Source organism: Pseudorca crassidens, chromosome 14 (genome assembly GCF_039906515.1).
Source record: "Pseudorca crassidens isolate mPseCra1 chromosome 14, mPseCra1.hap1, whole genome shotgun sequence".
Taxonomy (NCBI): Eukaryota; Metazoa; Chordata; class Mammalia; order Artiodactyla; family Delphinidae; genus Pseudorca; species Pseudorca crassidens.
The window spans coordinates 26,738,055-26,810,143 of NC_090309.1; the positions used below are offsets into that span (position 1 = coordinate 26,738,055).

General features: G+C 39.8%; 1 protein-coding gene, 1 long non-coding RNA gene and 1 pseudogene across 2 annotated transcripts in view; all 3 read right to left on the reverse strand.

The window, feature by feature from the left end:
• Positions 1 to 2,698, reverse strand: part of LOC137205616 (putative ALMS1-like protein) — a 22,234-nt gene extending 19,536 nt beyond the window's left edge. The window contains exon 1 of the mRNA XM_067703895.1: positions 2,569 to 2,698. Within this exon, the coding sequence (XP_067559996.1) occupies positions 2,569 to 2,593 (25 nt within the window). The 5' untranslated portion in view covers positions 2,594 to 2,698. The remainder of the gene's footprint in view (positions 1 to 2,568) is intronic.
• A 14,086-nt stretch (positions 2,699 to 16,784) lies between these two features.
• On the reverse strand, positions 16,785 to 18,521 carry LOC137205801 (uncharacterized protein C2orf78-like; annotated as a pseudogene).
• A 1,680-nt stretch (positions 18,522 to 20,201) lies between these two features.
• On the reverse strand, positions 20,202 to 52,201 carry LOC137206085 (uncharacterized). Its single transcript, XR_010934424.1, has 3 exons — positions 52,077 to 52,201; positions 51,280 to 51,384; positions 20,202 to 25,289 (listed from the first exon to the last, which is right to left on the reverse strand). It is a non-coding gene; the product is annotated as an uncharacterized lncRNA (long non-coding RNA).
• Positions 52,202 to 72,089: the final 19,888 nt, after the last annotated feature.

Sequence of the window (72,089 nt, forward strand, 5' to 3'; positions counted from 1 at the left end):
CGGAATCATATTATTGTACTTACTACATCAAGCCTCTTCAACGTTTTATTGTAATTTCGGTATGTGAGATTTTATATTTCCTTATTTTTTAGAACAAGTTTGAGTTGTATTTTCTCTTATTGTCATCCTAAAGTATCCTAACTATGATAAGTAATATACATGATTTTCTTATTATGATACCCGAGTAAGGAAGGGTAGTTTCACTATTACCATTAGAGTTGGATTTTTTATTCCACTTCAGTAAAGGAAAAAAATTTAAGCCTTCAAAATCGCAGGCTACTGCTTCTTCTTGGGTGGGGTGAAGGGGTATGAGGGAGAGAGAAGAAGAGAGGGAAGACGAGGGTAGAGATAGAGAGATGGAGGGTGTGTGTGTACGTGACAGAGAGAGAGAGGGAGAGAGGATTTTCATTTGTCAGTTTAGATATTAGAGGGAAAGAACTACTAATATGGATTCAATGGGAAAAGGATTTCAGTTCTGGTCCCAAGTGAGAGGGACAGTAAGTGCTTATAGTCCTACTGGCAGTCACCCAGGTAAGGAAGAGGTGAACAGATGTAAAGACATGACTCGAAGGGAAAAATAATCAAGGGGCAAGTTGATTTCTGTATTATAAAGTCAAAAGATATAGGAAGTCATAAAGTGAAAAGCCTCCTTCCCACTCTTGTTCTCCATTCACTAAGTTTATAACCCTGTGATTCCAGAGAATTTTTTGCACATATTTAAGCAATTCTCTTCCTTCCTTTGTTTTTTAAATACATGTAGTAGCATGCTATACACTATTTTGTATGTTGCTTTTTCTTTTTAACTATATATCTCGGAGATCTTGGCATATTAGTAGCAAGAGCTTCCTCATCCCATGTAGGACTTCATTATATGGACATACAATAACTTATTTAACAATTTGGCTACTGATGGACATCTAAGTTGATTTTACTTATCTGCTTAAAATAAACAATACTCCAGTGGTAAATTCTGTACACTTGCCATTTTACACATATGCACTGTATATTTATAGGCTAAACTCCTAAAGTAAAAGTGCTGGGTCAAAGTAATTTTTGTTTTTCGGTACACGGGGCTCTCACTGTTGTGGCCTCTCCCATTGCAGAGCACAGGCTCCGGACGCGCAGGCTCAGCGGCCATGGCTCACGGGTCCAGCCGCTCCGCGGCATGTGGGATCCTCCCGGACCGGGGCACGAACCTGTGTCCCCTACATCGACAGGCGGACTCTCAACTACTGCACCACCAGGGAAGCCCAGGTCAAAGTAATTTGGATAGAAACTGCCAAATAGAGGTTGTACTCCCAACTTATATTCCTACTAGAATGTACCTATTTCCTTACAGGCTTTCCCACAAACATACTATCAAACTTAGATTTTTGTCAATATGATAGCTGACAAATGGCATTGGAGCATAGTTTTCTTTTTTTTTTTTAAACATCTTTATTGGAGTATAATTGCTTTACAATGGTGTGTTAGTTTCTGCTTTATAACAAAGTGAATCAATTATACATATACATAAGTTCCCATATCTCTTCCCTCTTGCGTCTCCCTCCCTCCCACCCTCCCTATTCCCACCCTTCTAGGTGGTCACAAAGCACCGAGCTGATCTCCCTGTGCCATGCGGCTGCTTCCTACTAGCAACCTATTTTATGTGTGGTAGTGTATACATGTACATGCCACTCTCTCACATTGTCACAGCTTACCCTTCTCCCTCCCCATATCCTCAAGTCCATTCTCTAGTAGGTCTGTGTCTTTATTCCCGTCTTACCCCTAGGTTCTTCATGACATTTTTTTTCTTAGATTCCATATATATGTGTTAGCATACGGTATTTGTTTTTCTCTTTCTGACTTACTTCATCTGTATGACAGACTCTACCTCCATCCACCTCACTACAAATAACTCAATTTCATTTCTTTTTATGGCTGAGTAATATTCCATTGTATATATGTGCCACATATTCTTTATCCATTCATCCGATGATGGACACTTAGGTTGCTTCCATCTCCTGGCTATTGTAAATAGAGCTGCAATGAACATTTTGGTACATGACTCTTTTTGGTTTTGGTTTTTTATGGTTTTCTCAGGGTATATGCCCAGTAGTGGGATTGCTGGGTCGTATGGTCATTCTATTTGTAGTTTTTTAAGGAACCTCCATACTGTTCTCCATAGTGGCTGTATCAATTTACATTCCCACCAGCAATGCAAGAGTGTTCCCTTTTCTCCACACCCTCTCCAGCATTTATTGTTTCTAGATTGTTTGATTATGGCCATTCTGACCAGTGTGAGATGATATCTCATTGTAGTTTTGATTTGCATTTCTCTAACGATTACTGATATTGAGCATTCTTTCACGTGTTTGTTGGCAGTCTGTATATCTTCTTTGGAGAAATGTCTATTTAGGTCTTCTGCCCATTTTTGGATTGGGTTGTTTGGTTTTTTTGTTATTGAGCTGCACAAGCTGCTTGTAAATAGTTTTAATCTTCATTTCTTTTATTGTGAGTGAGGTTGAGTATCTTACCATAGTTTTAAGAGCTACCTGTATTTCCATGGAAATGTTTAAATTAATTTACCTGCTTGTATGCCCTTATTTAACATATGTACATTTTGCTTGTTGCAAAGGGTAGAGCTCAAGCTCCAGAAGCTGCTGGTAGAAGATGAAACAGAGTCAGAAGAAATATGGTCTGTCACCTGGAAGAACAAGAGATCCTGTCATCATTACCTGTAGTCAATGGCACAGTTACCCAAGGGATAAGAAAATACTATCACCAAGAGCCCTTTCTAATTCAGTTCAAACTGTTGAGATGAGGTTGCCAGGAAGCTTGTGACGATGTGAACATGCTACTACACACTTCTGGATGGGGAGGGGGATGCTGCTGCAGTTGGATACGAGACTGAGCTGTTTTAAGAAGGCAGGAGAGACTGGCTATGCTCCCAGGACTTGAAAAAACTCTGAAGAGGATGCAAGAGAAAGATTAGCCTGGTGTGCCTTCAGAGTGAAATTCTGAGTTGACACCAGCATAAAATTTTGATGAGAGATAAAGCAGGCAGGGGATAACTAAAGAGAGTGAGTGATGAACTGCAGAGAGTGCTTTCCAATAAGATCTGACTTAGAAACTTAAAGGGTAAATGCCAAAGACCTGAGAGGTGCCATGAGAAGTCCTGAATGAGTGGAATATTGCAAAAAGCACTTAAAGATTTGAGCCCAAAAGGTTGTTTTTAGCAAGTAGAGCAATAAAGGGAGTTGATGGTGGAGTGTTAGTGGCTGATAAAAAGATTATCAAAATATAGTCGAACAAATATGATATAAAATAGTATTTCTTAAACTTGTTCATCAGAACAGTCTCCTGAGGGAGGGTCCTAACCCAGAACAATGAATTGGAGTTTCTAGGTGAGGGCTCTGGGCATCTATATTTTGAATAAATGTCAGATGCTTGTCTACTTAAACACATTTGGTAGAGTAAATTCAAGCCCAAGTCAGGAAAGGAAACAGAATATCTGCTTCCCTGAACTAGATAAACTATATTTCAGGGTCTTCAGGGAATTTGCAACAGATCCTGGAGGAGACAGAGCTGGCTGTTAGATGTCTGGGGACAGGAACTACTTTAATTTTCAAAAATATAAGCATTGCAAACTGCGGGGTTTAATAATGATGACCTGTAAAATTCTAGCATGGATCACACATTTGATAATTTGCAAGCATTTAGAAGTTAAAGAAAAGATGAGAAATTTTAGCCAAGGTTCATTAAGCCTGGCAGAATAAGCCCTGCCAGGTTAGCCTTGTTTTTCCTAGTTGACATGGTCACAACTAGATTTGAATAAAACAACAAAATTTCTCATTACGTACTTGAGGGCAAGACGGAGTTACAGTGGTTGAAGGACAAGTTGGTGGAACCAGCTTTCCCATATAATGCACATCTGGGAGGGCCAAAAGTGCTGTCAGGATCCCAAATAATAACAGGCATGATAGGCCAAATCAAACAAGGGATAATTGTCAGGCCCTACACATCAGGCAGGAGGAATAGCAGCAACTCCGAGGCAGTAGAAAAAGCTCTGAGTCAGGTGTCCAAAGACCTAAACCAGTCTCAGATCTTCCCTTTACTAGCTGTCTCTATTTGAGCAAGCCATAATCTCTGTGCCAGTTTCCCCATCTAGAAAAGGGAATACCTAAATTTCTGAAATTATAGAAGTGTTACAAAGAACAAGTGATTTAGATTAAAAAATGTAAAAAGCTACTAATATAAAACTATAAGACTATGATGATGTTAAATCAATATGTATGAAAAGGTGGTGAGGAAGATCTGACTGGCAATCCACTATAATTTTTCTGCAGCTGTTTTTTTTAAAAAAGAGAGAGAACACTTTATGCACTAAAATGGACTTTCAATATGTACTGTCAAGTACTAAAAACAAAGTTTGCTGCCATTTTTGTGAAAAGAGAAGAAAACATATGCAGTTACTTGCTTTTTATGTATAAGATATCTGTGAAAGAACAGAACCCAGATTGGAAAGGAAGAAGTAAAACTTTTTATTTGCAGATGACATGATGCTATCAGTAGAAAATACTAAGGAATTCACAAAGTATTAGAACTAATAAATAAGTTTAACCAGACTGCAGAATACAAGATCAACAAGATAAAAAAATCAATTGTATTTCTATATTCTAGCAACGTGCAATCTGAAAATAAAATTAAGGAAAGAAAATCAGGGAATAAATTTAACAACATAAGTGCAAGGCTTGCACACTGAAAACTATATAACATTGGTGGGAGAAATTAAAGGTTTAAATAAATTGTGAGACATTCCACATATGTAATTTAAAAATGGACAAAAGATTTGAATACACATTTCACCAAAGAAGATATAACAGTGGCCAATAAACATATGAAAAGATGTTCAACATTATCAGTCATTAGGGAAATACAAATTAAAATCACAATGAGATACTACTTCACACCAACTAGGATGGCTATAATAAGAAAGATGGACAGTACTAAGTGTTGACAAGGAAGTGGAGAAACTGGAACCTTCGAAAGAAAGAAAGAAAGAAAGAAAGAAAGAAAGAAAGAAAGAAAGAAAGAAAGAAAGAAAGAAAGAAAGAAAGAAAGAAAGAAAGAGGAAAGAAAGAGGAAAGAAAGAAAGAGGGTAAAGTAAAATAAAGTTATTAAAAATAATTATTAAGAAAAAATTTTTTTAAAAAACGGACAGATAGAACCCTAGGACAAATGGTGGAAGCAAAGCTATACAGACAAAATCTCACACAGAAGCATACACATACACCCTCACAAAGAGAGGTAAAGGGGAAAAAATCATAGATCTTGCTCTCAAGGTCCTCCTCCTCAATTTGGGATGATTCGTTGTCTATTCATGTATTCCACAGATGCAGGGTACATCAAGTTGATTGTGGAGCTTTAATCCACTGCTTCTGAGGCTGTTGGGAGAGATTTCTCTTTCTCTTCTTTGTTCTCACAGCTCCCAGGGGCTCAGCTTTGGATTTGGCCATGCCTCTGCGTGTAGGTCGCTGGAGGGCGTCTGTTCTTTGCTCAGACAGGATGGGGTTAAAGGAGCCGCTGATTTGGGGGCTCTGGCTCACTCAGGCCGGGGAGAGGGAGGGGCGCGGAGTGCGGGACGAGCCTGTGGCGGCAGAGGCCGGCGTGACGTTACACCAGCCTGGGGCCCACCTTGCATTCTCCTGGGGGAGTTGTCCCTGGATCCCGGGAACCTGGCAGGAGCGGGCTGCACAGGCTCCCAAGAAGAGGGGTGTGGATACTGACCTGTGCTCGCACACAGGCCCGTTGGTGGCGGCAGAAGCAGCCTTAGAGTCTCCCACCCGTCTCTGGGGTCCGCGCTTTTAGCCGCGGCTCGCGCCCGTCTCTGGGGTCCACGCTTTTAGCTGCGGCTCGCAACCGTCTCTGGGGTCCACGCTTTTAGCCACGGCTTGTGCCCGTCTCTGGGGTCCACGCTTTTAGCCGCATCTCGCGCCCGTCTCTGGGGTCCACGCTTTTAGCCGCATCTCGCGCCCGTCTCTGGGGCTCCTTTAAGCAGTGCTCTTAAACCCCTCTCCTCGCGCACCAGGAAACAAAGAGGGAAGAAAAAGTCTCTTGCCTCTTCGGCAGCTCCAGACCTTTTCCCGGACTCCCTCCCGGCTAGCCGTGGTGCACTAACCCCTTCAGGCTGTGTTCACGCCGCCAACCCCAGTCCTCTCCCTGCGCTCCAACCAAAGCCCGAGCCTCAGCTTGCAGCCCCGCCCGCCCCAGCGGGTGAGCAGACAAGCCTCTCGGGCTGGTGAGTGCTGGTCGGCACCGATCCTCTGTGCAGGAATCTCCCCGCTTTGCCCTCCGCATCCCCTGTTGCTGCACTCTCCTCCGTGGCTTCGAAGCACCCCCCTCCACCTCCCGCAGTCTCCGCCCGCGAAGGGGCTTCCTAGTGTGTGGAAATCTTTCCTCCTTCACAGCTCCCTCCCACTGGTGCAGGTGCCGTCCCTATTCTTTTATCTCTGTTTTTTCTTTTTTTCTTTTGCCCTACCGAGGTACGTGGGGGGGGGGGGGGGGTTCTTGCCTTTTGGGAGGTCTGAGGTCTTCTGCCAGCATTCAGTAGGTGTTCCGTAGGAGTTGCTCCACATGTAGATGTATTTCTGGTGTATCTGTGGGGAAGAAAGTGATCTCCGCGTCTTACTCTTCCGCCATCTTCCCCTCCATCCAGCCATATTATCTTGAAGCAGCTCTGAGACAACCTGTAATTACACCTATACATTTTTTAAAAATTAATTAATTAATTATTATTACGTTTTGCCTGTGTTGGGTCTTCATTTCTGTGCGAGGGCTTCCTCTAGTTGCGGCAAGCGGGGGCCGCTCTTCATCACGGTGCACGGGCCTCTCACTATCGCGGCCTCTCTGTTGTGGAGCACAGACTCCGGACGCTCAGACTCAGTAGCTGTGGCTCACGGGCCTAGCTGCTGCGCGGCATGCGGGATCTTCCCATACCAGGGCTCGAACCCGTGTCCCCTGCATTGGCAGGCAGATTCTTAACCACTGCACCACCAGGGAAGCCCCACCCATATATTTTTGGTATGTATTTTTAAAATATAGGACTTTTATTTCTTAATATCATTTTTTAATATTAAATACCCAGTGAGTGCTCAAATTTGCAGTTGTCTCCTAAATGTCATAAAAAATTATTTTTAAGAATTTTGAATTAGATGCAAATAAGGTCCACACTTTGCCGTTGATTGTCAGGTCTCTGAAGTCTTATTTAATCTCTAGGTTCTCCCTCCATGTCTCTCTCACTTCTTTTTTCCTCCTTGAATTTTATTTTTAAAGAAACCAGGTAATTTGTCCCATCTAGAGTTTGATGATTACATTCCATGTGTTGTTAACATATTCTTCAATCCTTTTATTTCCTGTAAATTGGTAGTTGATCAGAATGAAGCTTGCCTGTTTTGTTTTGGCAAGACAGTTCCATAGGTGATGATGTGTTCTTCTATGTAGACATATAATTGTCTCTTTCTGTGATATTAGTAATCACTGATGATTCATACCTACGTCCATTAATTCAGTTGAGGCTTCAAAAAATGGTTAATTCTGTTGTTCTTTTTTTCACTTAATAGCTGGGTATATTTCTATCAGAAAATCCCCTCATCAACTGTTTGGTTGCCCAGTTGTAGAGGCATGATTCTCTTCTTTTATTTAACAGTTTTCAATATAATGAGTTGATTCACAAATATCCTCCAGTGGTGACCAGTTTTGTAAAATTTATTTATTCATATCACCGTGGACTCCGTTACAGGTATTATTCTAACTGAGGCCCTATCTTTGGCCAGTTGGAGCTTCTCAGTGACTCTTGAGTCCTTTTGAAATGACATCAGTTGTTTCTGGACTTTTTCAGTGGTCAGAGCTAGGAAGTATGTATGTTTGTTTTTAATATTTTTAAAATAGGTCATAGGTTCATACTGCTACTTCCCATTTAAATTCAGAACTAGAGAATTTTCACTTATCCTTTTCTGTCTTCTATTGATAGTCTACTTTCTCCCACCCCAAGGATACCAGTTCTCAACAATGCCTGAAATTGCCTCTATTTCCTAATTCGAATCCAAGTTCTTCTGACTCTATTCTACTCTTCTCCTTAAATCACAGCCGCTTTATGGCCCTTGAAATGTAAGATAGAACATAAATGTAGGTAGAACTGTTGATATCATTTTGAGTTACATGTGCATTCATTCACATAGATTTGCTTTTCCTTTTGCATGCCTAGTAACTGTCCATTCTGCAGTTTCAATGAAAATCAAGTGATAATTATTGGTTAAAGCAGCTTTGGAAAAAAATGGCTCTTATCAGAATGACTGACATACTAAGTTTAATGTAATCTCCTGGTTTATATTCTGCCTTCTCTAATTAATTTTTTATTCTTTCCCTACAAAGGAAGTAATACATATTTTCATGGTTTTGCCTTACAGGACTTACCAGAAACTGTTCCTTATTTAAAAATTTGTACAATTGGGCATCAGGTGCCAGATGACGACATTAGTTTTAAATACCAGTGTGCTGTTAAAGGGTTTCTGAAAGAACATAAAGATAACGGTGAGTTGTTTTTGTTTTTTTTTTCCTTTACCTGAACTTTGGTATGCATTTTGAGTTGGGTTGGGGATTTTTAACATTTTTGATAGTTCTGACAATAGGCCTGTTGTGTTTGGTAACATTAAGGTGGAAATGTCAGATGGTGCTAATAGAGTACGGTGTTTTTCCTGTTTATGGTCACAGACAATTTAGTTAATTTGGAAAGTGATTTTTGTGAGAAATATCAACTGAAATAGCTTACTTATCTCTTTTTTAAAAATTTGAATGGAAAAATACATAAAAAATGAAAATGTTCTTTTGTCCTATTTATTGGTTGAGAGGTGGAAGAAGAGGTTAAGACTCTCAGGGTCTTAGCGTATATAAAAGAGAAAACCAAAAGCAAAGGTTCGGAGTGAGACAGATTCCTAGAAGCAAAACAAAACAGAGTGGACCGGAAGAGCGGCTTCCTCATCATATATGTGTTGAAGATATTTTTGCCGCTTTTACACTTCGGGTGCAAGTGAGGAAGAACACTACCACCTCTTATTCTTATCTTCAGACAGGAAGAACTTAAAAGGCTGGTGTTTTCTTGTTTCTGCTTTAAGATCTACTCTGTTGATAGTAGGTCTTAATAGCGTGTGAATTTTAAGGATCCACTTGCCTTTTTCTAGCATCTAACTATCAGAAGGAACGTGGTATTTGCCATGTTTTAAGACTGAGGAATCTTTTGTCTTTGGAACGCCACTGACCCTCATGAGAAAGTGTTCATTTTGTCCTCTTTCTAAATTTAGCCTGAGGAGTGTGCACTTTATTAAATAAATCTAACAGATGGTAAATATTCCGTGTATATATAAAATGATGCACATATATACATAAAACAGGGAGTAGGGGAGAAGGAATAGAGATGGAGGTGGGAAGATAGGGGATAGGAGGTGAGAGAGAGAGGGAGAGACTGGAATTTCAAGATAAATTTTCATTCTATAACCTGGTTGCTTAATGCAGGTACTAGCTCTTAAGTATCTTCAGCCCTATTCACAGATCTTCCCTGTACTCTAGCTTTAAAACTTGAGAGACTTGGCCTTGCCTGTGATAACCAGTGTGTCTAGAAAGGAGGCAAATTATCTGATTTGTGTAAACTGTAGTCACAGAAATGTTACCTCTTAAGATGTTAGGGCGCAGCTGCTGGCCTACTCCCTTCCTCCAGCCTCCTTTGTGTGTGTTCTGTCTGTTCCGCGTGGGCTAGAAGATCCTTACAAGTGCATGAGAACACGTTTGTAAACCTTGATTGTTCACATGTTATACCAAGTGTAGTCCATTGCATATGCTGACTCCTCTGAGGGTCTTCTGCATGCAGTGGGCCAACTTCGCCATGCTGTCTGCCATTGCAGTCTCAGGACCTTAGTTATGATCCATTGGTGACTTTCCTCTGCTGTAAGGCCCTCCCACAGGTGCCAGGCTCACTGATAATGAGGAGGAGACTATACTATGCACTCCCTAGAATTGGTAGAGACTCAGAAAATAAATTGTTTCAGTAAACACCGAGAGCCTTATAGATTTGTTGTTAGGGCACGGGGATACAGAGGTGAGTAGAAGTCTTTGTTCAGTAGCAACTTACAGTTATCTAGGAAGATAAAAATGTAGTGACTCTAAGTGGGTTAATTATGATAATAGAATCAAGTGCAGCAGGATGTTGAGTGATGATTAGTGATACTGAACAGTTTTTCATGTGCCCTGTGTCCATCTGTATGTCTTCTTTGGAGAAATGTCTATTTAGGTCTTCTGCTCATTTTTTGATTGGGTTGTTTGTTTTTTTAATAATGAGCTGCATGACTTATTTATATATTTTGGAGATTTATATATTTTATTATCCTTTGTCTGTTGATTCGTTTGCAAATATTTTCTCCCATTCTGAGGGTTTTCTTTCATTTGCTGTGCAAAAGCTTTTAAGTTTCATTAGGTCCCATTTGTTTATTTTTTTAAGGTTGCATTGTTCCTTTGCTCACTGATGAACATATAAAAGTCCGAAGTTTTTGATATTATAAAACGTCAAAGTAATGAACCTTGCTGTGTGAACACCTTTGAATATATATGCTTTGTCTCAGTTAACTTCACTCAGAATGGGACTTCTGCATCAAAGAGTTGATGCACTTATGCTTTTTATGGATGTTGCTACACTGTACCAATTTATGGTTGTTCATGCAGGAAATACTTATTGAGCATGTGTTATGTTTAAGCACTGTGCTGGGTGCTAGCAAAAAGACGTGACATTTTGTGAGTAAAGAGACTTGACCTGCCCTTTGTGAATTCTAACAGTCCAGAGAGGGAATAGATATTCAAGAATCATACACTGCATGTAGAATTACATCTCTGACAAGTGCCAAGGAGAGGAACATGGTTCCATGAGAGCATATTTTAGGGAGGATTGGAGATTAGAGAAGGTTTATTTAGGGATGTTTCAGCGGATATCTGAAGGATGAGTAGGTATTAAGCAGATAGGGATACTGTAGAGAGATTTCTGAGCATAAGGAATAGCAAAAGACCCTATAGTAGGAAAGCATATGCTGTGCTGGTGAACTGGCCAGGAAGGTGGGGCTGTTGGGGGAGCATGTGATTATAATGGAGCTACAAGTGTGGGCAGGAGCTCGATCGTGCAGGCTTATGTTTAAGGTTTCAGACTTTAATAGAAAACCATTGAACTTTTTCTGTTGAAGGTGAGTGTGTGCAACATACCCAATTGCATTTTCAACCTATCGCTTTTGCTACCGAGTGGAAAATACACTGCAGGGAGAAAGAGTGGAAGTGAGGAAACAAGTTAGGAGACTTTTGTAGAAACTGGGCATAATGGTGGCTTGGACCAGGGTATGGTGGTCATTTTGGTGGAAAGATGTGGACAGATTCTAGAGGTATGTAGGCAGTATCCTTGTTAGCACTGGTGGTGGGTTGAGGATGAGGGTGAGGGAGAAATAGCTGTCAGTGATGGTGATTCCTAAGTCTCTGGCTCCTATGGTTGGTTAGATAGGGTTTTTTAGATATGATGTTAATATTTGTCCTGATTTGTCTTTTGTTATTTGTTGGTTCTTGATGAATACTCTGTCATATTAAGTCTCCTGTTTTTAGCGTACAGAGCATTTTCACCCAGACTGACTGTTGCATGTTATCAGATAACTTTTTAACATCTGCCAGTTTGGTCCTGTATTTTATTCTCTTTCTTTTATTAATTAAGTTGTTGTATTAATGTAAATAATTATATTAATAGATTTTCTAAAGTTTTGTTACCCTTGCATCCTTGAAATAACGCCTTTTTGTGGTCCTGGTGTATATCATTCTTTAATAATTATTGATTAGATGTGCTGATACTTTCTTAGGATTTTTATATCTATATTTGTAAAGCAAAATTGGACCTTTTTTGCAACACCTTGATTTTCTTTTCTTTTTATTTACAAATGATTCGCGTTTTGTTGTTTTGTAGATATTTGATTGCTGTAGAAGGCATGTGGCCAGATGATGCAATTGGATGTAAGTATAAGGGTTGTCACTACTTTTCCGTTTTTATAAAATTTGAAGGTAGAAGTGTAGGGGAATTTCTCAAATTTTGGACAAAGAGAAAAGTTTGTAATTCATTTGCTCTGACATAAGATAACATTTTACCAAAAGTTTTGAAAGGGTTGTATCTGGAAATAGCGAGATATAACAGCCTGAATAATTAGAGAGTGGATTTCAGAGATTTTTTTCTTTTAAATTTATTTAATTAATTACTTTATTTTTGATATTATATCCACTGCACCACCAAGGAAGTCCCTTTTTCTTCCTTCCTTCCTTCCTTCCTTTCTTTAAAGCTCCAAGTCATTTAAAATATATGACTTCTTACAAAAATCTCCAGTTCATATAACCAAGGGGTTTATAACTTCTCCTCTAAAAGTTATATTCCTAGGACTTCCCTTGTGGTCCAGTGGTTAAGACTCTGCATTTCCAATGCAGCAGGCGTGGGTTCAATCCCTAGTTGGGGAGCTGAGATCCCACATGCTGCGCAGCCAAAGAAATTTTTTTTAAAAGTTATGTTCCTGTATTATTGAATTTAGTGGTTTAGATTTTCTTCTAATGTTTAGAAGATTTCAATTTATTTACCAGGAACAAACAAAACAAAATGTAAAAATAGTTTTCCGGAAACTATTTCCATCATTCTCTTCTTCCCTTTCTCCTGCAGACTGGTGTTTTATCCTTACAAGTTCTCCGTCGTTTCATAAGATAGCTGCTCTTCTTCTGGTTTCATAAGAGATGGTGAACCGTGTTAAAATATCCAGTTTACCTAAATTTCTAGAGTACACTTCAGGGAGCGAATGATGGGGTGGGATGTTGGGGCAGAGTGAGAGATACAGATTCTGGTGAGACTGAGAGTCATTCACAAAAATTACTGGGCTGTGGTGAGGGGAGAACAAAAATAAATCAGGTTCCTGCTGGTGGACAGGAAGCCAAAATGAAGAAGAATGGTGCGTAGCTGGGCAGTGTAATTAGGCCCATAAGTGCTGTGTCTTCTGATAGTAATTATGAACAGAAACCAACTAATAATTACGAATAACACGTAGGTGACCAATCCTTGAGAGCTGAGGCAGAGAGAAGGAAAGATGGCATTATACCTTGTCTCTGGTTCATTGAGTTTCCCAGGCTGGTTGGTGACCAATCTTGGGTGAAATCATAACTAAATCATTTTTGCTAAGGTGATCAGCTTTTGTGAGGTCGTTTCCCTGCACTCTGTCCAATGATAAAGCCCACTGGTTTATGCCTCCTGGAAAAGAGTTATTTCAAAACAGTATAAGTGAAGCATTGATGAAACAGCCATGAGGAACACGTTTCCACATGGCCTTACACCTCCTTTTCAAAGTGCTTTAAAACTTTTTTCATCCAAAAATCAATAAAGGGATTAGGATCAAATCCCTTACAGAGGTAGTGTAAGAAAAAAGAGAATGAGGAGCAGAATAGCATCTCTTCAGACAATAAAATCAAGTTGGAAAAGACAGGTCCAAAAAACAGATCAAAACTGTAACCTATTATTTCAAAGTGGGCTAAAAGATGTTAGGAAAAACAATGGAAAAGATGAAAGAACATGGATCGAGGAGGGAATGGGAAGTTACTGTTTAATGGCTCTAGAGTTTCTGTTTGGGATGGTGAAACAGTCCTGCAAATGGTAAATGCTGATAACTACCACCTATGGGTGTTTGGTTTTAGTTGATCTTCCATGAAAGGGTTTGGAGAGATTCAGAAACTATGCTGCTGCCTCCATCTTTCTGAGGTCCTGCTCAATCTTTAGACATAATTATTTTTAATTTGGATAGTGGTGATGTTCACACAGCATTGTGAATGTATATAATGTCACTGAATTATATACTTGAAAATGGTTGAAATACTAAATTTTGTTTTATGTATATTTTACCATAATAAAAAAAAGATGAACTAACAGCATAAACCAGAATTAGGTAAGATGATAGAACTCAGGACAGAATTCAAAATAAAAGAAAAAAAATTCAGAAATGAGGACTAAATTTAAAATAATACAAGAGTGAGGACTTCCCTGGTTGTCCAGTGGTTAAGAATATGCCTTCCAAGGCTTCCCTGGTGGCACAGTGGTTGAGAGTCCGCCTGCCGATGCAGGGGACACGGGTTCGTGCCCCGGTCTGGGAAGATCCCACATGCCGCGGAGCGGCTGTGCCCGTGAGCCATGGCTGCTGAACCTGTGCGTCCGGAGCCTGTTGCTCCGCAATGGGAGAGGCCACAACAGTGAGAGGCCCGCGTAACGCAAAAAAAAAAAAAAATCTGCCTTCCAATGCTGGGTATGCATGTTCGATCCCTGGTTGAGGAACTGAGATCCCCCATGCCTCAGGCCAACTAAGCCCGCCCGCCGAAACTACTGAGCCCACGTGCTGTGGAGCCCACGCGCCACAACTAGAGAGCCCACGAGCCACGAGGAAGAGCCCACGCACTGCAACGAAGAGCCCACGTGATGCAACTAATACCCGACACCGCCAAAAGTAAATAATTTAAATAAAATTATACAAGTGAATGAACATAATGCCTTAAGAGAAACAAACAGGAAAAGGAAAAAGTTTTTTCAAGAAAAAAAGGATTTTAGAGAAATGGAAAACATAAAAGATAGGCAAAAAAGAGTCAGGACAGCTCTGAAAAGAGTAATATAAATACGTATAAGAATCTGTTATACCATAAAAGTGACATTTCAAATCAGTGGGACAGATTAGTCAATAAATTGTGATACATACACGTTGAGGTATAAATAGTTCTCTGGAAGGATCCACAGCATGGCAAAAGCTGATGTCTCTGAGGAGGGAAATGTGTGGCTGGGGCACGTGGGGAAAAGGGTGACTTTTCGTTGAATACCCTTGTGGACCTTTTCTAATGTTCTGTCATGTGAATTTATTACCTCTGAAGTTCGCCTGAGTTCAAACCCCAGTTCCCCCAGTTGCTAGCTCTTAATCTTGGGCAAACTCTTCACACTCTCCAAGCCTCTTTATCTGTGAAATAAGGTCAGTAACTTAGCCTGGTGCTGCCTGGCACAGAATAAACTGTCAATAAATGGAGATTATTAGTGTAAAAAACCCAAATGCCCATCAATGGATGAATGGATTTTTAAATGTGGTTATATGTGAAATATTATACAGTCATAAAAAGGAATCAAGTACTGACACATGCTACGACATGGACAAACTTGAAAACATTACGCTAAGTGAAAGAAGCCACACACAGTGGTCCCATTTGTATTATGTCATGAAATATCCAGAAAAGGCAAAACCATAGCGACAGAAAGGAAATTAATGGTTGCAGGGACTGAAGGAGGAGGGGATGAAGAGGGCCTGCTGATGGTTACGGGGGCTTCTTTGTGGCGTGATGAAAACGTGGTGGGTTAAATGATGGTGATGGTTGCATAGGCTTATGAATGTACAAAATGACACTGAATTTGCAGTTTCCGAAGGTGAATGTTATGGCATGTGAATGACATCTCAAAAACTTAATTTTGAAAATGAAAATTGCCAGTTTTCCCGTGGTCACTATCCACTGTCTCCATCCCTCCCTTCTCCCCACTGCATTCCTTTTGACGCCCACCCCTGCCACTCTCTCCCATCCTCACTCCCTCGACCTGCCCCACGAGGCCTCACAGGGAGCCCGTGAACCGCTGGGCTCCTGGGTCCTGTGGCTGTTGGAGCGGCTGCCCAGTGTGCGTGCCCCCACCGCTCTCACCCGTGAGAGTGGACGCTTCCGTCGGATTTTTCTCGTGCGTTTCAGTTGATGGTGATGTTTACAGAAGGCGGCACGCACCCTGGTCAATGGAGGAAGCCCCTCAAGATAATATTTAGGCCTCTCCAGAAGTTTGATCTCATCCACCAGTAACCTCAGGATGCTGTGCTCTGAAAGCCAGGTTGGCCGCCTGCGGGCACTTGCAGATACTGAGGACTTCGGAGGCATTTGGGCCTGCAATTGAGGCCTTGTACCTCCACATGCGATGTGACCTCAGCCCTTTGCTGCACCTCTCTAAGTGAAGTGGCACAGGAATACTGGCCTTGCCTGTCGTTGCCAGGATTAACTGAATAGTGCATTAGCTGCCCTGGTGCTTAGGTGTGGAGTACATGGTGATTTACATACCAGGCCCTGCTCGTGGGCCTCCTGATGCAGCAGTTCCTTGGCTGTGCCCCTGTCGTCAGCTGCCCCTAGGATAACTCTGAGCCCTAGCCACCTCTCTGGTAGATTTCCCTATCCCCCACTATAATCACACCTGGATAAGGCAACTCAAACCTTTCAGAGATGTGTCCTGAACCTCCTGTTTTCTTAAATACCTATCTGGTGGTTGTGAGACTTAAGCCCAACCTCCCCAAGAGAGTTTTTCTATTTCTCCTAGTGAACCTAGACTCACCTTCTGTCATCTTAAACTCTACTCAAATTTTGTTCTTTCACCCCTGACCACTGACCATGCTTTTTACTTCTTCCATTTCATCCCCACTCCTGCTTCCTTTCATAAATCCATAAATGTCTTTTGGCCTTCCTAGCCCTGGACAAACTTCCTTTCTCTTTCCTCAGTTTTTACCTATTTCCTTCATTCTCCCATCCAACTTTCAGTCCTCCCTTTCTCATGCAGAATTTGATTCCAACCCCATCAAAAAACAAAAATCACGCCACAATTGGCAGCATCTCAATATTCAAAAGTTTTATTACCTATTAATTCTATTACATTTATTTATTCAGTTTTATTGTGTTAAAATATATCAAAATAAATAGAGAAATTTATACCTGTCTTATCTGTATATGGAAGAGCAGCTGGTCCCCAAGGTGGCACCCACACTCCTAGCAACTCTGACTTTACATAACCGTAGTAGTCAGCAGTTTCCATTTCTTTTTCCCTCTCAATGAAAAATTGCACTTTCCCCAAAGAGGTGTATTTGGCAGCATTCTCATGTTGTTGTTGAGCCTGTCTCTTCATGGCCTCCCGCTCTGGCCTCTGCTCGTGTTCGATGGGCTTTGACATTACTGGCTCAGGAACATTGGGTTCCTTCCATGGAACTGGTTGCTCGCTGAAGTCTTGGAGTAGAAATGGGGTTTGGAGCTTGGGTGGGGACTGGCGCTTAGTCACAGCAGGGGGAACAGGCTCCCGCTGGAGAGAAGTGCAAGATGAAGTTCCATAGGGTGCAGGCCTAGGAGCAGCAGACTGAGGGACACTAGGCTGCGTATGGTCGGTCCAACCCATTTGGGTTGGTTAGTCATAGTTGGCTGAGATGGTTTGGCAGGAACTGGCAAAGAGGCAGGAGCTGGCTGGGATGAACTCACTGCAGGAGGTTGAGCTGAGTTAGTAGAAGCAGGCTGGGCACAGTCAGCCAGAGCAGGCCAATGAGAGGACAGAGACTGTGGCCTCCGAGGAGCAGGTCGAGATTGAGGCTTGTCCCAGGCAGAAAACGGCAGAGGTATCAACTTGACCTTCCCAGGAGGCGGCAGCTCCTACTGGGATGGAGATGGACACTCTTTCTCAGCACTGCTGTCTGGTTTCTGGGCTTCGACTTGAGTTTTCTCAGGACTCTTACCCTCAGGTGGGGTATGCCTCCATGGCTGGATAGCTGGGGGTGTTTAGGGTTGCTTGAATTTCCCAAGACCCGACAGGAAGAGAGCTCAGTTTTCTTATCATTCTTCTCCCCCAGTGCATGAAGAACCTTCACAGACCCCAGCCTGCACATGCCTAGGGAGGTTCGAGGCTTTTTAAAGCTCTCTTGGATAAGCTCAGTTTGCTGCTTCCTTCGCTTCGTCTGGAGAATTGTTGGCTTCTCTCCTGCCTTGACTTTGTTCCCTGACTGCTTATTCTCTTCAGCCTTCTTCCTTCCTCTGGTCCTTGAGGTCCTTTCCTGCCCGTGGCTCTTCGTTTTGCTGATCTTTCTGGATGCAGCTTTCTGAGGTTTGCCTTTGGAATGCTTGGCCGTGTTCACAGGAGCGCTGTCCCTGACTGCAGCATGGCATAGAAGCACTTCTCCCCCTAACAGGCACTCTGGATTCTTTGGCTGGATTTTGGCCTTGGTAGCACCACTGATAGGCTCAGAGGCTTTATGTTTGTTCTTCCTGGTTGAGCAGAGGGAACCTTTATGACACTTGGCTTTTGCTGCACCTGATTCACCTTAATGGCTCTGTTGTCTTTGGCTTTGATCATGTTGGGACTTTTGGATTGATCAAGATCTTTCAAAGAATTAAAGAGCTGCAGAAGGTGAATTTCCTCCGCCAGTGTAGTAATGTCTGCAAAACCACTGCTAGATTCCATCCCATTTTCAAGTGTCCCTAGGTCTGATATGAGAATTGCTACTACGGCTTTTTTTGATTTCTATTGGCATGGAATATCTTTTTCCATCCCCTCACTTTCAGTCTGTATGTGTCCCAAGGTCTGAAAGGGGTCACTTGTAGTCAGCATATATACAGGCCTTGTTTTTGTATCCATTCATCCAGTCTATGTCTTTGGGTGGAAGCATTTAATCCATTTACATTTGAGGTAATTATTGATAGGTATGTTCCTATTACCATTTTCTTAATTGTTTTGGGTTTGTTATTGTAGGTCTTTTCCTTCTCTTGTGTTTCCTGCCTAGAGAAGTTCCTTTAGCATTTGTTGTAAAGCTGGTTTGGTGGTGCTGAATTCTCTTAGCTTTTGCTTGTCTGTAAACATTTTAATTTTTCCATCGAATCTGAATGAGATCCTTGCTGGGTAGACTAATCTTGATTGTAGGTTTATCCCTTTCATCACTTTAAATATGTCCTGTCATTCCCTTCTGGCTTGCAGAGTTTCTGCTAAACCATCAGCTGTTAACCTTATGGGCATTCCCTTGTATATTATTTGTTGCTTTTCCCTTGCTGCTTTCAATATTTTTCCTTTGTATTTAATTTTTGATAGTTTGATTAATATGTGTCTTGATGTGTTTCCCCTTGGATTTATCCTGTACAGGACTCTCTGTGCTTCCTGGACTTGATTGACCATTTCCTTTCTCATATTAGGTAAGTTTTCAACTATAATCTCTTCAAATATTTTCTCATACCTTTTCTCTTTCTCTTCTTCTTATGAGACCCCTATAAGTTAAATGTTGGTGCATTTAATGTTGTCCCAGAGGTCTCTGAGACTGTCCTCAATTCTTTTCATTCTTTTTTCTTTATTCTGCTCCATGGTACTTATTTCCACTATTTTATCTTGCAGGTCACTTATCTGTTCTTCTGCCTCAGTTATTCCACTATTGATCCCTTCTAGAGAATTTTAAATTTCATATATTGTGTTGTTCATCATTGTTTGTTTCATCTTTAGTTCTTCTAGGTCCTTGTTAAACATTTCTTGTATTTTCTCCATTCTATTTCCAAGATTTTGTAACATCTTTGCTCTCATTACTCTGAATTCTTTTTCAGGTAGACTGCTTATTTCCTCTTCATTTGTTTGGTCTGGTGGTTTTTACCTTGCTCCTTCATCTGCTGTGTGTTTCTCTGTCTTATTTTGCTTAACTTGCTGTGTTTGGGGTCTCCTTTTCACAACCTGCAGGTTCATATTTCCCGTTGTTTTTGGTGTCTGCCTCAGTGGCTAAGGTTGGTTCAGTGGGTTGTGTAGGCTTCCTGGTGGAGGGGACTAGTGCCTGTGTTCTGGTGGATGAGGCTGGATCTTTTATTTCTTGTGGGCAGGACCACCTCCAGTGGTGTGTTTTGGGGTGTCTGTGAACTTATTATGATTTTAGGCAGCCTCTCTGCTAATGGGTGTGGTTGTGTTCCTGTCTTGCTAGTTGTTTGGCATGGGGTGTCCAGCACTGAAGCTTGCTGGTCATTGAGTGGAGCTGGGTCTTAGTGTTGAGATGGAGATATCTGGGGGATCTCTCACCAATTGATATTATGTGGGGCTGGGAGGTCTCTGGTGGTCCAATGTCTTGAATTCAGCTCTCCCACCTCAGAGGCTCAGGCCTGACACCCAGCCAGAGCACCAAGATCCTGTTAGCTACATGGCTGCTAGTGTTGGAGGGTCTCCCGCAGAGGTGGAGGGCAGCTGTGGCTCACCACAGGGGCAAGGACACTCGATAGTCTATTTTTATTTGTGAATTATTCCAAGAGGTTTTTTCATAAAATCCATACATGAAAGTAACCAAAAATTAAATGAAGTTCTCAGCAGTTCATTGTTTAACATTAAGGACACTAATACACTTGATAATTTCAGATAGTTTCAGAATATGATATCATATAATCTATTATTTGGTTTTGTATTATTTAATATTACATACATTTTTGATTCAAAAATAGTATCCTTTCCAAGTTATCCAGCCAAAACACTCTCAATGTTCATATTAAATTCCAATATTTTACTTTTTAACTCTTTTAAAGTTCTTAATCGTTTTTTTCCATAAAATTAACACACTTCAAAATCATCACAATTTACTTGCAGCATTTTAGTTTTCCAATAATGAATATACATTTATATTTCACTGGACTTTTAAAATTTTAACAAGAAGAACACTTAAGGAGATTTTTCACTGCAAGTTATATCTAGCTTGACAATTTACTACTTGAAATAAAAATAATATATTTAGATATTAATATTTATAATATTCAGATATTGATGATAAATTCAAACGTTATTGTTGGTACCCCACCCAAATGCCATAAGCATTCATACTTCAAAAAGGGGCAAGTGGAATTTTTCTAAACAAGAACCCTGTAACTCTCCCCGTGAAGGCCTTCTCTAATCACAGGAGTCCACTCAGCCAGTGCACAAGGCAGAGCAGACCAGAAGTACTGAGGTGTTAAGACACTCTCCTCACCCCCTAAAATCTCTCTATCAAAAATTGATGGGATTTGGTAGATAGATACCTCAGCTACTCATCTCTCTGTTGGGATAACTCTGAGGTAAGATCTACTCTATCCACCAGAGTTCTGCTACAGAATTGAGACCTAATTGTCTAGTAATAACAAGTTCAATAATATGCCTGCATTGGCTTCCTTCTTTTCCTTGTATCACTTCCCACTCACCCACTAGTGCTCCCAAATAAACAACTCATGCCCACATCCTTTCCTCAAGGTCGGCTTCTAGGGAAACCCAGCCTAAGACATATACAATCATGCAATCACACACACATTAGAAATGCCAGAAATGACATTAAAGTAGGATCTTTTATAAGCCATTAGCTTGAGGTTTACAAAGGTGGAAAATTTTAATCTGAAAAAATTTAAACCTGTATCAGTTGTCTAATGTTACAATAAGAAATCATCCCCAACTCAGTGACGTGAAACGATGATTCATTGTTTATCACAATTCTGTTCATTGGCTATGCAGTTTTTCCTCTCCTTTTACCTGGATGACTCATGCAGTTGCCTTCAGGAAGAGTCAGCTGGGCTTGAAGGTCCAAGTTGGCCTCACTCATGTATGCAAATCGAGCAACTGATGCTCGTTGTTGGCTGGAGTGACTTGATTTTCCTGCCTGTGGTCTCTCATTGTCCAGTAGACTACATCCTTACATGGAAGTCCCAAGACAGCATTCCAAGAGAACAAAGACAGAAGTGACAAGGCCACTAGAAAGCTAGATTCTGGAACTAGCAAACACCACTTCAACTACATTCTACTGGTAAAAGCAAGACAGAAAGGTTAGCCTGAGTTGAGAGAGTAGGGTTATAGCCTTTATCTATTAATAAAAAGAGCTGGAAAATGTTATGCCTATGCTTCCAATCTACCAAAAATCCAACAGTCTTTGTAGCAGAAACCAGCTAGATATTCACTAATCCTACTTTCACTTTCCGGACATGAAACAGAACTGTATCTCCCAGCCTCCCTGTAGGTAGATTGCTGTGGAGCACAGGCTCCGGACGCACAGGCTCAGTGGCCGTGGCTCACGGGCCCAGCCGCTCCGTGGCATGTGGGATCTTCCCGGACCGGGGCACGGACCCGTGTCCCCTGCATCGGCAGGCGGACTCTCAACCACTGCGCCACCAGGGAAGCCCAAATATCCTGACTAATAAAGACTTTTGAGGACCAAAAGAATGAATCTCAAATAATGAAATGTAGGACATGACAGAAGTCTGGTGATAAGAGATTTTTTTGTTGCTGTTTTTGTTGGAGATTAAGGAGAAAATTCCCCCTCATTTTATACCATGTTAGCAGTCTTCTCCCTACTTAGGACATCTATTAGTCCCTTGGGCTCCGTTAGTCCCAAGGAAAATACAGATGACCAGACTTCCTATTGTGGCAGAGATTCAACTGCACAATATATATTTCTGACAGTTCAATTTCACAATTAAACTACTACTATTCATAAAGAAGAGATGGCTGGTAGGAGCACATGCAAACATCTGGGGAGGTGAGCTTATGACTAGCTTAGAAAAACACTACCTTTGATGATAATGTCCAAAATTTACTTTCATGCACTCTCACACTCTCCTTATCTCTCATGTCACCTCTTAGATATATTCCTCTCTATTGGAACAACATTCATAGAGTTTCACTCTGAAAGACCTTGCCAACTCCTTTAGATGTTAGTTTTCCCTTTGGTTTGTAGCTGAAGTGACTTGGTCATATGATAAAGGATATCAAGTGGGTCACTAAGACATTTTTATCCACTTTCTAGAGCAAAAACTCCTCCAAATGTTTTAAAGATGCAAACCTGTGCCTTTTCATGTCTGGCAAGAAGAAAAATCTTCCCAGACCAGGATGATCTATCCAAGGTCTATTTATTTTTCCAAATTCCTCTGTTTATGTGTTCTCAGATGACTAATGAGGCCAATCTGGAGCTGGCAGATTTTGCCACAATTTAGACAGATGGTTTCAGTATATGTGTGTAAAGGAAGTTGGAAATGTGAAAATAAAGATATGTTTTGTACCATTCTGAGTTTTTCTAAGAGAACAAAGATAAAATGACAGCAGCATGGAAAGGTTTCAGTGTTACTAAACCATACAATGTGATCCTCTTACCTTAGGAGCCTCTGGAATAACTACTGAGAATCACTACACTAACATATATATGGTTTCTTTAGTCCAAACACTTGGGAAAATCTAAACATATGCTCTAGTCATTGCTTTAGAAAGCTTGTATAAGCAATATTAAGTGAACTGTTGCTGATAAAAATGTGACCTCACTCCAAACCTGAGCCCTTCCTAGAACTGAAGCAAAACAAAGTATTTCTGGGCAATTTGAAATATAAGCAGGGCTGCCCATTTTCAGGTCTTTGCATGGATGACACATTTCTAAACCTTCTACTTTAATCTAGTTATCCAAATTTTAGTGTAATCTCTCTTAGATGTGAAACCCTAGAAGCCTTCATAAGTTTCCAATTTATTGCACAGAGCCAGCAATATGAAGACACATTCATTTATTCATGCATTCATTCATTCTTTCATGTATTATCAACTAGTACTCACTGAATACTTTTTTTTTTTTTTTTTGCGGTACGTGGGCCTCTCACTGTTGCGGCCTCTCCCATTGCAGAGCACAGGCTCCGGACGCGCAGCAGCATTTTTTGCTGCTGATGGCTGTAATGGTAATAACAACAAGGAAGTAGTAGAATGGAGGAGAGAAAGAAGAAGAAACCAAGTATAATAAGCAGCCCTGAGACATTACTCAGAAATGTGTGACACATGAGTACCATTAATGGTAATTTGCTAAGCATTTAAGCTACTTGTGGTGGTGGAAGAGACAAGGGTTGTGTATGGATCTTGGATGCAGGCGTGAGGAATAGAACATCTACATGTGCTTACAAGGCCCTATGATGCAGGATAGAAATAAGACTTGGAAGAGTGGGGAACAAGGAACATTGTGGTCCATGGGGTGGCTAGCCATGCACTGTTACAGTGAAGCTCCAAGTGAGTTTCAGGTTCTAGTTTCTGACTTGGATATCCAGGTCATTATGAAGATATGTTTTTCAAGGTAGGAGAATAGAAAAAGTACTATTTAATATTTTTGTTAGCTAGATTTATAAATTCTAAGTGGCATAGATTATAAGAACTTCTATTTCTACACTAGCCCCAATCCCACTCACAGATTGTATGTGTTTGGGAGCCTCTTCATCAAAGAATCAAAAGCTTTTTCAGACCAGGCTCTGGTTTCTTTGGTAGTAATATTCCCTCATAATCTTTGTAGGCATTTGACCTATTTGTTTTCAGTTAGTTCCTGTATACGTAACCACAGCCAGCAGTTTCCCTCCCATCTCTCTTTCTCTCAATATAATTGTTTCTACCTTGAGATGATTTGAAACAGTGGGTTTAGGTGGGTAGTCAATACTGTTTATCTGATCTTTGACACTGGGTTATCTGCCAGTTTCTGAATAACATGTAATGATAGGGAAGTGTTAAAGGCTTGAGGCCCACCCCTGTAAAACTGGTTTCATCAGCACAACCCCTAATAACTAGCCCAACTTCAACTCTCTCTTATAGAACTTTGCTAAATGTAGCAAAAAGAAGCCAGCACACATCAACAGTGTAATTTTTCTGACAAATTTAGCTAGATAAAGACTCTGTTGACATATGGCCTGCCTTCCAAGGTATTGCAGTTGAGAATTTTATCAAACGTTTTACTAAAGCATAACACAGATCACCAGCTTTCTAGCTTACCGTGTGTGCCCCACTCCTGAAGACCAAATGCTAAGCTAAATGTCAGGACAGTGGCCCAATTTTAAGTATCGATTTCCATATTCATTGTAGAAAACAAACTCAATTACGTGAGACCCAAAATACAGTGCTTGAGCAAGAGTCAAGTTCATTTGTCTCTTACATAGCAGTTCAGTCCTTCAATCAGGCAGCTTTGACGTTTTCGACATGCAACTTTCAACTCTACGTCTAAAAGTGACCATTACACTTCTCATCACCTCCCAAGTGACAGAAAGAAGGAAATGGGTAATGGCAGCATAGACACATTCATATTAATGATAAGCACAGAAATATATACTTTCTATGTTCATCAGATTGGACTGGACTTACATGGCCACACGGGGTCGCAAGGATAGTGGGAATATGTAGATGTTACTTGTGTAGCCATGTGTCTAGCTAAAACTGCAGTGTTCTATTACTAAAGAAGAAGACAGGGGCTTCCCTGGTGGCGCAGTGGTTGAGAGTCCGCCTGCCGATGCAGGGGACATGGGTTCATGCCCCAGTCTGGGAGGATCCCGCATACCGCGGAGCGGCTGGGCCCGTGGGCCATGGCCGCAGAGTCTGTGCGTCTGGAGCCTGTGCTCCTCAACTGGAGAGGCCACAGCAGTGAGAAGCCGGCGTACTGCAAAAAAAAAAAAAAAAAAAAAAATGAAGAAGAAGACAGATGTATAGTGATGGAGAATCAGCAGTCTCTATTACCATTACTCATTAGGTCAGAATAGGAGCCAAGAGAGGAAAAAGGAGTAAAAAAACTCCCAGAGAGAAGCAATGCAAATGACTAGGTAGGAACGTTCTCCTGAGCTGATTTTTAGTTTGACACCCTGAAGCTGTCAGCTCGTTAGGAAGAGTTTCCTCTACACCGAGGCCTCCCTTTCGTCTTCCAAGAGGACACTTTCCCAAATTACAGAAAAGCCCATCTGCCACTTGGAAGTTTCAATGATTAGACTCATTCTCCATTGTTCTGTTAGACACACGTACCACAAATAAAGAGGCTCTTCTGCGTCTGTGCAGTAGTAGCTCAGAAGAGCTCAGAGAAGGGCGAAAAACTCACGTAATCTGGAATACTTTTACAAAAGAAGTAGGACTTGAGGTGAATGCAAAGGAATAAAGAAGGACAGAAGGCTTCTGTGAGGATTGATCAGAGGAGCTATCCCTGCTGCTCAGACTTTGCAGGTCTGCACAAGCTTAGAGAGAATGACTCAGAGGCAGGTAAATCAGGACTGGTTTCTACAATAAAGTTCCCAGGTTGAACTTCACCAGGTTACTTAATCTCTCTGTTCCTCAGTTTTTTCATCTGTAAAATGTGAACAACATTACCTCATAGGGTTGTTTTGAAGATTTCAATGAAAGGATGCATTTAAAGTGCTAAGATAATGTGCCTTACACATGGTGTATGTTTAATATAAATGTTACCTAAAACCATGTATCTTGGTGCTTTTATTTAAAGCATAACAGATGGACAGAAAAAATATTTTTATTCATAGTAATATTTTTCACTGCCTCTAACATTGTGACTGGAATGACACAGAAGTCATTCAATAAATAAGTGAATGAATTAGTAAATGAAAACATTTTGAAACCCATTAAAGTAAGCAACCTACACAAGGTTTCCCTGGCTTCTCAAGTTTCTTAGTTCTTCTTAAATAGTGGCTCAAAAATGAAGAATTTATGTTAAATATGTGAGCCAATATACATAATTCTATCTGAACAAAGAAAGACAAAACTGCTTATTAATTTACAGTGAAGCCATAATATCAGTCTGGGAAAACCAAACATGCAGCAGCACTGAAATTTTCTAGAACACACACACAAAGAATCCTGAAGTTTCTTGAAAATGGAGCCATCTACAGGCCATATCAGTTTACCATCAAACAAAACTCATTCTTTGAATTAGTCATCACAGAACAGGAAGGCTTTTTTCTTTAATGTCTTACTATTCTTATTTTTATTTTTTTGTTATTCTCATTCTTCTTCTTCCAAATATATAGCTCCAGTTCCAAAGCATATCCAGAACACAACCAGTTTTTTCTACCTCCACCACCAGCTTGTGCCAACATCAATTCTCCTTGGATCTGTGCAGTAATCTAACTTATCTCCTGCTTCTGCCCTTGACCCACACAAGTCCATGCACAACAGAGTCACAGCATCCTTTCAAAGTAAATTAAGTTTCCATTACATTTAAAACTTAATGAATGTCTACCGTAAGTTATACACAATTTCAAGTATTGGTGTTAAAGTGATAACAAAGACATTGTACCTGTTTTGTGAAGAAAACAGAAAAAATTATGGAAAAATCATTATATCCACTATAATAAAGGTAAGACCAGAATGAATGAAGAAGAATTATACAACTAACTTCCTTAAAAATGACAGAGCATTTAAGCTGGTTCTTGAAGGACAAGCAGACTACTACCTTCCCAGTCAAATAATAAGAATGGTAGGAATAAGGCAATAGCTGTCATTTAGCTGGGATTGACTACTACCAGACACAGTGCAAAGTGCTTAGATGCATTACCTCACTTAATCCTTACAGCTACCCAAATAAGTAGACATGTTATCTCATTCTGCAAAGGCAAAAGCTGAGAGTTACCAGGGTTAGGTAAATTTGCCTAGGTATACACAGTATTGGATCTGAGAGCTGAATCCAGCGTGTTATGGAAGCCTGCATTCTTAAGAACTAGGCAATACTCCCTCTATGAAAGGCAGAGACAGAGATCCTGGTGACAAAGCTACTGCAACAAAAAGAAGATTCTGAGTATCTATTCTGCAGCCCTTTCACTGACCAGAGTCCTAGAGCTTTAAGATGCCTGTGATTATTTAAATGAATGTCAATGCCAATGACATTGTCCTGCCAATTGCCAATGTCCTGCCAATCCCTGCCAAAAATATAAATTTTGACATTGCAACACACATACGCACAGAGAGATACACCTGCTGCATGAGACTCTGAAAGCAAGAGGCTATAACCAGAACATTAGCCCCATATGGGCAAGCACTCTGTGTTATCACTATGTGTCCCTGCCAGTGTACCAACTAGGCATTTAGCGAATGTTAAACAAATGAACAGATGAACTGAGACTCTGACTGCATTTTAAATATCCAGTTACAAACTGAAAGGTAAGAAGTGCCATCGCAGGACAACAGATTGCACAACAGATTGTACATGGTGCCCAACAGTTGATGGCTTTTATTTTCAAGGATTTGAATATTAAATAGGCAATTGAGCAAGGATTTGAAATTGGCGAAATCGTTATAGATTAGGTAAGTCTTGTTCATTTTAAGTCTAATTTTATAAACATGCCTCTCACCAACTTCAGTCAGGGACATGCATAATAAATACATGTTTTGCTGATAATCATTCAGGTAGAGTTTTTCCACCGATAGAGCCAGTAGTAACCATAACAGGGGGCACAGCATAGTGACATCAGTGGACACTGAGCTCCTAAATGTTACGGTAAAAAAAACAAAGACCTTGAAATGAGAAGAAATGGGACATCTCAGTGTTCACGAAGACAAGCCCACCAGTTTTAACTTATTCAGTTTCAAGTAACAGAAAGCTTTCTCAAACTGGCTGAAACAATGATTGCCTCTTGTAAGTGATATATTTAAGAGGTGTGCCCAACTTTAAGAATCACTGGACCCAACGCCTCAAAAAATATCATTAAGATATTGCTTGTCTCTCCAGCCTTGCTTCAGCATTCCTCTGTATTTGGCTGCATTCTCAGATAGGTTCGCATTTGGAGCTAGCAAAATGGGTTTCAAGCAGCTTCAAACTTATATTCTATTAACTTAGCGAGCCTGGTGAGTAAAGAAACCTCTTTTCCAATAATTCTAGCTCATTAGTCCGTGGATTTCCTCTTATGTCCCCGCTTGTATCATTTGCCCATCCCTGAACCAATCACTGTGACCAAGATCATGAAGCCATTGCTCTGACTGGTCAGGATTGAGCCATGTACTTATGGCTGGAGTCCAAGGATAGGGTCAACTCTGCCCACATGATATAGACTGAGAGTTAAAGAGGACTAATTCTCTAAATACAACTTATCTAAATAAAACACAGAACAGTGGATGCTGGGTTTAAAAAAATACACAATAGAAAAAAGGATATGAATGGCAGAAGCTGAAAATATGGAAAAGCATGTTGAATGTGACCTGACTAGGACTGACTCCTGACTGAATCGGGGCGGGGGGTGGGTGGGTGGGAAGAGGTGGGAATGGAAGAGAAAAGGTTACCCTAAGCCTGTTAGACCACAAACAGTCATTAAGCATTACATTAAGGAGTTTGACCAAGTGGTAATTTGATGGCAATGCTGTGAAAGGAAATCATTCATCATTTGGTTGTGGGTGACTGAATGAATGCATATATGTGCATGAAAAAAGAAACGAAAGAATAAACAAATGTGGAACAATTTTTTTGTTTGTTTGTTTTTACTGTACTTTATTAAGTAGCTTCTTCTTGAACATAGACAATTACCATCTTGATACAGTTTTTTTTCTAATCAGTAGCTTTTTTTTAAACATCTTTACTGGAGTGTAATTGCTTTACAATGGTGTGTTTGTTTCTGCTGTATAACAAAGTGAATCAGTTATATGTATACATATATCCCCATATCCACTCCCTCTTGTGTCTCCCTCTCACCCTCCCTATCCAACCCCTCTAGGTGGTCACAAAGCACGGGGCTGATCTCCCTGTGCTATGAGGTTACTTCCCACTAGCTATCTGTTTTACATTTGATAGTATATGTAAGTCCATGCCACTCTCTCACTTCATTCCAGCTTACCATTCCCCCTCCCTGTGTCCTCAAGTCCATTCTCTACATCTGCATCTTTATTCCTGTCCTGCCCCTAGGTTCTTCAGAACCATTTTTTTTTTTTTAGATTCCATATATACGTGTTAGGATACGGTATTTATTTTTCTCTTTCTGGCTTACTTCGCTCTGTATGACAGTCTCCAGGTTGATCCACCTCATTACAAATAACTCAATTTCGTTTCTTTTTATGGGTAATATTCCATTGTATATATGTGCCACATCTTCTTTATCCATTCATCAGTCGATGGACACTTAGGTTGCTTCCATATCCTGGCTCTTGGAAACAGAGCTGCAATGAACATTGTGGTACATGACTCTTTTTGAATTATGGTTTTCTCAGGGTACGTGCCCAGTAGTGGGATTACTAAGTCATATGGTAGTTCTCTTTTTAGACTTTTAAGGAACCTCCATACTGTTCTCCATAGTGACTGTATCAATTTACATTCCCACCAACAGTGCAAGAGGGTTCCCTTTTCTCCACACCCTCTCCAGCATTTACTGTTCGTAGATTTTTTGATGATGGCCATTCTGACTGGTATGCGGTGATACCTCATTGTAGTTTTGATTTGCATTTCTCTAATGATTAGTGACGTTGAGCATCCTTTCATGTGTTTGCTGGCCATCTGTATATCTTCTTTGAAGAAATGTCTATTTAGGTCTGCCCATTTTGGGATTGTGTTGTTTTTTTTTTTTTTTTTTTTGATATTGAGTTGCATGAGCTGCTTGAAAATTTTGGAGATTAATCCTTTATCAGCTGCTTCATTTGCAAATATTTTCTCCCATTCTGAGGGCTCCCTTTTCGTCTTCTTTATGGTTTCCTTTGCTGTGCAAAAGCTTTGAAGTTTCATTAGGTCCCATTTGTTTATTTTTGTTTTTATTTCCCTTTCTCCAGGAGGTGGGTCAAAAAGGATCTTGCTGTGATTTATGTCCAAGAGTGTTCTTGCTATGTTTTCCTCTAAAAGTTTTATACTGTCTGGACTTACATTTAGGTCTTTAATCCATTTTGAGTTTATTTTTGTGTATGGTGCTAGGTAGTGTTCCAACTTCACTCTTACACGTAGCTGTCCAGTTTTTCCAGCACCACTTATTGAAGAGGCTGTCTTTTCTCCACTGTATATTCTTGCCTCCTTTATCAAAAATAAAGTGACCATATGTGTGTGAGTTTATCTTTGGGCTTTCTATCCTGTTCCATTGATCTATCTTTCTGTTTTTTGTGCCAGTACCATACTGTCTTGATTACTGCAGCTTTGCAGTATTGTCTGATGTTAGGGAGCCTGATTCCTCCAGCTTCATTTTTCTTTATCAAGATAGCTTTGGCTATTTGGGGTCTTTTGTGTTTCCATACAAATCTGAAATTTTTGCTCTAGTTCTGTGAAAAATGCCGCTGGTAGTTTGACAGGGATTGCACTAAATCTGTAGATTTCTTTGGCTAGTATAGTCGTTTCCACAATGTTGATTCTTCCAATCTGAGAGTATGGTATATCTCTCCATCTGTTTGTATCATCTTTAATTTCCTTCATCAGTGTCTTATAGCTTTCTGCATACAGGTCTTTTGTCTCCTTAGGTAGGTTTATTCCTAGGTATTTTATTCTTTTTGTTGCAATGGTAATGGGAGTGTTTCCTTAATTTCACTTTCATATTTTTCATCATTAGTGTACAGGAATGCAAGACATTTCTGTGCATTAATTTTGTATCCTGCTACTTTGCCAAATTCATTGATTAGCTCTAGGAGATTTCCGGTAGCATGTTTAGGATTCTCTATGTATAGTATCATGTCATCTGCAAACAGTGACAGTTTTACTTCTTCTTTCCTGATTTGGATTCCTTTTATTTCTTTTTCTTCTCTGATTGCTGTGGCTAAAACTTCCAAAACTATGTTGAATAATAGTGGTAAGACTGGGCCCCTCCCTCCCCCCGGCCTGAGTGTGCCAGAGCCCCCAAATCAGCGGCTCCTTTAACCCCGTCCTGTCTGAGCAAAAAACAGACGCCCTCCAGCGACCTACACGCAGAGGCAGGGCGAAATCCAAAGCTGAGCCCCTGTAAGCTGTGAGAACAAAGAAGAGAAAGGGAAATCTCTCCCAGCAGCCTCAGAAACAGCGGATTAAAGCTCCACAATCAACTTGATGTACCCTGCATCTGTGGAATACATGAATAGACAACGAATCATCCCAAATTGAGGAGGTGGGCTTCGAGGGCAAGATCTATGATTTTTTTCCCCTTTTCCTCTTTTTGTGAATGTGTATGTGTATGCTTCTGTGTGAGATCTTGTCTGTATAGTTTTGCTTCCACCATTTGTCCTAGGGTTCTATCCGTCCATGGTTTTTTTTAAAATTTTTTTCTTAATAATTAATTTTAATTTTAATAACTTTATTATACTTTACCTACTCTCTTTCTTTCTTTCTTTCTTTCTTTCTTTCTTTCTTTCTTTCTTTCTTTCTTTCTTTCTTTCTTTCTTTCGTTCTTTCCTTCCTTCCTTCCTTCCTTCCTTCCTTCCTTCCCTCCTTTAGACAACGAATCATCCCAAATTGAGGAGGTGGTCTCTGAGAGTAAGATTTATGATTCTTTCCCCTTTACCTCTCTTTGTGAGGGTGTATGTGTATGCTTCTTGTAAGATTTTGTCTGTATAGCTTTGCTTCCAACATTTGTCCTAAGGTTCTATCCGTACCTTTTTTTTCTAAATAATTATTTTTTAGTTCAATAACATTATTATACTTTATTTTATTTTACTGTATCTTCTTTCTTTCTGTCTTTTTTCCTTCCTTCCCTCCTTCCTTCCTTCCTCCCTCCCTCCCTCCCTCCTTTCTTTCCTTCTTGCCTTCTTTCCTTCTTTGCTTCTTTCTTTCTTTCTTTCTTCCTTCCTTCCCTCCTTCCCTCCCTCCTTTCTTTCTTTCTTTCTTCATACTTCTACTAATTCTCTCTACTTTTTCTCCCTTTTATTCTGAGCCGGGTGGATGAAAGGCTCTTGGTGCTCCAGCCAGGACTCAGGGCTCTGCCTCTGAGGTGGGAGAGCCAACTTCAGGACACTGGTCAACAAGAGGACTCCCAGCTCCACATAATATCAAACGGCGAAAATCTCCCAAAGACCTCCTTCTTAACACCAGCACCCAGCTTCACTCAACGACCAGCAAGCTACAGTGCTGGACAACCTATGCCAAACAACTAGCAAAACAGGAACACAACCCCACCCATTAGCAGAGAGGCTGCCTAAAATCATAATAAGGCCACAGACACCCCAAAACACACCACCAGATGTAAACCTGCCCACTAGAGAGACAAGATCCAGCCTCATCCACCACAACACAGGCACTAGTCCCCTCCACCAAGAAGCCTACACAACCCACTGAACCAACCTTAGCCATTGGAGACAGACATCAAAAAACAGCGGGAACTACAAACCTGCAGCCTGCAAAAAGGAGACCCCAAACACAGTAAGATAAGCAAAATGAGAAGACAGAAAAACACACAGCAGGTAAAGGAGCAAAATAAAAATGCACCAGACCTAACAAATGAAGAGGAAATAGGCAATCTACCTGAAAAAGAATTCAGAATAATGATAGTAAGGATGATCCAAAATCTTGGGAAATAGAATGGACAAAATGCAAGAAACAGTTAACAAGGACCTAGAAGAAATAAAGATGAAACAAGCAACAAGGAACACCACAATAAATGAAATTAAAAGTACTCTAGATGGGATCAATAGCAGAATAACTGAGACAGAAGAACGGATAAGTGACCTAGAAGATAAAAGAGTGGAAATAAATACTGCAGAGCAGAATAAAGAAAAAAGAATGAAAAGAACTGAGGACAGTCTCAGACCTCTGGGACAACATTAAACGCACCAACATTCGAATTATAGGGGTTCCAGAAGAAGAAGAGAAAAAGAAAGGGACTGAGAAAATATTTGAAGAGATTATAGTTGAAAACTTCCCTAATATGGGAAAGGAAATAGTTAATCAAGTCCAGGAAGCACAGAGAGTCCCATACAGGATATTTCCAAGGAGAAATACGCCAAGACACATATTAATCAAACTGTCAAAAATTAAATACAAAGAAAGCATATTAAAAGCAACAAGGGAAAAACAACAAATAACACACAAGGGAATCCCCATAAGGTTAACAGCTGATCTCAGCAAAAACCCTACAAGCCAGAAGGGAGTGGCAGGACATACTGAAAGTGATGAAGGAGAAAAACCTGCAACCAAGACTACTCTACCCAGCAAGGATCTCATTCAGATTGGATGGAGAAATTAAAAGCTTTACAGACAAGCAAAAGCTGAGAGAGTTCAGCACCACCAAACCAGCTTTACAACAAATGCTAAAGGAACTTCTCTAGACAAGAAACAGAAGAGAAGGAAAAGACCTATAATAATGAACCCAAAACAATTTAGAAAATGGGAATAGGAACATACATATCGATAATTACCTTAAATGTAAATGGACTAAATGCTCCCACCAAAAGACACAGGCTCACTGAATGGATACAAAAACAAGACCCTTATATATGCTGTCTACAGGAGACCCACTTCAGACCTAGAGACACATACAGACTGAAAGTAAGGGGATGGAAAAAGATATTCCATGCAAATGGAAACCAAAAGAAAGCTGGAGTAGCAATTCTCATATCAGACAAAATAGACTTTAAAATAAGGACTATTACAAGAGACAAAGAAGGACACTACAAAATGATCAAGGGATCGATCCAAGAAGAAGATATAACAATTGTAAATATTTATGCACCCAACAGAGGAGCACCTCAATACATAAGGCAAATATTAACAGCCATAAAAGGGGAAATCGACAGTAACACATTCATAGTAGGAGACTTTAACACCCCACTTTCACACATGGACAGATCATCCAAAATGAAAATAAATAAGGAAACACAAGCTTTAAATGATACATTAAACAAGATGGACTTAAATGATATTTATAGGACACTCCATCCAAAAACAACAGAATACAGTTTTCTCAAGTGCTCATGGAACATTCTCCAGGATAGATCATATCTTGGGTCACAAATCAAGCCTTGGTAAATTTAAGAAAATTGAAATTGTATCAGTATATTTTCCAACCACAACGCCATGAGACTAGATATCAATTACAGGAAAAGATCTGTACAAAATACAAACACATGGAGGCTAAACAATACACTACTTAATAATGAAGTGATCACTGAAGAAATCAGAGAGGAAATTAAAAAATACCTAGAAACAAATAACAATGGAGACACAACGACCCAAAACCTATGGGATGCAGCAAAAGCAGTTCTAAGGGGGAAGTTTATAGCAATACAAGCCCACCTTAAGAAGCAGGAAACATTTCGAATAAACAACCTAACCTTGCACCTCAAGCAATTAGAGAAAGTAGAACAAAAAATCCCCAAAGCTAGCAGAAGGAAAAAAATCATGTCAGAAATAAATGAAAAAAAAAAATGAAGGAAACAATAGCAAAGATCAATAAAACTAAGAGCTGGTTCTTTGAGAAGATAAACAAAATAGATAAACCACTAGCCAGACTCATCAAGAAAAAAAGGGAGAAGACTCAAATCAATAGAATTGGAAATGAAAAAGGAGAAGTAACAACTGACACTGCTGAAATACAAAAGATCATGAGAGATTACTACAAGCAACTCTAGGCCAATAAAATGGACAATCTGGAAGAAATGGACAAATTCTTAGAAATGCACAACCTGACAAGACTGAATCAGGAAGAAATAGAAAATATGAACAGACCAATCACAAGCACTGAAATTGAAACTGTGATTAAAAATCTTCCAACAAACAAAAGCCCAGGACCAGATGGCTTCACAGGCGAATTCTATCAAACATTTAGAGAAGAGCTAACACCTATCCTTCTCAAACTCTTCCACAATATAGCAGAGGGAGGAACACTCCCAAATTCCTTCTACGAGGCCACCATCACCTTGATACCAAAACCAGACAAAGATGTCACAAAGAAAGAAAACTACAGGCCAATATCACTGATGAACATAGATGCAAAAATCCTCAACAAAATACTAGCAAACAGAATCCAACAGCACATTAAAAGGATCATACACCATGATCAAGTGGGGTTTATTCCAGGAATGCAAGGATTCTTCAATATACGCAAATCTATCAATGTGATACACCATATTAACAAATTGAAGGAGAAAAACCGTATGATCATCTCAAGAGATGCAGAGAAAGCTTTTGAAAAAATTCAACACCCATTTATGATAAAAACCCTGCAGAAAGTAGGCATAGAGGGAACTTTCCTCAACATATTAAAGGCCATATATGACAAGCCCACAGCAAACATCATCCTCAATGGTGAAAAACTGTAAGCATTTCCACTAAGATCAGGAACAAGACAAGGCTGTCCACTCTCACCACTCTTATTCAACATAGTTTTGGAAGTTTTAGCCACAGCAGTCAGAGAAGAAAAGGAAATAAAAGGAATCCAAATCAGAAAAGAAGAAGTAAAGCTGTCACTGTTTGCAGATGACATGATACTATACATAGAGAATCCTAAAGATGCTACCAGAAAACTACTAGAGCTAATCAATGAATTTGGTGAAGTAGCAGGATACAAAATTAATGCACAGAAATCTCTGGCATTCCTATATACTAATGGTGAAAAATCTGAAAGTGAAATCAAGAAAACACTCCCATTTACCATTGCAACAAAAAGAATAAAATATCTAGGAATAAACCTACCTAAGGAGACAAAAGACCTGTATGCAGAAAATTATAAGACACTGATGAAAGAAATTAAAGATGATACAAATAGATGGAGACATACACCATGTTCTTGGATTGGAAGAATCAACATTGTGAAAATGACTCTACTACCCAAAGCAATCTATAGATTCAATGCAATCCCTCTCAAACTACCACTGGCATTTTTCACAGAACTAGAACAAAAATTTCGCAATTTGTATGGAAACACAAAAGACCCCGAATAGCCAAAGCAATCTTGAGAACGAAAAAAGGAGCTGGAGGAATCAGGCTCCCTGACTTCAGACTATACGACAAAGCTACAGTAATCAAGACAGTATGGTACTGGCACAAAAACAGAAAGATAGATCAATGGAACAGGATAGAAAGCCCAGAGATAAAGCCACGCACATATGGACACCTTATCTTTGATAAAGGAGGCAGGAATGTACAGTGGAGAAAGGACAGCCTCTTCAATAAGTGGTGCTGGGAAAACTGGACAGGTACATGTAAAAGTATGAGATTAGATCACTCCCTAACACCATACACAAAAATAAGCTCAAAATGGATTAAAGACCTAAATGTAAGGCCAGAAACTATCAAACTCTTAGAGGAAAACATAGGCAGAACACTCTATGACATAAATCACAGCAAGATCCTTTTTGACCCACCTCCTAGAGAAATGGAAATAAAAACAAAAATAAACAAATGGGACCTAATGAAACTTCAAAGCTTTTGCACAACAAAGGAAACCATAAACAACACCAAAAGACAACCCTCAGAATGGGAGAAAATATTTGCAAATGAAGCAACTGACAAAGGATTAATCTCCAAAATTTACAAGCAGCTCATGCAGCTCAATAACAAAAAACAAACAACCCAATCCAAAAATGGGCAGAAGACCTAAATAGACATTTCTCCAAAGAAGATATACAGACTGCCAACAAACACATGAAAGAATGCTCGACATCATTAATCATTAGAGAAATGCAAATCAAAACTACAATGAGATATCATCTCACACCAGTCAGAATGGCCATCATCAAAATATCTAGAAACAATAAATGCTGGAGAGGGTGTGGAGAAAAGGGAACACACTTGCACTGCTGGTGGGAATGTGAATTGGTTCAGCCACTATGGAGAACAGTATGGAGGTTCCTTAAAAAACTACAAATAGAACTACCATATGACCCAGCAATCCCACTACTGGGCATATACCCTGAGAAAACCATAATTCAAAAAGGGTCATGCACCAAAATGTTTATTGCAGCTCTATTTACAATAGCCCGGAGATGGAAACAACCTAAGTGCCCATCATCGGATGAATGGATAAAGAAGATGTGGCACATATATATAATGGAATATTACTCACCCATAAAAAGAAACGAAATTGAGCTATTTGTAATGAGGTGAATAGACCTAGAGTCTGTCATACATAGTGAAGTAAGTCAGAAAGAAAAAGACAAATACCGTATGCTAACACATATATATGGAATTTAAGAAAAAAAATGTCATGAAGAACCTAGGGGTAAGACAGGAATAAAGACGCAGACCTACTGGAGAACGGACTTGAGGATATGGGGAGGGGGAAGGGTGAGCTGTGACAGGGCGAGAGACAGTCACTGACATATACACACTAACAAACGTAAGGCAGATAGCTAGTGGGAAGCAGCCGCATGGCACAGGGATATCAGCTCGGTGCTTTGTGACCGCCTGGAGGTGTGGGATAGGGAGGGTGGGAGGGAGGGAGACGCAAGAGGGAAGAGATAGGGAACATATGTATATGTATAACTGATTCACTTTGTTATAAAGCAGAAACTAACACACTATTGTAAAGCAATTATACCCCAATAAAGATGTTAAAAATAAAAATAAATAGTGGTAAGTCTGGACAATCTTGTCTTGTTCCTGATCTTAGAGGAAATGGTTTCAGTTTCTCACCATTGAGAACGATCTTGGCTGTGGGTTCGTCATATATGTCCTGTATTATGTTGAGGTACATTCCCTGTATGCCAACTTTCTGGAGGATTTTTATCATAAATTGGTGTTGAATTTTGTCAAAAGTTTTTTCTGCATCTATTGAGGTGATCATATGGTTTTTCTCCTTCGATGTGTTAATATGGTTTATCACATTGATTGATTTGCGTATACTGAAGAATCCTTGCATTCCTGGGATAAACCCCACTTGATCATGGTGTATGATCCTTTTAATGTGCTGTTGGATTCTGTTTGCTAGTATTTTGTTGAGGATTTTTGCATCTATGTTCATCAGTGAAACTTGCCAGTAGATTTCTTTCTTTGTGACATCTTTGTCTGGTTTTGGTATCAGGGTGATGGTGGCCTCATAGAATGAGTTTGGGAGTATTCCTCACTCTGCTATATTTTGGAAGAGTTTGAGAAGGATAGGTGTTAGCTCTTCTCTAAATGTTTGATAGAATTCACCTGTAAAGCCATCTGGTCCTGGGCTTTTGTCTGTTGGAAGATTTTTAATCGCAGTCTCAATTTCACTGCTTGTGATTGGTCTGTTTATATTTTCTATTTCTTCCTGGTTCAGTCTTGGAAAGTTGTGCTTTTCTAAGAATTTGTCCATTTCTTCCAGATTTTCCATTTTATTGGCATATAGTTGCTTGTAGTAATCTCTCATGATCCTTTGTATTTCAGCAGTGTCAGTTGTTACTTCTTCTTGTTCATTTCTAATTCTATTGATATGTCTTCTCCCTTTTTTTCTTGATGAGTCTGGCTAATGGTTTATCAATTTTGTTTATCTTCTTGAAGAACCAACTTTTAGTTTTATTGAGCTTTGCTATCATTTCCTTCATTTCTTTTTCATTTATTTCTGATCTGATCTTTATGATTTCTTTCCTTCTGCTAACTTTGGGTTTTTTTTTTTTTTTTCGTTCTTCTATCTCTAATTGCTTTAGGTGCAAGGTTAGATTGTTTATTTGAGATATTTCTTGTTTCTTGAGGTAGGATTGTACTGCTATAAACTTCCCTCTTAGAACTGCTTTTGCTGTATCCGATAGGTTTTGGGTCATCGTGTTTTCATTGTCATTTGTTTCTGGGTATTTTTTTAATTTCCTCTTTGATTTCTTCATTGATCTCTTGGTTATTTAGTAGTGTGTTGTTTAGCTTCCAACTGTTTGTATTTTTTACAGTTTTTTTCCTGTAATTGGTATCTAGTATCATAGCGTTGTGGTTGGAAACGATACTTGATAAGTCAATTTTCTTAAATTTACCGAGGCTTGATTTGTGACCCAAGATATGATCTGTCTTGGAGATTGTTCCATAAGCACTTGAAAAGAAAATGTATTCTGTTTTTTGGGGATGGGATGTCCTGTAATTATCAATTAAGTCCATCTTGTTTCATGTGTCATTTAAAGCTTGTGTTTCCTTATTTACTTTCATTTAGGTTGATCTGTCCATTGGTGAAAGTGGGATGTTAAAGTCCCTTAGTATTATTGTGTTACTGTGATTTCCCCTTTTATGGCAGTTAGCATTTGCCTTATGTATTGAAGTACTCCTATGTTGGGTGCATAAATATTTAAAATTGTTATATCTTCTTCTTGGGTTGATCCCTTGATCATTATGTGGTGTTTTTCTTTGTCTCTTGTAACAGTCTTTGTTTTAAAGTCTATTTTGTCTGATATGAGAATTGCTACTACAGCTTTCTTTTGATTTCCATTTGCATGGAATATCTTTTTCCATCCCCTCATTTTCATTCTGTATGTGTTCCTAGGTCTGAAATGTGTCTCCAGTATACTGCATATATATGGGTCTTGTTTCTGTATCCATTCAGCCAGTCTATGTCGTTTGGTTGGAGCATTTAATCCATTTACATTTAAGGTAATTATCAATATGTATGTTCCTATTACCATTTTCTTAATTGTTTTGGGTTTATTATTGTAGGTCTTTTCCTTTTCTTGTGTTTCCTGCCTAGAGAAGTTCCTTTAGCATTTGTTGTAAAGCTGGTTTGGTGGTGCTGAGTTCTCTTAGCTTTTGCTTGTCTGTAAACTTTTTAATTTCTCTGTCAAATCTGAATAAGATCCTTGCTGGGTAGAGTAATCTTGATTGTAGGTTTTTCCCTTTCATCACTTTAAATACGTCCTGCCACTCCCTTCTGGCTTGCAGAGTTTCTGCTGAAAGATCAGCTGTTAACCTTATGGTCATTCCCTTGTATGTTATTTGTTGTTTTTCCCTTGCTGCTTTTAATATTTTTTTCTTTGTACTAAATTTTTGATAGTTTGATTCATATGTGCCTTAGCGTGTTTCTCCTTGGATTTATCCTGTATGAGACTCTCTGTGCTTCCTGGACTTAATTGACTATTTCCTTTCCCATATCAGGTAAGTTTTCAACTATAACCTCCTCAAATATTTTATGAGTCCCTTTCTTTTTCTCTTCTTCTGGGACCCCTGTAATTCAAATGTTAGTGCATTTAATGTTGTCTCAGACGTCTCTGAGACTGTCCTCAATTTTTTTCATTCTTTTTTCTGCTCTGCAGTAGTTATTTCCACTATTTTATCTTCTAGATCATTTATTCGTTCTTCTGCCTCAGTTATTCCACTATTGATTCCTTCTAGAGAATTTTAAATTTCATATATTGTGTTGTTCATCATTGTTTGTTTGCTCTTCAGTTCTTCTAGGTCCTTGTTAAACGTTTCTTGTATTTTCTCCATTCTATTTCCAAGATTTTGTATCATCTTTACTCTCATTACTCTGATTTCTTTTTCAGGTAGACTGCTTATTTCCTCTTCATTTGTTTGGTCTGGTGGGTTTTTACCTTGCTCCTTCATCTGCTGTGTGTTTCTCTGTCTTTGCATTTTGCTTAATTTACTGTGTTTGAGGTCTCCTTTTCACAACCTGCAGGTTCGTAGTTCCTGTTGTTTTTGGTGTGTGTCCCCAGTGGCTTAGGTTGGTTTAGTGGGTTGTGTAGGCTTCCTGGTGGAGGGGACTAGTGCCTGTGTTCTGGTGGATGAGGATGGATCTTGTCTTTCTGGTGGGCAGGACCACGTCTGGTAGTGTTTTGGGGTGTCTGTGACCTTATTATGATTTTAGGTAGCCTCTCTGCTGATGCATGGGGTTGTGTTCCTGTCACTAGTTGGAGCTAGGTCTCTTGTGGACCAATGTCCTGAACTCAGCTCTCCCACCTCAGAGGCACAGGCCTGACACCCAGCCAGAGCACCAAAACCCGTCAGCCACATGGCTCAGAAGAAAAGGGAGGAAAAAAAGAAAGAAAAAAATAAGTGAAAAAGTAAGTTATTAAAATAAAAATTATTAAAAATTAAAAAGTAATAAAAAAGAGTGCAGCCAAACCAAAAAACAAATCCACCAATGATAACAAGCACTAAAAACCATACAAAAAAATGGACAGACAGAACCCTAGGACAAATGGTAAAAGCAAAGCTATACAGACAAAATCACACAAAGAAGCATACACATACACACTCACATAAAGAGAAAAAGGAAAAAATAATAGATATCTTTTGGGAAGTCTGAGGTCTTCTGCCAGCATTCAGTAGGTGTCCTGTAGGAGTTGTTCCACATGTAGATGTATTTTTGATGTGTTTGTGGGGAGGAAAGTGATCTCCACATCTTACTCATCTGCCATCTTGAAGGTCTCCCTGTAGAACTACTTTTTAAGGTAGGAATTGTTGAATCCCATTTAACAATTAAGGAAAATGAGGTACAGAGGCTGAATAGCTTAGTTAAATCAGCATAAGTCAGCAACTGAGAATTTTAGCTGAGGACTCAACCTCTTAGTTGAGTGCTTTGAAATGTGGTGCGTTAAAATAGAGGCTTGTTCAAAATAGTGGAGATAGAGTTACTAAGGCAAAAGCACAAGTAGGTATGCTAGGGCCCAGGGAAATCAGAAAACTATTGTGCTTGCCTACAGTGTCCTTGAAGTGGAAGCTCATGGGAAAATCGGAGATGCCTCCACATCTGGCCACCAAAGAGTAAAACGGTACTTGCAGAGAAGTCTGAAAATCTACCATTTCTGGTCATCCAAGCCACAAAATAGGAGCTGAAAGAGATGTCTGAGACGCCATCATGAGTGCGAAGTTTCAGTAAGCTCCTGAGAATAACAGCCTTTCTTTCTCTGTACCTTCCAAGTATTGTTCAAATACCTATCATTGGAAAATCCTAACTCATAACTATCTTGTAAAGAAATCTTGTTCAAATATGCTTCTTGAAAGCAGAGAAAACCTTAGAAGAGAGTGACGGCAGTGCAAAGTTGACAACCAAAATCCAGCCCAACTACTTTTTTTAGGGAAAAGTCAGCCCTGGGACCATTGGGACTATATGTGTCCCTGTAATTATAGAATGACACTTGATCTTAATCACACTAGCATATTACATTTCTCCCTATTGAGCTGATGTTCCAAGCAAGGTATAAGAACCCTTCCAGAATTTCCCCTATTATCATGATATGTCTTCCTAAAAAGTTACCTATCCATGGATATATGGTTACCATTGAGTTCAGCGTATGTTTAAAAGTTATTCTTGCTATATTTTATACAGTGAGGCTCTATTTCACATTCATGCTTATATTCTGGAGCCTATGAAATACAAAAATAATTTATTAATAGTACTAGAATATTCAAACAATTGAAAATATAAGTTGTGATTCATAAATAAAAATAAAATAGAGGCCTATTTTAGTGAATAATTCTTTTTTTAAACATCTTTATTGGAGTATAATTGCTTTACAATGTTGTGTTAGCTTCTGCTGTATAACTAAGTGAATCTGCTATATGTATACATATATCCCCATATCCTCTCCCTCTTGTGTCTCTCTCCCACCCTCCCTTAAAGTGAATAATTCTTAATCCTAAAATTCAAAACTGTGACAGAGACTTTCATTACAAAAATATAGCTTAAATCTGAATTCTTAAATATCTTACTAGTCAAGGGTTCTTGGGCAAATAATTTCATCTCTCTTAGCCTCTACTTCCCCATTTGTAAAATAGTGACAATAACACACCCTTTATTGTGGAGATTAAATGAGATAACCTATGTGAAAGCACCTAGGTGACACATGTAAAATTAGTAATACTAATTAGTAATACTAATTAAATAAATGGGAGATTCTTTTTTAAAATAAAAGGGAAACTATGGTCCATGCTTTAAATAAAACAAATAAGAAGAACACACACACACGCACAAAACCAAAAACCAAAAACCAAAAACCTTATTTTGGCTTTCGCCCAATCACAATACTAAATCACCCCCATGCTACTACTTAAGTTAATATAATTATGTACAAGGAAAGGAAGAGGCATTTATTAAGCATATAATGCATGAGAACATGACCTCTGCTAATTCATTGGATCCTGAAAGCAATTTAGGTTTGGTTTTACACCATATGCAACCTCTCAGACTTCAGAAGCTTTGAATCAGCACTGTACCACCTTGCCATAGATTGGGCACAAGTATAAAAATAAAGAGAAAAATCAAACTATAACTCTGGACTCTATCCAGGGTCTTGTCTTGAAGTTAAAGTCTAAAAAATGTCTCTCTTTGGCAAAATAAAGGAGTAATCATATCCTTGCCCATGTGGGACCTCTACAGTCTCTTCAAGGTTGTCCTGCTCTACTGTATCTCCCTGACCTCAAATCATGACCCCTCTGGTCTTTGTGATGTTCTTCCCCTCTGGCTTCAAAAGTATATCCTCACTCCCTTCAGTTTAATCAACCATTTTCATCTCTTCCCTTTTATTCCAATCACCCATCAGCAGCAGTAGCTGTTTCACAAGTGTCTAATATCCAGCATACAAAACAGGACAACTGAACACTATCACAAAGGGAAATATTGAAAATTGAACTTTAGTAAAATTAAGAACTTCTGTTCATCAAAAGATATCACTAAGACAGTGAAAAAGCTACAAAAATATATTTGCATTACATAAATCTGACAAAGAACTTAAATTCAGATTTTTTTTTGAAATCTACTTTATATTAATAGGAAAGGACAACCCAAGTTTTTTAAATAGGTAAAAAACTTTGACAGTTCATAAATGAGGAAATCTAAATTCCAATAAGCACATGAAAAGATGCTCAACGTCACAAGGCATTAGAGAACTGCTGATTCAAATCACAGTCAAAAAGTTCTACATACCCATTAAAATGGCTAAAATTTAACAGTAACAATGGAATGGATCAGTGTTAGAGAGTATAGGGCACTGGAACTCTCCTATCTCACTGGTGGGAGTGAAAATTGTCACTACTTTAGAAACTATTCGATGCTATCTACTAAACCTGAAGAGAGACACATATTCATTACCCAGCAATTCCTCTCCGGGGTATATTCCTAATAGAAAGGAATGTGTCCACATAAGAGAAAAGGGTATATTTAAGAATATTCAAAGCAGTCATTGTAATAGCCAAAAATGAGAAAACAATGCAAAAGCTCATAAACGTTGGAAAATAAAATCATGGTGGTAGATTCATATGATAGAATATCAAACAACAATAAAAAGGAATAAACTACTGCTATACACAATGGCATGGATGAACTTCACAAGCATAATAGTGATCAAAAATACATGTTCCATGATTCCTTTTTTATAAAGTTCAAAGAGGGGAAAAACTGATCTAGGGCAATAGAAGCCAACAGAGTGGTTACCTTTGGTGGAGGAAGGGGCTGACCAGGAGATGCATGGGGATATTCTGTGGTATGGGCAACATTCTCTGTTTTTATCGGGAGTATCACTTGAGTATTACACAAATACGTTCACTTTAGGTAAAAGCTAATCAAGTTGTAACTTAAGATTTGTTCAGTTTACGAAATGTACTTTACACCTCCATAAAAAATACACACAAAAAATCCACATCCTTCTTCAAACCTCTAATTAAGACTCATGGATTCCATATAACCAACTCTGTGACTTTAGAATAAACATAAGTATGATTGGAATTCACCCGTCCACACAGAACATTTTCATACTCCATACCCAAAAGACCACCTTTTTCCAAAAAAACACTCATAAATATAAGCTGAACTGTCTGCAATTCAGCTTTCTGTGGTCAATGGTTTGTGGAAATCATCATGTAAAGAAATGGAAAGCAAGAGGTCAAGAGTTTCTAAAACAGTCATCATAATAGTGGCAAATATGAACAGATTATTTACTATACATTAAGCAATGTGCTAAGGCCTCTAGGTGTATTATTTCATTTAATCCTCACAATAAACATTTGAAATAAATACCATTAGTACTCCCATTACAGAGTCCAAGGAAAGTGAGATACAGAGATGTTAAGTATCTTATCTAGGTCCACACAGCTGACAAGCAGCTAATCAGGATTTAAACCCAAATATGTCAACTTACCCCGTCAACTCTGTGGACACTGGCCTACCCTGCCCTCTTCCTTGGGAAACAATGAGACAGAGGAGGTGGGAGATAAATTCTCTCCTCCCTCTCTGCCCAGGGAAGAACTTCACAGTTAGGAAACACAAAGAAAATAATGTAGATATTTCAGCTTCAGAGCTCCATTCTGGCCAGGAGCACATAGTCTGGGACTGGGGGTATCCTCCTTGTGAGAGGCATTTCTGCACAATGGAATGGAAAGAGAATACCCAGCCTCTGGAGTATGAGAGATCTCAGAGCTCTCCCTCTTGTATGCTCTTGAACAAGTCTGTTTCTTTATCCACAAATGAAGATGATCTATCTTTTTCATAAAGTTATTAAGTGAAAGAAAACATTGGTTATCTTAAACCACTGCAATTTGGGGAGTTTTGTTTGTCTGTTTACCACAATGGAGCAGAGCCTATGTTGTCTAGGACACTTTCCTTTCTGATGTCTCTACTAATCCTCATCACAGTCCTGGAATGTATTGCAGAGAGGTGATTAACTTAGAGACCATGCAGTTTTTAAGCTAAGGTCCTTTCCTATGCTTAGCCACTGTACAAACTGCCCTAAATTCCTTTTCTCCTTCTTTTTATGTGACCTAACCTGGGAAATTTGGAAGAACACTCAAGTATCTTTATTTCTCTCCTTTTAAATTTAGAACCAAAACTAAAATGTTAATTACTGCTTCCTTCAATCCAGATCTTATTTTGATCCTTTTCAGCAAATGAGAATCAAATAATTATAACTACCACTTCCGCATCACCTTCTTTAGGACAGATCTAAACCTCCGATCATTTTTGCCCCAAACTTTGTTGCTCTTTCCGCTCCTTTTTTTCACAGTGTGCTGACATCATCCACACAGGTCCCCAAAATTCATATCCTCAGTTATCTTTCATCCTCTTCTCCCCTTCAACCCATAATACATTGTTTCAAGATTGATTGAGTTTAGCCCCCTGCCTCAAACCTTACCTACCACTGGTAGTTTGGGAGAGCTGGAACTTTTTACCTTATAATTGTATGTACCATCTTCCCAACTGGTCCCTCTGTTTCTACCTCTCCTTTCTCCTTGTTTAGGGATCTCTCATCTACATTTCCTGTAGAATAAACTCCAAACTCCTTAAATGACAGGTCAGGCCTGACACTCTCTTGACCTTCTTTTCCAAGCGCATCTAGCTCACTTCTCTTATCACAGTCTATACTTCTGCCAACCTGGCATCAGCACCATTCCTTTCATGATCCTTTGTACAAGCTGCTCTTCTGTCCTCTTCCCAATCCTACCCCATCTGTCAATCTCTTACACATTCTTCAAAATACTGCTAAATGTAACTGCCTCTACAAAAGCTCTTTTTTCCCACTCCCGGCAGCCCAGTTGGTTGATTTCTACTCTGAGTTCCCACAGCACTTGATACATTGAATTGTGATGTCTATTTTTCAATTCCTGCCATTCCTCAAGAGTAAAAGTTGTGTTATCTTTATCTTTGTAACCCCAGTGCTTGGCACTCTACCTGGCATATATAGCTTTTATGAAGATTAGAAAAGGTATCTGAAGGAAAGTATACATAGCATGAATGAATGAATTAAACAAATATAAAAGTTGCAAAGGAGAATAAGAATCTGATTTGGAGAAATAGCACTGCATTAATAATCCATACACCTGAGCATTACTCCATCTATGCCGTTCACTAGCCATGTGGCTATAAAGGTGTAAGTTTACTCCTCAGTACTCTTAAACCCAAGGATCTCTGACATCACTTCCTATTCTAACATACTATAGGGCTTCAAAGAGATCAACAAGCTAAGCAATGACCTAAGTCTCTGTGTGCTGCAAGAGTTAATTCACATGCTAATGAAGTTCTAGTTACAAGAATCCCTTTCCTAACTGAGGCCAGGAGGAAAGAGCCACAGCATTTCTAAGCAACAGCTTTAAAGACATAAGAAAAAGAAATATTGGCTCAGAAACAATATAAAAGGATACTCTCTGGATATGGGACAAACCACATGAAGTAAGATGAAATACTTTTTTTATGAGGAGATTCGAGCCAACCCCTCAAAACAAAACAAAATTCAGACAAAGTAAAAGTCCATTCCAATGCAAAGCAGTTTCATTTAGGGGAAGGCAAATGGTGCAAGGTTCTTGCTGAGTTGGACCCAGAAGCTCCACTCTCAAAATAGACAAGAATTTTAACTTTACACGTGTCGTTTTGCTATTGTCAATTACGATATTTGTAATTAGCCTTTGTTGTCCTTTCTGGCCTGTGTTAGAACATTTTGTGGTTTCAAGAACAGGGACATACTGGTTCATATTTTGGAAAGGAGAAGGGATGGCATTGAAAGGACGCATAGAAGGAAGACTGACGAGGATCTTATCTGTGCTACCAGCATTAGGGAGAGCAAGGAAGAGGGGAAGTCAAGTTTCATGGGAACCCAGGAAGAACCACCATGACGGCCTTATCAAGATCAGGATATACACAGATTTCACTTAGCAACATCTCTAGTAGTGAAGTAAATTGCTTGTATTTTCAGCAGCCCGAGTTTGCTAAACCATGCTCTATTAACCACTGTTAGCATGGCTCAATTATATCCTTTGCCCCTTTTTCTGTGTGACTTTCAACTTCTGCAAACTCATTACATTATCTCCTCATGTATCTAGGTCAGATATTTTCCAGGGAGGATCTGAACACTCCAGTGGTAATATCTTGTCTGATTAGCAAAGCATTTACACAATGCCACTAAGTAGGCTGCTGGCCAGCCTGCAGATTGCTCACACTTGAGTCTCTACCATGATTCTATCAGCTTTGGCCAAAGTAAACTGGTCAAATGAATCAACATCAATGTTTACAAAAGAAATCCCTGGGAATGATATTTTGGGTGATGCAGGTACTCTCAAATTTGGTCTATCCAGGACATAATAACAAGGCCCATTTAGACAGTAGGGGATAGCTTTCCTTGTTTTAAATTGGAAGAAGCTGCCAGTAACTCCAGAAACCTCTGAACATATCTTTAGTGTTCAACAGTCACTTGAATGACCCAGTTACTCAGGCCAACAGAAGGCCACTTTTCAATGAGTTTTCTGCATCAATCAGCTGTATTGATTAAACTTCTGTTACCAGTTGGCTGAGCTGTGCTGTAGTAACAATGGACCCCAAAATCCTAGTGACTTACAGAGGGTGATTTCTCTCTCATGTGTGTCCATTATGGGCCGGCTCTGGCCCTGCTCCCTGCCATCTTCTCTCCAGAAGCCAAGGTGACAAAGCAGCCTCTATCTGGACTCCACATTCCAGTTTATCCAACACAGTCCTAGCTTATGTCTATGTCCCAGAGTAATTATTAATAGCTTATCTTTTCACTCTCAAGAGTTCATCTTCTCACTTTCAAAAATGCCTGGTTTGGACAATAAATTATATGTCACTTTTCTATCTGGGTTATTGATGATTTCCTGGCAAAGAAAAAAAGAGATGTTGCAAAAACATAAGCTGGCTCTTAAAAGTTTCTGTTCAGAAATGATGCATGTCACTTCTGCCCACCTTTCATTGGCTAAATCAAGGTCTCATATCCACTCCTGAGTTCAGTAGGGTGAGAAAGTATAATTGCCCCCAAGGAGGGGCAGCAAGTATTTTGAATAAAATACAATCTTCCACAGTGAACAACGGCAAACATAAAGAAAAAATAAAATGATATAAATGGTGTGCCTAAGGCATATGTGTGGAAGAGATAAAAGGGTACAGTTAGAGTTACTATGATTGGGGGCTTCTATAATTTTATCAATTCCCTAGTCTTGCTCAATGCCCTCATTATTTGAGAGGAAAAGAACTGAAGCCCAGGGAGGAGAAGTAACTTGCTCAAGGTCCTGAAAGTCTGTGGACCGGTACATAACCTGCTAATGTGTCAGTTAAGGAGTGTGGTGAAAAGAAAGGAAGGTCTGGTGATAATATAAATCATATATGTCTAAATATAAAGCAATCCCAAGCCACTGAATTTGCATAGCGTTAAGACAGATGTAAAATCAACATCGCACAAAACACAGCAAATGAGAGAGTGCCCAATAACATGAGAAACTTTGCAAGGACTGGAACATAATCCTTCCTCTTTTAGGAGGGATGATTTTGGAGAAACTTCTCCCCTTCTATTCAGACATTTATGGCATATAAGTCTCACTTCCTTCTTGTCACTAGGTGACAAGTCATTGACTACCTCCTTCTACTCCAGGGCCCAGCTGCCCAGAGATCAGTGGTTCCCAACCTCGGCTGTAACCCTCAACCCTGGTCCCCAACCCTCTTCCAAGATTCTGATTTAGTTATTGGGAGAAGAGGTGTTGAGGATTAGTACAATATAAAAGCTCCCAGGTTATTCTAATTTACATCCAAGACTGAGAATCGCTAACATAGGCTTTTTTATAATATTCCATGGACCAGGATAATAGACATAATTTTTGGTCTAGCAAAAACCACTCTGAAAATAAGGAGATTTACATACTATTTGTTATGGACTGAATGTTTGTGCCCCCCCCAAAACTCATATATTGAAGCCCTAACTCCCAACATAATGGTATTTGCAGATGGGGCCTTTGGGTGGTAATTAGGGTTGCATGAGGTCATGAGGTGGGACCTGCAAGTTGGAATTAGTACCTAATTAGATGAGGTCATGAGGGTGAGGCATCCACGATGGGATTACTACCCTTATAAGAGACACCAGAAAGCTTGCTTTCTCTCCCTCTCCACACTCCCACAAATAAAGAGGTCATATGAGCACAGAGAAGGACAATGACCATCTACAAGCCAAGAGAAGAGGCCTCAGAATGAAACTACCTGTTTGCACCTTGATCTTGGACCTCCCGGCCTCCAGAACTGTTAGAAATAAATATTTGTTATTTAAGCTACACAATCTATGGTACTTTGTTATGGCAGCCCAAGCTGACTAATATACACCAGTTCTCTTCAAAACTTCTCAAGTCCTATTTCTCACTGCTAGTACTTCCCAAATACACACACACACACATATGCACGAACACAAGCACTTAGTATGTTTTACTTGTTTGCCTCTAATGCATTTTTTAACATATAAGTAACATATAATTTATCACCCAAACCAGACATTTTTGAAAGTGAGAAGGTATACTATTTCATTGGTGTTTTTAGCTTGAAGATCCAGTGTCTCTCTAATGAGTATAATAAGGCTACAGGTTAGGAGACCTTTGGTCTAGAGTTGGTTCTGCTACTTAACTGGCTTGGACACTGGCTGAGTCACTTCACCTCTCTGGATGTCACTTTCCCATCATAAAGGAGAGAAACAACACAGACACTTTTGTAAGGTCCTCTCTTCCAGGGCAGGAGTCACACAGCCATCCATTAGGCAGAAGTTCTGATCCACTTTATAAAATTTATTGAGCTTTCCAAAAATGCCAATACCCAGGACTCTCCTCTTCTCCCCAAACTGGTCATTGCTCCAGGGCAGATGAAACCATTCATTGTATTGGTGGTTTTTAAAAAAACTTCTAACGAGCAGCCAGGATTAAAACTATGAGCTATTTTACAAATTTTTACCACTGAGAATACAGACTCAGGCGAAGTCATTTGCTCAAGAGCACATATCTTTCAAGTGGCAAAAGCAGAACACAAACTCTAGTTGTCTGGCTGCAAAATTCCACCCACTGCCTGTGGTACAAGAACTCCTGACACATTATCAAGTGCCTGATGCTATTTCCAGAGCTTTGGCTGCTCGTATTTGAAAAGTTGCTTAGCTGACTGATCAGCCACACTCACCTATCAGCTGCTGCAGGTGTCAAGCACAAAAACTGGTTTCATTGTGAAGCTGGGATAGGGATATTTTTCCATCTGTGCCCAGTTGGATATACTGGTCTTCCATATCTGCGGTTCAAAGGAGAACAAGATGCACAGAGATTAACTGTGAATTATAATTAGGAATGTTTATAGATATAGAAACGCTCTGGCTTGCATTTCCACATAGAAACTTTCTGGTACACTATATGGACGTTTTGATTAATGTTACATTCTTGGCTCGTTCTTCAGTTACTGCAACACACAGATTTCCGTCTACATGTACTATTAACCGTCATCTGAGCTTCCCACTCAATATAGCTGATAATTACACATTCTGGAAGCTGAGTGTCACAACCAATTAACTTGACAGGCTCCACTGATTCGGGTAGAAATGGAGACTGTACAAATCTGTTTTGTAGTATCTCGGTAGATATAAAGACGTGATTAAGTCCAAGGACTACAATAAAATAATACTGGCTTAAACCCGGGAACATGAGGAGTGAGTAGAACGATTTTGAGCTTTGGAGCCAAAGAGACCAAAGTTCAAATCCCAGTTCTGCCACTTCCTAGTTAAAAAGCCTTCAAAAAGTTACAGTCAGCACCCCGTATCCGCGGTTGCAGAACCAGCAGATAAAGAGCGCCTTCTGTACTGTGTCATTGCATATAAGGGACTTGAGCATCCTCGGATTTTGGTACCTGTGAAGGGTCCTGAAACCAATACCCCGCCGGCCAAGGGATGGGTGTACTTAGCCCTACTTTATCTTAAACTATATATTTACCCCAAAATGCGTTTTTAAAGCTGTGTGCTTCTTCCCCGCCCCCGGCGACAGGGTGGGGCAGGTGGGCGACCAGGCCTGCTGTCAGCGCTCCACTGTCCCCGTGGCCACCACCGCTATGGCAGCCGCCGCCGCCGCGCGCAACCTCCGCGGGAGAAGGGGTCGCCTCGTGGGACAAAATACAACAGCGCTCAGCCCTTCGCCCGCCGTAGCCCGGGAGGTGGAAGGGGAGGAGGAAGAACCCTGCTTCTTAAAGGAAATATTGAAATTTCTGTTCAACCTACCAGCTTAAGAAATGGAACTGACCAGTACTCTTTCTTTCTTTTTGGGGGGGCGGGGCGGGCAGTCAGTAGTCATGGCTCGCGGGCTGTAGAGCGCAAGCCCAGTAGTTGTGGCGCACGGACTTAGTTGCTCTGCGACATGTGGGATCTTCGCGGACCAGGGCTCGAACCCATGTCCCCTGCATCCGCAGGCGGATTTTTAACCACTGTGCCATCATGGAAGCCTGTATATAAGGGTTTAAATCACTGATTTAGGAGATAGATTGAGTGATGAAGGAATGATCACACTTCAGTCTCTGATTCTGAATTCAGACTTTATGTATTAACTATGTACTATGCAACTGCACTTGAACTACCTGTGTGTAAAAGACAGTTTATCATCCTCTATCAGAAGAGTCTGAAACATGAGATTTGAAAAGGTTTGACTCTACCTAAGACTAGAAGAAAGTCCACCTTCTTTTTAAAAAATTTTATTTAATTTTATTTATTTTTTTATACAGCAGGTTCTTATTAGTCATCAATTTTATACACATCAGTGTATACATCTGACCAGTACCCTTGAAGATCCTAGAACTTGACCCATTCTCATATTCCCTTCCTCCGTGGTGGTAACTCCAAGCCCCTCTTAATCATTCCCTTCCTTTCCTCACCCCTATATGTATCCCTAAATACACTTATAGTCGGCTTACCTGCTCTGAACTGTAGAATAATGTTATGTGCGCCTTATTGCACTTGTTCCACACTGTGTCTAGAATTAGTTCACGTTGATGTATGTGGCTGGAGATCACTTCTTTTCACTGCTATCTAGCATTCCACCGATTGAATATAAAATAACATATGTAACCATTCTACTGGTGATGTGGCCATTTGAGATCCTTGTTCTTATGAACAGTATTAAAAGAAGCACTTCTGTACAGCTTCTCCCAGTGTATCATTGTCAGTTGTTCTAGAGCAGGAGTCAGCAAATTACATCCCAAGGGTCAAATCCAGGCTGCCATCAGTTTTTGTAAATAAAGCTTTATTAGAAAATAGTCACGTTCATTCATTTACATATTGTCTATGGTTGCTTCCCACCACTGTATCACAGGATCCCATTTGCTCTCCTGAATGGTGCCTCCTTCCCCCAGACCACAACACAAAATCTCTGTATCCCTCCAAACAGTCTAGTTTTTTTCCCTTTTTTGAAAAAAATCACCATCTTTATAGTCTCTTAAAGAACCACCCGGAATTATTAGCAATTGCTTTAAAAAAATAATTCTCTTTTCTTGAGAGCAAGAACATTAAATTTCAAACACTCTGAAAGGTAAAGGGAAATCCTTGTGTTCATCTTGGGGATAGTAATTTAGACATGACTGAGAGGAATGTTTATGCTGTTTAGAAATAAAACGGTTGTTCTTTTTACAGATTTCTACCTCCTGCTTCCTATACTTCATACTCATTCTCACTCAGAGGGAATCCTTTCCAGGAATAATTCTATTCCATCTCCCTGAAGCAACTTGGTCTAGAAACAATCAAAAGATGATTCCTTAGGAAACCAAATGTGTGGGCTAGTTGCCAAGAATCTCTCACATCATGTGAGCTTTTGGAAGGAAATTCATTGCGTCCCATCTTTACAAGTGACTCCAATCCCATGGCTCAGAGCTTCACTGGGCAGTCCCAGAGGTAGCTTCAACTTGAAGCCTGTTATTTGCTTCTGGTAGAAATATGTTGCTCCCTAATAAGTAGTAAATGTGGTTTTTGGAAAATCCTTGGAACTTAATGCCATAGAGACTAGACCTTGGGATATCTTATTTCCCTTGATAGCCAGCCTTCTCGGATGGGTTCAAAGCCTATTTTCTGCTTTGACATGTTTTAATTAAGCAAGTTACTTGACTACTCATTTCCATGGTTTTTCCAACAAGCATTTTAAAATAGGCAGCAACTAGGAGAAAGGCATAGTGCTGGTACAGATAAAGATGAATCTGAAATAGCTCTTCTCCGTATGGACAGCACCACTTACAATATTTGCAGAACTCAGTGCAAAATGAAAATGCAGGACCACTTGTTGGAAAATTCTTAAGATTTTCAAGATGATGATAACATAACATTCAACTAAATGTGAGGTCCTTCTAAACACGGAGTACTGTGCGACTCATGTCCATGGAAGCCAGCCCTCATAATCTAGTGGATGACATAGACACAAGTTAGCTACCTGATAAAGCAACAAAGAACTTATGTTAAACATCTGAACAAGTAACAACGTATCGTATAGACATGTAATTCTAAAGGATAATCAGGGTAAGCAGCTGACAATAGGAAGTAGTTAAACTGGACTTTAAATGAGTGAAGACATTTTTATAGGGAGAGAGGGTGACCAAATGCATTCTTGGCTGGGAAACTACACAAGAAAAAATTTGTGATGTGAGAATGTTGGTTTTGATAGAGGAGAGGCAGGAAAGCTACAGTGGTTAGAATGCAGAGTGCTGTAGGTGACGTGGTAGTGATGAACCCAGAAAGGTCATTTAAGGTCAATTACTGGGGTGTCATGGGAGCCTGAATTCCTTCAATTTGGACTTTATCTTGATTTGGATATACTAAACATTCCAAGGTTTTTAGGTAGGAGAATTATATAATCAGTTCTAGGATTCCAGAGAGAAAAATAACTCCAGTTGTAATGTGGCAAATGGATCAGAGAAGAAAGGGACCAGAGACAGGGAAAACTATCAGGAAATAGTTAATAATGTCCAAGGGTAAGAAGTTGGAGCTCCAGGCTACAGATAGAAAGGAGACAGATGGAAGACACTGCAGTGGCCTTCCTTCTTTGAAAATGAAAAAGAATTGCCAAGAGTGCACGTATTTCTTTTTTTTTTAATTTTTAAAAACCACTTTATTGAGAGGTACAGTTGACATGTAAAGATCTATATGTATCTAATTTACACAACATGATGAGTTTGGGGATAAATATATACCCATGAAAGCATTAAGTCCATAAACACATCCATCACTTCCTAAAGTTCCCTCCTGCCCCTCTTTAGTAGTGCGTGTGTGTGTGTGTGTGTTTGTGTGCACCCATGCACTAAGAAAACTTAACATAATATTTACCCTCTTAGGAAATTGGGTGGATGGCTTATAAATATTCATGCAGCTCTCCTGGAGAACTCAATGCCAAGATTAGAAAGATTGTTCTTGTGCCTTGCCAAGCAATGAACAAGCACAGACCCCCACTAACAAGATCCACAGGGGAGCTGTCAGCAAGGTACAATCATGGCTGTCATGGTGGAGAACAGAAGGACCTACCCTGAGCTGCCCATGTTTGTTTCAGTCAAACTGCTGGGCTACTGAGATGTAGATGGGTCTGAAACACCTAATCCTTGCCAAGAGCTGGGCAAACTCACCCAGAAAATCTTTTTACATAATTTCCATAAAAGACTAAGGAAAGCATCAATTTTTAAATTGATAGATGGGTAGGAAGCAGGAAAAAAAAATTTTAATGCCCTTGCAGGATCTGTTTAAATACCCAAAGCACCATTTGTCTAGGAGGAATTTTTTTTTAAATCGTAAAATTTTTGATACAAAAATATATGACAATTATTAAAACACTGGTTTCTGGCCATAATTCAAATCAATATAACTGCAGCATTGGAACAAAGTTGTATAGAAAGATTTTGGTTCAAATCATGATTCTGCAACTTACTATTAATCTGATCTGAGACAAGTAATTTAGCTTCTCTGAGATTTTGCTTCCTTGAAAATGAACATAATTTTATTTGCTTTGCAAACTTCCCAAAATCATTATATGGGGCAGGAGATGAACAAGTACACAGCAAGCCTTGAGGGGCTCCAAAGTGCTCTAAAAATCAAAGATCTTATTAGCAGTGCTATATACCTTAGTGGTCTGTAATTTTTAATCCTACAGAATTAATTTACTTCCTTATAGCAAATATACTCCCAGAAAAATGTGGATTAGAAACCACTTGAATTGTCCTCCTTGTGTGTATGTGTTTTGTTGTTGTCAGTTTTTGCACAAATGTATAACAAATATTAGCAGACATCATAACAAGGAGTAAATAGGAAAACCTGCCAGAGCCTTCAGTATGTAACCAAGAAAATATATTCCATGTATGCTGTCTTCTGAGCATATAGGAAATGTTAAAGTAAGTGAACCCAACAAATACTTATAAATCACATTTGTTTTTCTTGCTTCCCTGCCCCCAACAACAACAACCAAAAAACACTCATAAATCATCCATTTTATGTATAAGCACAGTGGTTACCTCCTATTAGGCTGCTTCCGATGGTGCAAACTGGCCATGTTAAGTCCACCTGTTCTGGCATAAGGAATTCAGCTGGCTCTGGCTTGGATATGCCTTAGGTTCACTAGGTGTATATGTGTCCCTCTCCCACTAGAAAGAAAAGACCTTCAGGGCAGGGACTGACTTCTTCCTTGTTGTATCTTCAGCATCTAGTTCAGCGCCTGACACACAGTAGGTGCTCATTCAATGATGAAGGAATGAATGAGAATTTAAGACTTCTCGTAACAGGATGCACAGCAAATTTTCTTCTCCATGTGATTATCCAATTTTCATGGGTAGATTTTTTCCTCTGATGTGGGTATTTTTCCAAAGACCACACACACTAAGGCATCCTTTTGCATTTTTTAATAACCCAATTTCACCTAATGTACAGTTCTTGCAATGAGTATGAAATGAGTTTACACATGTAGGGAGTTTAGCGTTTACATGATATGTACTCAATAAGCTAAATATTACATTATTTATCTACAAGAGGCAGAAGAGTGACTCTGAAGCCAGATTACCTAGAATCATATCCTAATTCTTCCATCATTGCTATGTGACCCACATGTAACTTAACTGCTCAATGCTTTATTACTTTAGCTCTGTAATAGGAAAACAATACAGCTCACTTTACAGCATTGCTGTGAGGTTCACATGAGATGCTATGTTTGAAGATAATGCAAGAAAATAGAACACATGTATGGTGGTGGGAACACAGTAAATAATAAATACTAGAAAATTTAAAAAGCCGAAGAAACATTTGTTAATCACCTGCTGTATACCAGAAACTCAGCTAGCTGCTGTGGAAGAGAGACAAGACCCAATCCCAACCCTCATAGAATTTAGATTCTAGGCAGAAAGGATCTCAATCTGGGTAACAATGATAACAGGGATAGTTACACTTTCCCTCCATTGTTCCTTCAGAGCTCTGGACCAGCACACAATTGAGAGAAAAAGAATTTTTACAGCAGCCATGTAAATGGACTGTTAAATGGCTTCTAACTCTTCAGCTCTTAGATGTAATTTGGATACAGATAATAATAGTAATAATAATAACCTTACCATGTTGAAAATTCTATATTTGATCTCATTTAATCCTTACAACAAAATTGCAAAAACAAGTATAGTTACCCTCTATTTACAGATTGAAGTTCAGAAAAGATAAATAATTGCCCGAGGTCACATATCAAGTGTATCCCATAACTGCACTAACCATGGCTGGATACTTTCCCTGGCCTTTTGCTGGAACTTGGCAGCTAAGCCGATAAGCTCAGCAGGAGTATATTCTCTCATCATGAACACTTCCTGAATTAGGGACTGCCCTGTTGGCTGGCATGGTTGTTGCTGTGCGTTTGCTTTCCCTTGTGTTAGAAATCAGATGGCATGGGGCCAGCACAGCATCTTCCTCTTTGTTCTCACTTTCCCAGGAATTCCGCCTCCTGGCATCCCAATCAGGCTGTGTCACAAGGGCTCAGACCTTAATCCAAGCAGCTTTCGCCCTCCCAGCTTTGCAAAATGGCACACCAAGGTCTCTGACTTATCAGCCTGTTCTCCCACCTTGTCTGCCAGCCCAAAGCTAGCAGAGCACTGGACACTGCAGGTCCTTCTCCAACCTCAGCTTTTCTTCCAACATTCTCACAAGATCTTCAACCTCTAGTTGGGCATCAGTGGCCACAGGACTGCCCACAGTGGAGGTCAGCCCACCGCCAAGCCAGGCATTTCCCTTCTTTGCCTTCCTGCAAAGAACTTCTTGAAGTTCCTCAAACAAGCATATCAAACCAGCCAACATTTTTGGGACATCCCAATACCTGCTCAGCGGTCCACAAACATCTGACATACTGGCCACCCCTCCCCACATAGAGGTTGATGGCCAACTCGGGATTTCCTCTGTGGGTGCATCTATCCCAAGACCCATTTCTTGTCTCCTGGCTGAAGGAATCCAATTGCTGTTCACAACCTCGGGAGCTTCTTGGGTAAAATTTGAAAGTGACCCCGTATATGGAGGGCAAAGGGAGACCAAAGAAAGAGACAGAGCCCTCCAGATTGGTAGGTGGCAGGTGTAATAATCAAGGGAACCTACATACAAGACTCGTCTTGCGTGGCTACAAGATGCGTAGATCTCAGCACCCGCCTTCCAAAATCTTAAAAGTTTATATATATATATACAGAGAGAGGCCTTAACCAGTTTCAGTCAATATACCAGGCAGATAGTCCCGATACCTAAATTCTCTCAAGGCTCAGTCCTTGAAATGGCTCCAGTTATGGGAACTATGGGTGGAATGCATATTTCAAGGACAGAGAAGGGGGTGAGGAGCCTCCGATTGCCCGGGTCCAGCTCTCTGGTCAACCAGCAGTCACATCCTCTTGATAACTTCCTCCAACTTTAAGTGTAACCAAGTTACATATCAAGTGTAACTGCTCTAACAAATAAACTCGAAGTTGTGTAATGTCACAAACACAAGAGAAGTTTCACTCTTGCTTGCATAATAATACTGAGTAGGCGAACAGGAAGTCAGAGACACAGGTTGCCAGAAGCTCTGTCAACATGTATATTCTAATAAAATAGGGAGGAGAAAGAGGATTTAGACGGGTACATGGGAGATTTAGTGGGCCAGACCTGAAAGTAGTGCACATCCCTTCCGCTAATTTTCCATAGTCTAGAATTTAGACACGTGGTCACTCTTAACTCCAGGGAGAAATGGGGAATGTAGACCCTGGCTGGGCAGCCACCTCCTGCGCATAATTCTGTCCTATGGAATGGAAGCACAAATATTTGTGTCTTCAGTCTTCTCTAGACAAAAAGTAAGTACCGAAGGCATGATTCCAATACAGGTCTGTCCGTCTCCAGAGTCCATGCTTCTAAACACTGGTAATCACAAAGCCAGCCAAGAGCTCAGTATTGCCCCTATGCTGTCCATGTTTCAAATCACTTCATCTTCAAAACAACTCTATGAAGTGAGTCCTATTATTTGATAGACAAAACATGACCCAGAAGGATCAAACAGCTTGTTCTGTGTAACCTTGGGCAAGTCACTGAACTTCTTCACTGCTCAACATTCTTATCTTTAAATGGGCTTTATAATAACACCCTTTAGAGTGTGTGTCTGATCAGAACCTGCCCCCCCACCCCCAGTCCCTGATCCTAACAACTTCCCAGGACCCTTCCAACTCAGCGTGCAACCCTAAAGCCAAGTTCTGAGATCAGCCTCAAAGGATATCTTCTACCAGTTATCCCAGTAGCAGAATTGAGCCGTCCCCCAGGATGCCAGCCTTTGCTGGCAAGACAACCTAAGGGCTGTTATTTTGGCTTGTATGATGTCTCTAGATTATCTCACTTTCTAGATAATCCTTGCTGTGGGTTATCCAGGAATTCCACAATAAAACACCCTACTGAGAGAAAAAGGTTTTTGGCTTTTGACCCAAAGATTTAATGTCCTTGCAGCTTTTGGAACACAACATTTCTCCCTAAAAGTTTACCATCAAATGGTGACATCTGTCAAGAATAAAAAGCTATAATTCTATTCATATACTACTTTGAAGTTGAAAACTAAAATTACATTTACTGGACATAGATTTAAAAACCTCTATTTTCAAAGTAACCACAGACCAATTTTTTACAGTGAAGCCTCATATCAGAGTAAATTTCACAGTGGTTGCTGCTTCTGAAAGGATTTCATGGCATTGTGCTTACAAGCCTAGGCATTGGAGCCAAGTTGCATATGCTTAAATTCCAGTTCTGTCACTCCTGCTAGCTGTGCAACAAGGGCAAAGGGATTTACTTTCTCTAAGCCAGTATTTCCCAATCTGTAGAATGGGGACAAATCCAGTGCCTGCTTTAGAGTGTTGCTGTGGAGATTAAAGGACTGAGGGTAACCGATGTGCTCACTCAGCATAGTGCTTGGTAAGCACTCCCTGGATTGTGTAAGGTAAGAAGACATTTTATTTTCCCATTTGTTTTCTTAGATTTAGGGCCTGCATAATGGATCAGACAGAAATTTCCTCTTTCTAATATGTTGAGCCCATCAATCACTACAGTATGATGATCAATCTGTGGGTAGAATCTGCCTCTCATCCTATATCACGAGGGTGGCCCATGGCTCCAGAAAGTATATCCCCCCAAATAGGTTTATCCTGTTCACCCAGCATGTGATTAGTGTGATGCTAATTTGTACCTCCAGAACTAAAAGAGGGAAAAAGGCTTTATAGTACAGTTGTTAAAAGCTTAGTTTTGGAGCCAGATAGACAAATATTAAGAATCCCACATTCTGTGTGGCCTTGGGCAAGTCGCTGAACTTCTCCACTGCTCACCATTCTTATCTTTAAATGAACTTTATAACAATACCACTTTTATAGGATTACTATGAGGATTAAATCTGATGTGACAGACACTGTGCTAAACATTTTATAAACATAACAAGTCTTCGGTGAGTACAGAAATCCTTTAAGCCTTGTAACAGATTCTCATTTTTTCTTCAAATAAAGACATGGTCAATGTAAACGTAAAATGATGCAATCACTATGGAAAACAGTTTGGCAGTTCCTCAAAAAGTTAACTATAGGATTGCTATGTGATCCAGCAACTCTACTGCTAGGTAAATACTCCCTCCAAAATGAAAACATATGTCCACACAAAAACATGTACACAAATGTCTGTAGGAGCTTGAGTCATAATATCCAAAATGTGAAAACAACCCAAATGTCCATCAACTGATGAATGAACACTATCAAATACTATTCAGCGATAAAAAGAAATGAAGTACTAATACATTCTATAACATGGATGGACCTCAAAAACTATATGCTAAGTGAAAGAAACCAGACACAAAAGACCACATATTGTATGATTCCATTTTCTTTTAACTGAAGAATAGTTGATTTACAATGTCATGTTAATTTCAGGTGTACAGCACAGTGATTCAGTTATATATATAAAGGTTTTATATATATTCTTTTTCATATTTTTTCCCTTATAGCTCATTACAAAATATTGAGTATAGTTCCCTGTGCTATACAGTAGGTCTTTGTTGGTTATCTATTTTATATGTGGCAGTATGTACATGTGTGATTCTATTTGTATGGAATATCCAGAATAGGCAAGTCTACAGAGATTGGAAGTGTCTATAGATTAGTGGTTGCCAAGAACTAGTGGCGGGGAGATGAGGTGTAAACTGGTGTGAGGTTTCTTTTGGGGGTAATGAAAATATTCCAAAATTCTATTGTGATGATGGCTGCGTAACTCTGTAAGCACACTAAAAACCATTGAATTATACACTTAAAACGGGTGAATTGTATGGTATGTAAATTACATCTCAATAAAGCTGTCTACAAAGAATATATAGGCACACTACAGAGATATTTCAGGTTTGGTTCCAGACCACCACAATAAAGCGAATATTACAATAAAGCAAGTCACATGAATTTTTTGGTTTCCCAGTGCATATAAAAGTTACGTTTCCACTATAGTAGTCTGTTAAGTGTGCAATAGCATTGTGTCTAAAAAAAAATGTACGTACCTTAATTAAAAACAGTTTATTGCTAAAGAATGTTAACCATCATCTGACAACTCAGGGTTGCCACAAACACTTAATTTGTAAAAAACACAATATCTGTGAAACACAATAAAACTAGGTATGTGTGTATTGAATGGTAACTACATCTACTCTAGGTTCCTGGCTGGGATGTCGAATATATTGGTTTGTGTGTTATAAACATTCAAAATGTAGCTATTGAATGAAGAGCAAAATAGAGAAGCCTAACTTTTCCTCTGGAATGTCCTGCCATTGCCAAAGAGTCTTCCTTCCCCTCCTAGCCAGAAATCAAGTTGAATCAAGTGCCAAAGCCAACCTAAAGACGTTGAAAGTCAGGACATTTTTCTTGCAGTACGTATTGGCGTAGGAACTAGACCCCTTGCTGGCTGGCTCTTTGGTCTAAATAAGCAATAATCTCTCACCTAAAAATACACACACTCTCTTCCATACACAACCAAACAGTCTGAAGATCAGAACGTTGTTTTAACAAGGTGACCAGACTAAAAGATTTTAATGACTTATTCAGTCACACCATTGTTTGAATGAATTTTTCCTCTGTGTTTATGGGTTAAGAAAAGAAACATAACATAACTTATTCATTCATTTAGTTAATATTTTTAGATCACCTACTCAGTGCCAAGCACTAGTCCAAGTGTTGCATATACTCAGATTATTGATCTACTTGGACAACATCAAACAGAAGCATTTTATCTCCTCAAGATGACTCTCATGTGCTCCTGGAGATCAAATAGGAATACAAATTTAATTAAATTAAGGTCTGGTCAGCTATCCAGAAAAAGTAAAAAGCATACTCTAGTTGCTTAAGATTTTTAAGCAAAGAATGATGACACTTGACTGTCCATTGGGAAACCATTTATTACTCTGGTCCTATGTCTTCTGTACACACTAAAGTATTTATCCAAAGAGAATGTTGAAAGGAATTTATTCTCCAATGAATAACCTGATCCTCCAAACACGAGTTTCACTACAGTTTCCAACACAGGAAAGAGGGAGAAATGGCACAGAAGGCGATAGCATGACACACTAAGGCACCACACTTGAGTCCTCCAGCCTCCTCTGTGCTCGAAGCTTTACCTTGGCTGTTCCCCTCAGCTTTCAACTGGCTTCAATTACCTCTAGATTTAGCTTCAACAAACAACCAAGTATTGAAAACTCAATTTTCCATTCTTCAAAGTGCATTACCAGAAAAAGTGAAATGCAAGGCAACAAAGAGCATTTAATCATTAGGATCTTGCCTCTTGCTGTGGTGAAACCACACGGCTTGGCCCACTTCCAAGGCTAGAATTAATGAATGAGCAGGATTCTCAGGGAAAGCCTTTAACTACAGTCTGCTTAGCCCACAGAGCCTGCCCCTTTATTGCTCTTGGCATGTCTGCCTCTGTTTCTAATGGATCACCTTCCCGGGGAAATACGCACAGGGGGAAAGTTGCAGCCTTATGAATTCCTGTTTCCATTTCTTTTCTTCTCTTTAGAAACAGACTTAAGGAGATTTAATTATGCTGAAGCAGAAAAATCTTGAGTCTTAAGACTAAGAGAGCAATCAACTGTGTTCCCTCTCTGCCATTTCTCAGCTGTGGGGAATCTGACACTTGCTTGCAGCCATGCTCCTAGGCTACAGTATCCCAATATCCAACCTTCCTTCAGCTCGGACCTCATGGGCCTCACAGCATCAGCATCACAGATCCCTCTACCTATACTCTACCTTCTTGAAGAGGCAGTGTGTTGTTGAGTCAGGGTCAAGGGCAATGCTGGCTACATCCTAGGGCTGGAACTTCATTAGATAAGCTATAGGTTAAGAGCTTTTTGGCTTCTATTCTAGGTCTCCTCTCCTGATTGCTTCTCTCTGTTGGGCCAGCCTAAAGCTAGAGCAGGAAAACAGGCCTGAGGATGCTTTGTGACATTTATTGTATGTAGGCTACCCAATAATCATACCCTTCTTCTTATACAAATGTCACCTCAATAGGCTTTTAAGGAGTTCCCTCTACCCTCTCTAGACACAGACTGGCAACTGGCCACGAATCACCCTGCCCACCTCTAACCAATGGGTGAGCACATGACATAAGCTGGGGCCACATGCCCTCCCTCCCCCAAATTTTACTCTTCAGCAGGATGATTAGAAAAACTGAACACAGATTTTTTTCTTGAGGAAGAGGACTGTTTAGGGGAAGACACATTATCAGTTCCTGCTCTAAAGAGTCCACTTATCCACCTTCTACTGCCCCCAGCACACACAGACGCATGCTGTTGTCCTGTTCATCAGCCTCCCTTCTGTTCCATGAGTAATTCCACATCCTTCCAATAAATTCCTTCTTTGCATCAGTTAACCAGAGTCAGTTTCTGATACTTGAAACCAAGCAGCTGCATAATAGGTTCATTTTTTTCTCAGTTTAATAAAGCCAACTCAAGGATGCAACTGGTCTCTAAAGATGGTCTATGCTTCCCATCTTCAAGGAAATCTTTGTAAATGTACATTATATTTGTGTGGCACTTCCCAGGCTTTAAAGTACTCTCTCTCTCTCTCTCCACACACACACACACACACACACACACAGCATGTGCATATATATAAGTACGCATTCATATATACACGTGCGTGTGTGTGTGTGTGTGTGTGTGTGGAGAGGGATAGAGAAAGAGAGAATCATTCTCAACTGAGACTAAAATGAAACAAACAGCTCTCCAACTCTGTGACATAAACAGCTATTGAACACAGAAAAAAGTGAACTGAGGTGCTTAGAAAAAGAATGGCATTGTAAATGTCCTCAGACTTTCTGGCTCCAGCCCAGAATGCTTTTAAGTAAACAACACACAAAAGCATAAAACCAAATGCTTTAACACTTACTAATGAAGTATTATAGACCCCTTATCTCATTGAATCCTTTTCATAGCCATCTGGGATACTATTAGGCTTATTTAACACTATGAAGTAAATGAGAATTTCAAGTAAATTGTCTTGTGTCTCAGCTAACAAATTAGAAAAACAAGATGATGCGACACCAGATCATTTGGAATGCCAAGTCTATGTTCTTTACCCCACATCATATCCATCTCTGCAATGGGGGAAAAAACATACACTTAATGGACTTAAATCAGAAAACACTTTAATAAACGTTACTTGATAATAAACGGTTTAACTATGGGAGGGAGGGGTAAATTTCTGCCACTGAACATATATCAACATAAATTCAAGGTAGATTAAAGAGTTCAATGTTTAAAAATGAAGCAATAACAAAGTAGAATAAAATATAGGCAAGATTTTTCTGATCTCAGGGTGGGGAAAGCCTTTCTAAGTTAAACAAAGGAAGCATCTTAAAGGACATTATTGATATATTTGACTGCATACCTATTAAAAACAACTGTAGCACAAAAAGTACTATGAATTGAATCCAAAGACAAACAGGAAAAATATTTCCAAAATACATTATGCAAGATAAATAGTCTTAGTATATACATATTTCTTCTGAAATAAAAATATTAATCAACACTTCAATATAAAAATATACTCAACAGTCGTACAGTCAAATCACAGAAGTAATAGATAGGGGAAGAATACATCTAATTTAAAAATACAGGTTCTCTAATAATGAAAGAAATGCAAATTAAATAAACTATGAGTTTCTATTTTCACACACCACATTGACAAAAGTTTTTTAATTGTATCAATACTATTACAACACTGAATGCACTGAGTAATTCTGTAGCAAACACTTTAATAATATGTAACAAACACCTTAAAAAATGTCATTATAACTTGTCTCAGTGGGGAAGTGTTTTAAAAATACATTACATTTATATGATAAAACGCAAGGCAGTTATTAGGTGATAGGATGATTTTCATCTTCTTTGTTTACATGTATACATGTAAACATGTTTATATGTTTATATTTTCCAAATTTTTACAGTGAGTATCTACAGGACAATGTGTGTGTATGTACATACATATAAACACATATATTGCTATACATACACACATGTATATATATATACATACACATAAATGATTTTTTAAATTTTGCACATTTAAGTTTGTATGTATTCGTGTGTGTGTGTTTATTGAGAATTTTAAACTCAATGGGGCATAAATAAGAAATCATTTCATTCTTATTTTGTCAAATCTCCCTTTTCCCTCCCATGTTGATACCCTAGGCAGAGTCCATAATTTCTGGATTCTTTCAGTGATTTGGAAACTCAGTCTTTTCATTTTAAAACAGAGTCTGTTCTCTGCTTTGGGGCTCTCTCCGGCTCCAACCCCAGGCAATGCCCCAGCTTGGAGGCCCTCAGATGGAGAGGGGGCCGTGGTCTGCACTTGATCTTTCTAGGTTGAGGTGGGGAAGGACGCGGTGGCTCCTGGGATACCCCCTGCTGTCCTTCTTATGGACGCAGCTTTTCCTCTCTGAGGGGCCAGGAGCCCAGGAGGCTCCACTGGTGGAACCCGCAGAGCCCTCTTCACATGGCTCCCTGGTTTGCAAGATCTGCCTGTACACCCACTTCTGCACCCTTTCTCCTCTCCACCACTCTGATGTTGCCAGAGCCTTTTGTTTCTGAGGCTTCTATCCGAGCAACTAAGCCATTCAGGATAGAGGTCTCCGGGGCTTATCCATCATGGGGAGAGGAAAAAGAGTTAGAGTACAGAGCAGGCAACTAAATGCCTCTGGACACCTCAATTTCTCTTCATTCCTGTCCCCGTGAGCTGTCGCCCTCCAGCTCCCTGCCTCCCACTCTCCTCCAACTCATTCTCCACCCTGCAGCCCAAGGACTCCTTCTAAAACCCACACCCAATTGCTTAAAAACCTTTCAGTGATTTCCTGCACCCTGAGGGTAAGCTCCAAAACTACTCACGGGGCTGTGAAATGGCATCTGGTTTCTCCTTAGTGTCTACCTTCATTTGGTCCTCCACTTCCTCTCCCATCTTAGCTGCACTGAATGTTTACCCATCTCCAACTAGTCGCACTCTCCACATTAGGTCCCCACACACGTGTTCCCTTTTTCCAACGTACGCTCCGCCATGCCCAGTCCTATCACATCTGCCTCCCCCTTCACCTAATCAGTGTCTGCCCATTCTTCAGATTGCAGTCTAATCTATTACAATCCCTCAGGGAGGTCCCCCGCCTGAGACAGGGCAAGGGCCCCATGGACCCTTCCATCACCTGTCATACACTCATTATACTATTTTGCAATCACTGATTTAATTTCTGTGCTCTCTCATAGGCTCCACTGAGAGTTAGAATTGCATCTGCCATATTTACATGGGTTTATATCCTCAAGATCTAGCACCTAGTCACTTAACCCAGAATAATAAATACATAATGAGGATTTGACTATAAACGAATTCCTAAACTTGGATTGAAGGCTGCTTAAGGGTATCTGGCATGGTCCTCTGCAGGACACAAGCTGAATAATCAAAAAGAACTGAATAAAAGGTGTATTTTTTCCAAACTGTGGGCACAGCCTAAGGAAAGCAGCAAGGGTGGAACAGCATCCTAAGACATGTACCTAAGGAAGCACTTACCACCCCAAGGCACAAAGGGGAACAGAAGGGAGCCTCGGTCAGGATCTGCTCAGAGATAGGGCTGCACAGAGAAGGATACCTGAGCAGAAGAAAAGCTGATATGAACTGCAATTCAGCAGGGAGTCAGGGAATGAATACCTGAACTTCTCCCTCCTCTCCACCCCCATCTCCTGTTGGCGTCTTCCATTGCCTGAAAAAATCCAAAGCCACAGGACAAGGAAGTACAGTGATGTGGTCCATCTAAACCAGGTTTCCAGGGTGCAGAGCAGGGTGGAGAAGAAGGGAGGGTAGATTTGGAGTGGTACCAGCACCAGCAGAGGTTTTCCTAGCTCTACATTTCTTTGCATCCCCCTCAGTGTTTGGCACAGAAGCAGTGGGCCATAAACACCCATGAAAATGGATCCACTAAATTGAATTGAATGAAACAGAATGGAATTGAATTGCTTTGAACTGAATGGAGCAAACCAGACTGCTAAGTAGTTTCCAAGTCAAGAGTTGTCTTATCTTTATGGTATAATCATGGATCTTGCACCCCTGAATTCCAATACGGTCTCTCTAAGCCTCCTGGTTTAGCAGAGTTTGGAATGCACAACATCCCATGTTCCGAGCAATTCCAGTGAATCCTGCAATTCACTGTTACATGGCATTGTATGTAACTTCATATGTTATCTTTAATTCCTGGGTCTCCCTCCCCACTAAGTTTATAAGGCATGGTAAATTGGGCAAAGAAATATTGTTTGTCTTTAGGGTTTCAAACCCTAAGAGGTAGTAGACTGTTAGAGGTTTATACACATGCATTAAAAAATGAAAACAAGGAAAGTGTTACTTTTACATGGGATTTCCAACATTGTGCAGCAGCATCTGTACAAGCCTCCAGGTGCTGGTATTGGCTTGTAGAGAGCAGCACCTTGTGAACACGAAGCTGGTAATTTACCTGGTGCAGCGTCTGGGAGCACAGAGCCATTTGAACAGCAGCTGATGCTGGGGCAGGTGGTGTGCCCAAGGCATTACTGGCATCCCTTTAGGAGAGCAGTTAGAGTCCTGGAGTTAGAAGGGTCACACGGGCCGAGTCAGGCTGACTCTAAAATAACCTGTTGAAAATCAGTCATTTTAGTCGAAACAATTACCAAACTCTTAAAGTAACAATCAGATGATTAGATAGTCCCCTGTTTACCCAATCATATTATTGATATTTTACCATAGGCCCAGTCTTTAAAAAAGACAATTTAAACCCAGTAATTAAACTTAAACACAATGTGGGACTTCCCTGGTGGCACAGTGGTTAAGAATCTGCCAGCCAATGCAGGGGACACAGGTTCGATCCCTTGTCTGGGAAGATCCCACATGCCGTGGAGCAACTCAGCCCGCAAGCCACAACTACTGAGCCTGTATGTCACAACTACTGAAGCCCACACTCCTAGAGCCCATGCTCCACAACAAGAGAAGCCACTGCAACAAGAAGCCCGCGCACCCCAATGAAGAGTAGCCCCCACTCACCACAACTAGAGAAAGCCTGCGCACAGCAATGAAGACGCAACGCAGCCATACATCAAAAAATTAAAAAGAAAAAAAGAAAACTTGAACACAATGCAAGTCCAAAGTGTCTAGTTGGACTAGAGGGTCTTTTATGACTCTGGTAGGGGAACAGAACCCAACCTAGCTGCTATAGGAAAATTACTCTTTGCCAGATTTTTGGTATAATAATGAGAATCATAATTTCACCCACAGTTAAAACAGTCTGTGTAATTAAATCATGGTATAATGAGATTATATGACTATACAGAGGCTGAAAAATCACTGATCTTGATGTCAAGATCTGACAGAACACAAAACAGAAACCCACAAAAACCTCACAAAAGTAGTGTTTATAGAGTCAACTATAAAATAGCACAGTGATGTGATCAGTTGTGTAATATGGAAACAAAAAAAAAAGTTACATCATTCATTAAAACCTACCTAGTCTGTTCATTCCAAAAGAGAAGTAATTTTAAATTAGGTTAAAATAGCATAAAGGGAGGTGGAGATTTGAAAATGATAAGGACACACTTTAAGCCAAAAGATTTTACGTCACTTTGCTGTGCAGCAGTGATCGGCACAACATTGTAAATCAACTCTACCTCAATAAAAAAAGATTTTTTAAATAGCTATCCACTAATGAAAAATCTGAAAGACAAATTAAGGAAACACTCCCATTTACCACTGCAACAAAATGAATAAAATACCTAGGTATAGGGCTTCCCTGGTGGCGCAGTGGTTGAGAGTCCACCTGCCGATGCAGGGGACACGGGTTCGTGCCCTGGTCCAGGAAGATCCCACATGCCGCAGAGCGGCTAGGCCCATAAGCCATGGCCGCTGAGCCAGCGTGTCCGGAGCCTGTGCTCCGCAACGAGAGAGGCCACGACAGTGAGAGGCCCACATAACGCAAAAAAAAAAAAAAAAAAAAAAATACCTAGGTATAAACCTACCTAGGGAGACAAAAGACCTTTATGCAGAAAACTATAAGACACTGATGAAAGAAATTAAAGATGATACCAACAGATGGAGAGATATACCATGTTCTTGGATTGGAAGAATCAATATTGTGAAAATGACTATACTACCCAAATCAATCTACAGATTCAATGCAATCCCTATCAATTTACCAATGGCATTTTTTATGGAACTAGAACAAAAAATCTTAAAATTTGTATGGAGACACAAAAGACCTCGAATAGCTAAAGCAGTATTGAGGGAAAAAAATGGAGCGGGAGGAATCAGACTCCCTGACTTCAAACTATACTACAAAGCTACAGTAATCAGACAATTTGGTACTGCCACAAAAACAGAAACACAGATCAATGGAACAAGATAGAAATCCCACAGATAAACCCACGCACCTATGGTCAGCTAATCTATGACAAAGGAGGCAAGGATATACAATGGAGAAAAGACAGTCTCTTTAATAAGTGGTGCTGGGAAAACTGGACAGCTACATGTAAAAGAATGAAATTAGGACACTTCCTAACACCATACACAAAAATAAACTCAAAATGGATTCCAGACCTAAATTTAAGACTGGACACTATAAAACTCTTAGAGGAAAACATAGGAAGAACACTCTTTGACATAAATCACAGCAAGATCTTTTTTGATCCACCTCCCAGAGTAATGGAAATAAAAACAAAAATAAACAAATGGGACCTAATGAAACTTCAAAGCTTTTGCACAGCAAAGGAAACCATAAACAAGACGAAAAGACAACCCTCAGAGTGGGAGAAAATATTTGCAAATGAATCATCAGACAAAGGATTAATCTCCAAAATATATAAACAGCTCATGTAGCTCAATATTAAAGAAACAAACAACCCAATCCAAAAATGGGCAGAAGACCTAAGTAGACATTTCTCCAAAGAAGACATACAGATGGGCAAGAAGCACATGAACAGCTGCTCAACATCACTAACTATTAGAAAAATGCAAAACTACAATGAGGTATCACCTCACACCAGTTAGAATGGGCATCATCAGAAAATCTACAAACAAATGCTGGAGAGGGTGCGGAGAAAAGGGAACCCTCTTGCACTGTTGGTGGGAATGTAGATTGATACAGCCACTATGGAGAACAGTATGGAGATTCCTTAAAAAACTAAAAATAGAATTACCATATGATCCAGCAATCCCACTACTGGGCAAATACCCAAAGAAAACCATAATTCAAAAAGACACATGCACCCCAATGTTCATTGCAGCACTATTTACAATAGCCAGGTCATGGAAGCAACCCAAATGCCCATCGACAGACGAATGGATAAAGAAGATGTGGTACATATATACAATGGAATGTTACTCAACCATAAAAAGGAACGAAATTGGGTCATTTGTTGAGAGGTGGATGGATCTAGAGACTGTCATACAGAGTGAAGTAAGTCAGAAAGAGAAAAGCAAATATCGTATACTAACACATGTATGTGGAACCTAGAAAAATGGTACAGATGAACCGGTTTGCAGGGCAGAATTTGAGCCACAGATGTAGAAAACAAACATATGGACATCAAGGGGGGAAAGCCGCAGGGGGGTTGGGATGGTGGTGGGATGAATTGGGTGATTGGGATTGACAAGTATACACAGATGTGTATAAAACTGATGACTAATAAGGACCTGCTATATAAAAAAACAAACAAAAGAAAAAAGCTATCGAAAATCACTGACCACCCTGAAACATTTTGAAACCGAGAGAACAAAGGCAAGATGTGAGAAGCAATTATTAAGGTGCTGAAAAGTCCAGAGACAGGGACTGGACCCCAGAGAACAAAGAACAAGATGGATGAACCCACTTCAGAGACAATCGTATCATGCATTGCTCACGTCAAGGATCTGAAAACCCAGGGGGCGTCTCTGATAGAGCCATCTTGGGAAGGTCAGTG